The sequence below is a fragment of the Pollicipes pollicipes genome, unplaced genomic scaffold, assembly GCF_011947565.3.
Source record: "Pollicipes pollicipes isolate AB1234 unplaced genomic scaffold, Ppol_2.1 Scaffold_4002;HRSCAF=4701_pilon_pilon_pilon, whole genome shotgun sequence".
NCBI lineage: Eukaryota > Metazoa > Arthropoda > Thecostraca > Pollicipedomorpha > Pollicipedidae > Pollicipes > Pollicipes pollicipes.
This window is the reverse complement of record NW_023596420.1, coordinates 3,374,433-3,443,884: the sequence shown is the minus strand read 5'-3', so window position 1 is coordinate 3,443,884 and position 69,452 is coordinate 3,374,433. Positions and strand designations below refer to the sequence as shown.

The 69,452-nt window shown below is 57.7% G+C and overlaps 4 protein-coding genes across 5 annotated transcripts in view; 2 read left to right on the top strand and 2 right to left on the bottom strand.

Moving 5' to 3' along the window:
* alph (protein phosphatase alphabet) overlaps nt 1–8,601 on the bottom strand; it is a 14,034-nt gene extending 5,433 nt beyond the window's left edge. The window contains exons 1-3 of one of the 2 annotated variants that reach the window (XM_037216154.1): nt 8,523–8,601; nt 1,590–2,617; nt 1,119–1,236 (exon numbers count right to left, since the gene is read on the bottom strand). In XM_037216154.1, the coding sequence (XP_037072049.1) occupies nt 1,119–1,236; nt 1,590–2,435 (964 nt within the window). In that variant the 5' untranslated portion in view covers nt 2,436–2,617; nt 8,523–8,601. Of the gene's footprint in view, nt 1–1,118; nt 1,237–1,589; nt 2,618–8,318; nt 8,399–8,522 lie in introns of those variants that run through there. The other variant, XM_037216153.1, reaches the window with a different exon arrangement.
* A 470-nt stretch (nt 8,602–9,071) lies between these two features.
* LOC119093604 (NADH dehydrogenase (ubiquinone) 49 kDa subunit) lies at nt 9,072–19,266 on the top strand. Its single transcript, XM_037216580.1, has 11 exons — nt 9,072–9,140; nt 12,710–12,838; nt 13,617–13,842; nt 14,345–14,546; nt 15,412–15,599; nt 15,937–16,100; nt 16,575–16,694; nt 17,204–17,333; nt 17,667–17,812; nt 18,605–18,696; nt 19,063–19,266. The coding sequence occupies exons 2-11, from the start codon at nt 12,747–12,749 to the stop codon at nt 19,098–19,100; spliced, it is 1,398 nt and encodes a 465-aa protein (XP_037072475.1). The 5' UTR covers nt 9,072–9,140; nt 12,710–12,746; the 3' UTR covers nt 19,101–19,266.
* Nucleotides 19,267–25,105: 5,839 nt separating this feature from the next.
* On the top strand, nt 25,106–29,254 carry LOC119093403 (uncharacterized). Its single transcript, XM_037216359.1, has 5 exons — nt 25,106–25,248; nt 25,611–25,747; nt 26,450–26,613; nt 27,891–27,916; nt 29,250–29,254. Exons 1-5 carry the CDS (start codon nt 25,209–25,211, stop codon nt 29,252–29,254), a joined length of 372 nt encoding a protein of 123 aa, XP_037072254.1. The 5' UTR covers nt 25,106–25,208.
* A 14,402-nt stretch (nt 29,255–43,656) lies between these two features.
* Nucleotides 43,657–67,495, bottom strand: LOC119093402 (ral GTPase-activating protein subunit beta). Its single transcript, XM_037216358.1, has 31 exons — nt 67,398–67,495; nt 65,602–65,867; nt 65,057–65,258; nt 64,387–64,551; nt 63,982–64,090; nt 62,944–63,146; nt 61,998–62,174; nt 61,257–61,321; nt 60,522–60,561; nt 60,022–60,156; nt 59,443–59,684; nt 59,030–59,178; nt 58,384–58,468; nt 57,914–58,049; nt 57,182–57,277; nt 56,650–56,724; nt 55,486–55,626; nt 55,205–55,219; nt 54,659–54,744; nt 53,647–53,787; nt 52,786–52,893; nt 51,319–51,508; nt 50,512–50,728; nt 49,873–49,963; nt 49,183–49,362; nt 47,425–47,592; nt 46,870–47,002; nt 45,880–46,106; nt 45,284–45,588; nt 44,968–45,084; nt 43,657–44,467 (listed from the first exon to the last, which is right to left on the bottom strand). Exons 2-31 carry the CDS (start codon nt 65,803–65,805, stop codon nt 44,344–44,346), a joined length of 4,326 nt encoding a protein of 1,441 aa, XP_037072253.1. The 5' UTR covers nt 65,806–65,867; nt 67,398–67,495; the 3' UTR covers nt 43,657–44,343.
* Between the last annotated feature and the right edge of the window lie 1,957 nt (nt 67,496–69,452).

Genomic DNA, 69,452 nt, shown 5'->3' with positions numbered 1-69,452 from the left:
GCAAGATATGCATATATATACACAAAGGTATATAATATATATATATATATATATATATATATATATATATATATATATATATATATATATGTATACATACATACACACATATGTATGTCTATATGGCCTGCGGCCGGTGGCAATGGTCGCGCTTAAGGTCAGGTGACGTCAGAGGAAAGGACGGACCGTACCGAGCATTGCGATGCGTTAAACTTTTGCCACCACCCTCTGGCCATTGACCCAGAATCGCACTATCGGATGGTAGGGGTAAGCGCCCACGCAACAGACACTGATAAGTGTGAGCCCGGTCTCATAAATCCATCCATTCCATAGGTTCAGATACAACCTTACATATACGGCTCATTGTAATCCGTGATATACCTAAAGCAGGACGGGGGGTGAGCTTTCACAGACGAGAGCGAGGAGAGCAGATTCTGATCACATCGGTCGTTCCTACGGCCATGCCCAAGTGTGTAAAACGCTACGTGCCTGCAAAATAAAGACGGTACAACCAAAACTAAACCGCCAGGCTGAAAGACATCAGTAGCCTTACCCCTAAGCCGAAGAGAAACGCCGGCAAGACACATAAACACATTGTCAGTCACCCAGTACGGTCAAATAAGAGTCCGGGGTTGTGATCAAGCGAGGTGCGGAGACTCTCTGCTTCAAGAATGCCGCTGTATGCCTGCCCGTGACGTGACCTCACTCTGGCCGACATGAGCGGAGCCGTGGAAGCCGCCCTCACTAGCCTGGCGAATCAGTCACTGCACTACTCCATGCGCTAGCCCCGGCAGGCGTTCGTCCCACCCCGCCGGTCTGTGTCTCGCCAGTCCACGGACGACCGATTCCCATCAGCCAGAGGCCGCACCGGGGCAACGGGCTCGAGGCCGGATGTGCACGACCTGAATGCGTGATAACTGATAACTTGGACGCGCTACCTGTGTTGATACGACGAGCAGATACCGAAATTTCACCAAACACTGATAAACTCGTAACGTTATCGACAGTGATTGTGAAGGTCACGGCACGGTATGCCTTCTTTGCTGCGCGATGACGTGGGAGGGACTGGTCAGCGTGTCTGCCGTCACAGATCCAGTCTGTCGCTGATCTCTGGTTACCTTCGATGGCCCTGGCCAGGTTGTTTTTCATGGCCTCCTCTCGGGCGGCGGCCGCCGGGTCCACTTTGGGCGCGCCCGGGAACGCGATCAACACCGTACTCATGTTGTCCTTGCTGCCCTGTGGGCGACGGCGACAGCGTAAGCGGCTTGCGCAGCACGGAGAAAACCCACAAGCCAGCATGTCACTCAAGTTATGATCGGAAACGGAACCGCAATCACTGTGTGCAGACCTCCAAAACATGAAAACCTGACTGCTGACAGCATGACGGGCAAGTGCGGCTTCCCGCGCTGGCACCGAGGGATGCACGGACAACAGCATAGGCGGCATATTCCGCGGAAAACTGCACAGAACCCAATCATTGAACCAGCAGGGGCCCCGAGTCCCGCTGCTGTTCAGTGCACGCCCGTTACACCTGCACGATCCACGCCCGACGTCCGTGCTTCGAGCCATCCACTTCGCGACCCTCTCACCTTGTAGAAACACGTGTCGAGCACCTGGTTGGCCACGTCGTCCAGCTTGTCCGTCACCCTTAACCGCGAGCGCACGAAGTGGCACAAGTCTGCGTTATCGAACACGTCCCAGACGCCGTCGCAAGCCAGCACGAGGAACTCGTCGTCGGGCTGCCGCTTCTCGACGTACACCTCTGGCTCGGGCGACACCAGCTGCTCACACTGTCCCTTGCCGTGCACGTTCTTGTAGTCGTAGTCGCCGAGCGCGCGCGAGACGGCCAGCGAGCCGTTGACGCGCTGGATCATGACGTTGCCGCCAGCGCGTTCGATCCGCTCTCGCTCGGCCGGGTTCATCGGCTTGTGGTCGGTGGTGCTGAACGCGATCTGGCCGCGGCGGCACATGAGCGCACGCGAGTCGCCGCAGTTGGCGACGAACACGTGCGTGGGCGAGACCAGCGCGCAGACGGCCGTCGAGCCCGACTTGTCCGTCTCGACGTCGAGCTCGCCGCGCATGTCGTCATCGAGCCGCAGGAAGCCGGACACGAGGCCGGCGCGCACGCTGTCGGCCAGCGCCGGCTCGTCGGCCGCCAGCCGGCGCAGCCGCTCCGGCTGCAGCTCCTCGCTCTGCAGGATGTGCGCGAGCATTGTCTCAGCACAGAACGCCGACACTTTGGAGCCGGCGTGGCCGTCAAACACAGCGAAGAACGACCACTCGGGCAGCTGCTCGCTGACGCCCGTCACGGCGCTGTGCGCGTCCTCCATCTCGGTGCGCCATCCCTGCTCAGAGGCCAGTGCGAAGCGCAGTCCGTTGCCAGCACCCGACTCCGTGTGCTTGTCCGTCTTGGGCTTGTCCAGGAAGGTGCCCATGACGAGGCCGGCGGCGCGGCGCGACGGCTGCTCAGGCCCACGGCGGCAGATGACCGGCAGGTACCGTCCGGTGCAGGGATAGCGCGGCGGCGGCTGCTCAGGCCTACGCCAGCAGGCGAACGGCAAGTACCGTCCGGTGCAGAGAAAGCACGGCGCACGGCACCGCCTCAACAGCTGACACCCTGCGTGGAAGACGGCGCCACTGTCAAACGACCTGCCACCGATTCAGGTAACACTTCCAGCCCATTGGCGTATCGCGGAGAGTAAAGACTACTCACTCAGCTACACGCCAGCTACAGAACGCCACAACCCGTATACGCGGATCTGTTCCGGCAACCATTAACAAAGCCAGCAGCAAAAGAAGTTCGTCCGCTCCCATCTCCGTTAATCTAATCAATGGCATGATGCAGGCTTCCGAAGCGTATTACCCGCCCACACTGCGAGGAAAAATACAACTGAAGAAATCCATATCGACACTTCCCAGTTCTGATCAGTCCGCTCTCCGCAGCGCGCACTCCACCGTCCGGCGGTAGGCCGACAGCCCGTCTTCCGACCCGATCCGCACAAACAGGTGCGCGGGGCGGAGCGGCGCGCCGGGGCGGCGCGGGTCGGCGCGGCACGGCGCGGCAGGCGGTTCGCGGTCAGCTCCCGCCACCCGGCACCGGACTGGACGCTAACAGCCGCCCTATTGATCACGGGCTGGAGATCGGTACCCTACCGACCCAAGGCCGATCCAAGGCGCGGCCGTCGCTTATGAGACGGCCACACTCGCAGCAGTGCGCTGTTTTCAGCCACCCGCGCCGTGCCGCGAGCGCCGCTGTGACGGCCGGCGTGCTGCGGCTTCTATAAGCTGACAGCTGATGCACATAAAACCGCCCAATACTTGTTGTGCTGCACTGTAACTCGTTCTGTTCTGTTCTGTTCTGTTCTGTAACTCGCCCTGTTTAAAGTGCTCTAGTTGGCGTCAAAAGGTTGCCTTACAACACATGTCAATGTCAGGCTACTCCCTGAAGATAATTTGACAGTTTTTTGCTATTATGAAATCGAGGTTTTGTTGTTAAGTGCGGTTGTTGTTAAGTTGTTAAGACAACCTATCGGCAACGATGAGCTTCTAAAAACCAGGCGATGATGCTCTTATCATAGATGCCTAATGGAAATCCCAGAAAATGCGATGTTACAATATGGTAGTACAACATGGAATGCATCATTGTTGTTGTGATTGGGGCTTTACGACGCACCCAGATGCTGAGGCTATATGGCGTCGCCTGCCTCTCACCCTGGCAGGGAGGGCGGGCACCGCAGGGAATCGAATCCCGTATCTCTGGTTTCCCAGACGCGCGGCGGTTGACGCAGATGTTACGAAATGCATCAAAATAAACACATAGTCCGGCAAAGTATGCAGTATAAATGCATGGGCACAAAGCTTATCACAGCATAATACGGACAAGTTCATGTCGCGGTAGCATGGAACAGTCAAGCAACAAACAACAGCCAATCTGTGAGTATGCAGTGTTGGAAAATATGCTTTGTGCACAAGCAGAGACTGTTTGAACTTAAGAAGCCACGTGCTGTTCCTGTTGCACAAAGTATGTCTCGCAATCAGGGTGGTACACTGACATGCCCTGAGGTAATTGGGACATAAAGTCCGATGGAGTTGATACAGATCCATCGCCGAGAATCCACGATCAGTCATTCCCAAGCATGAATTCCCCATTGGCTAGAGTGCATGGATGGAGGCTCAATGCCACTAATTCTGAGTTAACGGGGTCACGGCGGCTCAAAGCCACACGCAGGAGTGCTTTGGGAAGAATGCTTAAAGAAGTTGTTCCTTGTTTTAGGAAGCCTTACAGCGGCTTATCCATAGAAGGTCTCGAGTTCTCCGCATTTTTGAGGTGAAGTGTGGCGAGGCGGTGGCTCGTGTCACATAAAAATATGATGTCTGATGCGACAACGAAGTGTTCGACGAGTACACGTCTCCACATCAACGCACATGCTTCTCTTTGGGACGTGCCCTTGACATGGTTTTTAGGACAATAAGAATATTAAGTATATGTGGACAACTAGTTCCATCAACCTTGCATCAGAGTTGGAGGTCACACAGAGAGCAAAATGTATTTGCTGCAGAACACATCCTATCTTATCTAACCATCTACACATTTTGGCTTCATGAAGGCAAGAAGTCACTGACCTAAAATGACCCTGATGAGCCTTCTGCTTTTAGGAGCATAGCAGCATGTGTATTCCTTGGCTTGAATTTTAATTAAGATAGCAAGACATCAACAAAGGTTCTTGACAAACTCAATCTCCAGAGGGCCAAATAACATCACTAACCTAAAATGACCACCACCACCACCAATGACCACCAGTGACTTTTGCTTAGAAAGATCAGGTTACAGGATGTTCAATGAGGGGGTATGAGGGCACTTTAGCAGCCCAACAATGAGTTTGGCATTGTTTGACCTCATAAAACGCAAGATGATGACCTAGGGATATGGAAATTTGAAACAAATTAGCTCAAATGCAAGCCTACCCTGTCATGTAAATTTGACATCCATAGCTCACTTAGTGTTTGAGGTCTCAGGAATTCAAACTTATCCCCACCTGAGGGTGCCACACTCAACCAGCCAGCCAGGTACGTTGAAGTTCGCTGGATGGAGCTTCATAGCTCCCAGTATGTCTTACCACAACTGGGACTAACTTTGGAAACACAAGATGCATGATGCTGCTTGCTACAGAGGCTGAACTTTGAGCATTTCTACACATCTTGTGAGCATGAAACATCATGAAATATGACATTCTTGATGATGAGATTTTCCTTATTTCAAATAGTGATTTTGTGTTCCTGTCTCTGTCATGGTGAGCATATGAACAGGGGTGCAGGAATTAGAGGACCATAGGGATAAACCCACCAACTTTCAGTGAACTTAACATTTACCATATGGATGATGACCAAAAACAATCCACAGGACTCCATCACCAAGGCTTGAAGGCTTGGGGGGGGGGGAAGGGGGGTCCATTGTACCTGCACACAATGTACCAGGTTACCAAAAGCAACCATACGCCAATCAGCACAAACACAGGTTATGGCTTGGTCAGTTGTGCTGACAACCCTATGAATTAAACAGTATGATTCTGCAGACCAGACAATCATCACCACAAATTTGTGTCAAACTCCCAGCCATCAGTGCATCAATGCCAGGAGCACAAGCATGTGATGACAATCAATGTAAATGCCTGAATGGAAATACTACAACACTAACCATAACCCATGAGCAATGACTCACTAATGACTCACAGCCATCCACAGATAATGGGTGGCAAAGTGACATGTAATTTATGCTTTTGAAACCTCAACCATAATTCACATCATTCAGTGCATGTGGCAGCTTCTGTTCATCAATTTTTTGCAATATTTTCAATATTGTGCCCAAAACACAAAAAACATTTCTTTGATTAATTCATAGAGTTGAAATTCATGGATCCTTGACTTTTGGAAAGGGTGACCCTAATTGACTTCAGATGATTTTATGTAACTTGGCATGGGATGAGGCCCACAACTGGATCTATTCACTTGGTCTTTCTTGTCACCAATCATGATAAAAAATCATGGCTTAATTTTTACAGAACATGATAAAGAATGTGTGCTGCATTCCACTGTATGTTTGACAGCTCAATCAAATAACATCTGCATCTGAATGTGACATGACATGTGACAGATGCAAACACAGTCTCTGAGCAGTCCACAGCACCTGGTTTACCATAGCTTTGATTGAGCCCTGGATTGCAATGCGTTTGAATATATTTGAACCATGCAAACATATTTCTATTTAAACCTGATGCATGACTGCATCAAATATTAATTGACAAACATGTGGTAGATTGATCAAACAGTAAGGCCACAGTAAGCACTTGAAAACTCATCAATGGCCCATTTCATATCCTGAAACATCAATAAACAACAAATATACAGCCCTGTTTTCTCCATTTGGTAGAAATATTTGTGTATTGTTTACAGATGCCCTAAAATCCTTGATATGCCATTCTGGGTCTGACAAGATTCCTGGCTGCAAATGATAACTAAATATTTCTATATAGGCTAAATGTTGAATGATCCTGTGACCCACATCTTGTATGGAATGCATGAGAATGTCATAAAAATGTTTAAAATTGCCCATGGAAAATCAATCAACATTGAAGTTGTTACATCTTTGACTTCTGGATCTGTTCATACTTGGAGTGAGCTTGAGTGATTCTGGATGTAAAGGGAAACTGGAAACAACTTCTCAGCTAGATATGAATTCATTAAAAACTAGTTTGTCAAATTTTATTCTGCTTTTGACATAACACCACCAAAGGTAGCTATGCAGGATGAGCAGACAATATACCAGACCACAGTTCAGTTATCAATGCTTTTAACTGAAACCTGCATGGCTTAAATCATAACATGGAATGAGATGGAACAGCCCAAACATGTCTTGTCAGCTTAACTTGACAGTATAAATCAATGTTAAGTTATTTGTTATTTGGGCTGGTACAAATGCTCATTGTTGATTTATCTAGATATGCATCAACTTGAGCCATATGTGGCAAAAATGAACACTACACTTGATGCACCCTTAAAACCCACTGACTACCTCATTGCTCATTGTTCATTCATCTAGATATGCATCAACTTAAGCCATAAGTGGCACAAATGAACACTACACTTGATGCACCCTTAAAACCCACTAACTACTCACAACCAATATTGCCTTTCTGCTGCATGAGATATTCATGTGTCATGTTATAATGACTGAAAAGTTTTATTTTTAACATGGTGCTTGGTGAGGATATGGGGCTCTAAAATCCAAAAGCTATTATGCTCGTACTTACAAGTCTGGTGCCATGTTTGACCATGGCATCAGGGCCCATAAAATGAAGAAAATAAAGTACAGGTTCCACACAACTATCATTTAATGTGGAAAAAAATGTTTCTAATCTTAGTAACAGCACAAGGCTGCTGCTGTGCCTACTATACTACTCACCAAAGAACATGCTTTTGAATGATACTGTTATGCAAACCCTACCACTAACTAAAATGACATGCACAATTTCATTCTCATCCTAGTCCTGATTTGAAGCATATTCCCTGCTTTTGGAAAGAAACCAAGTTTTATTAACTGCTCATAAATATCATATATTATCCTGTATAGTATAGTCACATTCCTTGCCACAATTTCAATACAATTACCAGTGTTACAAAACCATCTTTCTGATGCTACCCTACCAAATAAGAAGCACTGAGTACATCACACTATGCTTGGGAACCACCTTCACAATAAAATTTAAAGTAATTTATGTGGAAAACACAAGATGAAGACACTACATTGGCCCACATACCATAATAAATTGCAATACCACCATTTCAACAATTATAAAAGCTGTAACTAAGGTGCAAAGCCATGGTTTAAATAGGCTTAATGCATGTGCTCATGCACCTCAAGATGCATACACAAAGATTGCTTCGCCATTTCATACACAGTGATTCCAAGGGCATCTCAATGTGTATTCCCCATAAATAAATAAACTAGAGACTGTAAACCTGAATATAAGCTAAACTTAGTGATCACCACAGATTGAAATGTGAATAGAAATATCAAATATGAGGCATGGGCATTTAATCAATAAATATTGATAACATCAGGGGCAATCTTGTCTGTCCCTTCAATGTAATGACGCTAGAAATCTTTATCCCGATGAAGATTATGTTCCATTTCCGGCTCAAGAAATTTGACACCATATTTCCTCTTACGTGCATCATAGTTTCAGGTAAGGCCATTTTCGAGAGGAACATACAACCACAAGGACACATATATGCAGCCCATTCAGCACGGAAATTCTCACCCAGACGCAGCCCTCAACTAACACACGCGCTACTCTGCTGCTGAGAAAAGTGGGCAGCGTGCTCCAAAATGTAAACAAGTTACGAGGATAAGATGCGCCATTTTTTGTCGAGAATGAACTTCAAGTTACCAATCAAGAATAGCTTTTTGGATTCGTACCACGACTGACGAACTTGAACATGTAGTAAAAACCAGCAATATTTACCCAAAATTCGCTGGATTCAGTAACTACTCATACCATCGGTCACAAACAGGTCCCCTAGCTTTGACAGTTTGGCGCAGGCGCTCCCTTCGATGACGTAAGATTCAGCCAATCAGCTGGGAGGTATTGCTATGCCTTTATCTTTCATATCCAAATAAATATTGAAAAATAAATATTTTGAGGTGATGTGAAACGCATCGCCACGAGCCAGTTTGCAGCCTTGGAGACCTCACTCGCATGGATACCTTTAATCTTCAAAATCGTTGATCTTATCCGCGTTCATAGTTTATAGCGCGCTTCAGCATAAACATGGTATGTCTCGTTTTCACATCTTAAAAGCAGCATTGATCCACAGTTACACCTGTGTATGTTGTTTTTGAGTATAATTAACTGCTATATAGCAATTTTCATCCAGCGATTATATGATACTTCAAAGCCTAGAGCGACCAAAGTAAAGACGAAAGGCCTACTACAAGGTAAAATAAATTTAGCTGTTGTGTGCTGCCAGCATTTTGTCACATATGCGTACTCATTGTGCCACAAATACTTTCAGCAAGAGCGACCGCAGGTCTCAGTGGTAGGCTGGGTTGATCTTATTCGGTGCGGCGGCTGCTTATTTAGGTGGGTAGTGTAGCATTGCTATTTCATTGAACCGCAATCAACATTATCCCGTAAAGGTGAAATAAAACATGATAAACATTCGTATTTTCAAATTGTTGATGGGGATGTCAGCTGGTAGGTTTCACATTGATAACAAGTTTCACACGGTGTGTTGAGCTACGCGTCTAGGTAGAGTTACCCATTTACTGCACAGAGAAAATGTGTTGTCTTAAGCAGTTTCTTTCATTTTAAGGTATACCAACAGCAATAAGTGAGCTTATTTTAAAGCTGTGCATAGATGTGCAGCATTACATAACAATTGTTAACTGCTGACTGTTGTCAAGGCTCAAGGGTGCTGCTGGTTGCTCACATATGTATTCAAATTTGATCAATTGGTGGGTCAGGGTGTTGAAGTTTTGTAAGCTGACCATGATTTTTTCTCAGCCTAGCCAGGTGTTTACATTCAACCCATTACATTTTTTAAAGTCCTCATGGGTGTTTGTGCTTCAGAATGAATCCCTGGACAGCTACTTTGTATATTCCACAAGTGAACAAGCCTTACACAATCTTATACATACAACATTTGATCAATTAAGCCAAACAAAGCACATGCTTATGTTAATGTAATATCTCATTAAGAATATAAGAAATATTTGAGTGCTTGAGTTTACATGGAAAAAATGGTTACCTACATCTTAATTAACCTTTATTAGCTTACCTTTCATTACATTCTCTTTTACTATCTTCATTTTGAGTCATCAGCAAAATACCTTTAGTTCAAGGGAATGTTCTACATTTTTAGATGGTGAAGCACACTTCAGATATGATAAAAGCTCACTTATAGCTTGTATACTTAGAAGTGCAAGAGACTGTTTTACACAACACATTTTCTCTGTGTAGTAAAAGTGCTTAACAATTTCATTGTTTGATTATATCATACCTGGGCACCAAATGACCACTGCAGTCGGCTCGCCTGAAAACACAAATCAACAACAACAAAAAAGATTATATCATTCCTTGGACAACAATGATGCAGAGCCAATTGACAACTGTTATCTGGAAAATCATGCTCAGCAATATCAGATATAAACAAGTCGGTAATTGTATTTTTTATTAGCCTGGATTGCTGCATGACTAATAGAATGACAGGATTTGAATGATGTTATGGTGTCATTGATGCCTGGGTGGCCTTGAAATAGTCCCTGGAAATGGAGTGCACACATTCATGGATGTGCAGCTAATAATCTGGAGGGGTTAAGATCTTAAGAAAGACAGGGCTGTGGACTGCAGCAAATGACCTTTAACACACTACATCAGATCAAAACTCAATGCAAATGTGGACCACTTCTTAAGTTGAGTTTTAGCACTGCACTCTGCTTTTTTGTAAAAGCTAGATAAAAATATAATATTGATGTTAAATTACATAAAAAATAACAATTAACATGAGATTTAGTGTGTGTGGTGTGTGGAAAGACAAGAGAGCTTAAGACATGCTAAACATTCAGCTTTTATGTTCTATGTTGTATGTATTAAGTATGTGAACCATAACACAATTTACATATGAAATTGAGTGGGTGTGGCATGTGAAAAGATGAGAGAGTCTAAGATGTGCTAAACATTCAGCTTTAATGTTTGTAAATTCATTGGTACAAATTCAGGTATTGATGAACATAGCTGTTGATGAACATAGCTATTGATGAACAAATGCTTAGAGATTTTTAACATAATATGACAATAGAATGCACTGGTGAATAAAGAAAGCTATTATATGCACATGCTCTCAATTTTGTCATGGATAAGGAACATTTACCAACTAAAGTACCTGGTTTTTAAATGTGTCCTGTTTTGGTGGTGCAACTTGTTGTGGATGCCACCTTTCTGTTTTTGAAGTGTCTTTCACAATACAAATGATGACAAACTAAGGTGATCATTCTATGGTGACCAACTCCCAAGTGCCTTATTTGTTAATTTCAGCTAGGCACCATACTTTTACCTTGGTCTGATATGTCATTTTTAAAGACAACCTGCCAAAAAGGTGCTGGGAATAGAAAACACAGGCATTTCATGAAGGTGGGGGGGGGGGGGGGGGGGCATTTATCTTCAAATGATGTTGGTCACAATGCTATGAAGCATAGTAATTCCATCAGCATGCTCCAAATATTAAGAGCTGTGCCCAGTATGTGGAATGTGAGCTAGGCTAGTTTGATGTCTTTTTTAACACATGATGTCAAGAAGTGTGCATTTGCCATCTGGCATTTTCTATGACCAAATGTCAAATGTGTGTCACTTAAACAAAAGGAAAATTACAATGGAAATGTTTCAGAGATATTCATGGAAATTTCAAACAAGTTCATGATAGCAAAGTACAAATTTTCCAATGTGGCATGCAGAGTTACCAAAGTGCCGTGAGTCTGATGCCACTACTTAGCTTTTCTGTCAGGTGATTACAATTCAATGGGAAGTATTGAAAAGGAAGATCATGTTAAGTGTGCGGCAATTTTTATAATAGCAGTAAGCCTGGGCGGATGAAGTAAGCAAAAGGATAACAGGGGGGGGGGGGGGGAGGGAGGGTCTCAGCTGTTTGGTGGGAATGCCATGTCAATGGTGAGGGGAAGTATGTTTCCTTCATCTTTCTTCACTGTACTTTACTTCGTTTCACTCTCATTTGGCTTCGCATCACTTCACTTCACTTTATTTCACACAATTTCATTTCACTGCCTTCCACTGTATTTGATGGCGGTGAAACACTAACCGCATGAGCAAGCTTTTGTCATATCATGAAATTCTGCTGTGGCTGGGAAGAACTTTTTGTCTTGTAGGGATGTGGGGAGAGATCTGACTTCATAGCCACACAAAACTGCCCATTTCCTTTCACAAAGTTAGTCAAACACAAACAAAGAAGATGAACACCTTCAAGACACTTCCAAAGGAGGAAAATGGAAGTGGTAGCATCCAACAGAGTTAAACACACTGCTGTATTAATAACAATGATTATATTAGGCCAACCTCTTATTTCCTATTGTGTGAATGCTGGCTTTGACATGTGAGGATTCTGAACTATTAGACATGCTTGCACCAATTTGCTAGCCAAATAGGAGTAAATTTTTATCTGGGCCCACCTGAAATTAACCTGCTCTGTGACACAACATACATTGATAATTTCAGATCAATCTGTTGTTAATTACTGCATTGGGTGTCAAATTTAACACAGAAGGGTTCCAGACTGTTAGATGTGCTTACATGCACCTGCTAGCCAAATAGCTATGGATGTTTATCTACTAGAGTGAACCATCAAATGGCAGTTGAAAATGCAGCAGCTGTAAATGGCTGTGACAGGGCACTTACTTTGCCTGTGGGGTGGGGTGGGGAGAGGGGCAGGGGAGGGAGGGGATACTTTGTGTGAGTGGGCATCAAACATTGAACCCACTGCTTTTGTCACAAGATCAGCATGCTCAGCACTTTATCACCAGGGTGCCTCACAAAATGCATATCTGTTGTGATGTGTGTGGTGATTTATTGCTGTGGTACACTGCAGATGATATTTTTGATTTCCTTAAGAGCATTAACAATGCACTGGGTTTTCATTTCAGGGTAGGGTGTTGTTGCACTACCTTCTCCACCGGAGCCATGGCGGGCAATATGGCCAAGCTGATTGCGGCTAGTCCCTTGAACCTCTCCAGGGCTCTGCTGAATGTTAAGTCATCTGCTGTTATGGCCAGGTAAGCTATACTATATAGATGAATTCAGGCCTATGAACAGTGCTTTGGAGAGTTTTGTGGGTTGCCCTGACTTCAGTTTGACCTTATGTGATGCTGACCAACATTGACCCAACTCTGCTATTGGTGGCATGTGATGTCATGGGGTTGTGACCTGGTCTAACAAAACTATAGGGATGTGATCAGATCAGTCCTTAAGCAAAGTTCCCAAGCATTGATGACGTTTATGGTGTTATCCCATTCCATACCTTACAAACGGCCGGACAAGAAGAGCTATCTCACTCAGAGTTGAAGAGGCGTCGGGGAAGGACAGTTGTTGACATTTCCGCCATGCATAGCTTTGAGCACGAAATCACAGGGCATTGGCCTGGCATGCTAGGAGGCTGAAGTTGTCAGCCAGCTGTTGGCAGGTTTGAAACGAATCTGTGGTTTTGTTGGAAACATGGGTTCGAAAAACCGGCGGAGCCCAGGCCACACCAACTCTTTGTGCCGACGAAGCTTTTAAACCTATTCCACCAAATGTCGTAGGCAATTTGGAGCCACGGTTGATTTGTCTTGATACGTTAATGTGCACAAAGAAAAGTTGCCACTTATGACCTGCGTCCTGAACAGATCAGAACAGAACAGATAGTGTGCGGAACTCCTCGCATGCTCGCATCAGTGACCAACTTTTTCCACTGTTTGTGTAAGCACCCCCGGCTGACACGAGCCATCCACGTCTGCTCGTCATGTCCCTGCCGGCGACCCTGTGACGTGTACCCCGCCTCCCACCTGGCGGCAGCCCGGCCCGCGGCGCCAAACGCTGGTACCCGGACGCCAAGTTCATGCAGCCGTTCGAGAAGACGGTCATCACCACGGGCGACGACGACGTCGTCTGGAAGCGGCCCGACTTCAACCAGCACGTGGAGCCGCAGGTCAAAAAGATCCACATGATGCAGCTGAACTTCGGCCCGCAGCACCCGGCGGCGCACGGTGTGCTGCGGCTGGTGCTGCAGCTCGAGGGAGAGGTTAGTCTCGCCCCCCCCCCTTCCCGCGCCGCAGCCCCGCCATAGCGGGACCGGGACTGGTAGCCGGGCTGCGCTGTTGTCGTGTTGACTTCAGCGCCCTGTGTCAGGTAAGGTAACGAATGCGCCGAGACGGTGATTCGTGACCTGTTGGCGCTCCAGCACATTCGTGACCTGTCTCGGCGCCCTTGCACTTTCGTGACCTGTCGGCGCCCTGGCACTTTCGTGCCCTGATGGCGCCCCGGCACGTTTGTGACCTGATGGCGCCCCAGCACGTTCGCGACTTGATGGCGCCCCGGCACGTTCGTGACCTGATGGCGCTCCGGCACATTTTTGACCTGTTGTCGCTCCGGCACATTCATGACCTGATAGCGTCCTGGCACGTTCGTGACCTGATGGCGCCCCGGCACGTTCATGACCTGATGGCGCTCCGGCACACCCGCCGCACCACGCCTCACCGCTCCGTGTCACTCCCGTGACAATCGCCGCTGGGCTCTGCCGCCAGACGGTGCTGCGGGCTGACCCACACATCGGCCTGTTACACCGCGGCACCGAGAAGCTCATCGAGTACAAGACGTACACGCAGGCGCTGCCGTACTTCGACCGGCTCGACTACGTCTCGATGATGTGCAATGAGCAGTGCTACTCGCTGGCCGTCGAGAAGCTGCTCGGCATCGACGTGCCCGAGCGGGCCAAGTGGATCCGCAGTGAGTGAGGGTGGGAGGAGAGGAGAGGAGAGGAGAGGAGAGGAGAGGAGAGGAGAGGAGAGGAGAGGAGAGGAGAGGAGAGGAGAGGAGGAGAGAGAGGAGAGGAGAGGAGAGGGGAGGGGGGGGGGGGGGGGGCGGGGGGTGCACAGACTACTGCCAGGCTTTATGATACGCCGCGGTCGGTCTGGTACAGCCGGCCGTTCGGAGGTGCGGCGTTCGCCGGTGGCGCTGAGGAGGGTGCGATCGAACGTTTGCTGATGGGCTGTGGCGCTCTGATTATGTCGTGGACGCGCCCGGACCGGGCCGGTCTCGATCGACCCGGAATAGCGTGCGCCGGTCTAATGGGGTTAGTCGTTGGCGTGTGTGTGAGTCCGGCCGTGCCAGACACGCGTGAAGTGATCGCAACGCCTGTATTCGGTGGGCATGGTCTCGTACCCCTGCGCGGCACGGCTCTGCATCCATCAGAGACACCGCGCAGCCGAGATTGGACTGTCACGGCGCCGGACTCTGAGCGGTCTGACGCGGCGTGTCCTGCGCTGCCCCTCCCTTCCCCTGCCCCTCGCCCTGAGCTGCCCCCGCCCTCGTCCTGCGCTGCCTCCCCCTTCCCCTCCCCTCGCCCTGAGCTGCCCCCGCCGTCGTCCTGCCCTGGCCCTCCCTTCTCCTCCCCTTCGCCCTGAGCTGCCCCCGCCCTCGTCCTGCGCTGCCTCCCCCTTCCCCTCCCCTCGCCCTGAGCTGCCCCCGCCCTCGTCCTGCGCTGCCCCTCCCTTCCCCTCCCCCTGGTCCTGCGCCGCCCCTCCTCGTGCCCTCGCCTTGCGTCACCCCTCGTGCTCGCCGTGCGCCGCTGATGCTGTACCGACCCCGGCAGCCATGTTTGGCGAGATCACGCGCCTGCTCAACCACATCATGGGCATTTGCACGCACATCCTGGACATCGGCGCGCTCTCGCCCTTCTTCTGGATGTTCGAGGAGCGCGAGAAGATGATGGAGTTCTACGAGCGTGTTTCGGGCGCCCGCATGCACGCCGCTTACGTCCGACCGGGCGGCGTCTCCCAGGTCAGAGTCCACCCAGGGTGGGGCGAATGGGGACAGGTCACAGGTCACAGGTCGCTCGAGGTCAGGGCTGGAGTTAGATGTGGTAGGGGGTGGGGGTGGGGATTGGGTCAGCTGGAGTCTCACCGCAGTTTCACACGGAATGGCTCTCGACACGTGTAGGTGGCCTGAGTCAGACCAGGGTCGGTCCACCCGTCTTTCCTCACTCCTAAGCATGAAACCTCGTCGTAGAGTTGGTCAGTGCTCCGTTGTTACGATGGTGCTCGCCGCCATCCCTGCCCGTGGCGGCCTCCATCCCATCTCATGCGCAGCACCGCCCGACCGCCCCATCGGCCGGCAGGACCTGCCGATCGGGCTGCTGGACGACATCCACGACTTCCTCTCGAAGTTCAACGAGCGCATCGACGAGCTGGAGGACGTGGTGACCAACAACCGGCTGTGGATGCAGCGCACCATCGGCATCGGCACCGTTACCGCCGAGGACGCGCTTAACTGGGGCTTCAGGTCAGCTGCCGCCCGACGCTGGAACGGGGCCGGCTGGGCTGGGACGGGGCCGGGGCCGGGGCCGGGGCCGGGGCCGGGGCCGGGCCGGGGCCGGGGCCGGGGCCGGGGCCGGGGCCGGGGTCGGGGCTGGGGCGGGCTGGGGCTGGGGCTGGAGCTGGAGCTGGAGCTGGAGCTGGAGCGGGGCTGGGGCCGGGGCCGGGGCCGGGGCCAGGATTGGAGCTGTGACGGTAGACGCGCTGGCAGTCCGGCGCCGTGTGCGAGGGCGGCGCTGATGAGTTGTGCGTGCTTGACGTGTCAAACCGATCGTAAAGTAATCGCGGTGTTGTGCGTCTGGTCATCGTTGGAAGAATGCCGACACTCAGCTGACCGGCGCGGTAGACACCGAGCTTGTCAGCGACGCCCCGCTGCTGGTGACACCACGAGGAAGTGCCCTCCCCCTAACTCCAGCCGCTTGTGTGAACGACGGGTTTCCAGCGGTGTCATGCTGCGTGGCTCGGGCATCGAGTGGGATCTGCGCAAGGCGCAGCCTTACGACGCCTACGACAAGGTCGACTTTGACATCCCTATCGGCATCAACGGCGACACTTATGACAGGTGAGACGCGTCGACCGTGCTTTCGGGTAGTGTGAGTGGCAAAGGGAATACGACACGTAAACGATGACTGACGTGAATATATATATATATATATATATATATATATATGTATATATATATATAGCGCAACAACTGACCAGGGAAACGTTAATCTCCGTTGGAGAACTGCCTGAAAGGTCGTGAACTTCGGTGCTCGGGTAGCTGGCCTTTGAATGTAAATTCGTTGGCAGCAGAAACTTTGAACAATTAAGCAATTGAAATGTGCACGGTGCACCACCTGCAACACGGGGCCTGCATGCTGCTCAAGCCTCTGCTGGGCGCACAAACATCGGCCTATGGACGACGTAGCGTGCTGGCCATGCTGTGGATAGCGGAGGGGACGCTTCCTCCTCCTCGTGCTCCTCCTCCTCCTCCTCCTCCTTCCCCTCCTCCTCCTCGTCCTCCTCCTCTAGCCGACCCCCGGCGGCCGGCCGGGTGCGGTCGCAGCTGACTCGGCGCCCCGCTGACAGGTACCTCTGCCGGCTGGAGGAGATGCGGCAGTCCGTGCGCATCATCGAACAGTGTCTGAACAAAATGCCGCCGGGCGACATCAAGGTGGACGACCACAAGATCGTGCCGCCCAGCCGCGCTGAGATGAAGGTGAGCTGCCACTGGCCGTCTTAGAATGGGCCCCCGGTGACTGTCTGGCCTGGTTCTGGCGGCTTCGTAGCGTAGCGTAGGACTGTGATGAGCCCTGCGCGTGTCTCCGACGGCCGGCTTGACACGCCTCTGATTTTCCTCGGCGCGCCTCTGAAGCTTGGGGACGTGCCTCTAACGTCTCTGACGCGCCTCTGCTGACTCCGTCACCTGCCCCGGCCTGTGCCCGCTCCCCCCCCCCCCCCCCCCCCCTGACGACCGCTTGGCACGCCCGTAGTGCTTCGGTGACAAGTCTCTGAGGATTGGCTATTAACGTCTCCCTTTTGGATCCGGCAGGAATCGATGGAGGCGCTGATCCACCACTTCAAGCTGTACACGCAGGGCTACTTGGTGCCGCCGGGCGCCACCTACACGGCCATCGAGGCGCCCAAGGGCGAGTTCGGCGTGTACCTGGTGTCGGACGGCTCCAGCAAGCCGTACAGGTGAGCGGCGCGCGTCAGGACGGGCCGCTGCTGCCGGCGCGGTGCCCGCCCATGCGTCAGGACGGGCCGCTGCCGTCGGCGCGGCGCCCGCCCATGCGTCAAGACGGGCCGCTGCCGCCGGCGCGGTGCCCGCCCATGCGCCAGGACGGGCCGCTGCCGCCGGCGCGGTGCCCGCCCATGCGTCAGGACGGGCCGCTGCCGCCGGCGCGGCGCCCGTCCATGCGTCAGGACAGGCCGCTGCCGCCGGCGCGGCGCCCGCCCATGCGTCAGCACGGGCCGCTGCCGCCGGCGCGGCGCCCGTCCATGCGTCAGGACAGGCCGCGGCCGCCGGCGCGGCGCCCACCCATGCGTCAGGACGGGCCGCTGCCGCCGGCGCGGCGCCCGCCCATGCGTCAGGACGGGCCGCTGCCGCCGGCGCGGTGCCGGCCCATGCGCCAGGACGGGCCGCTGCCGCCGGCGCGGTGCCCGCCCATGCGTCAGGACGGGCCGCTGCCGCCGGCGCGGCGCCCGCCCATGCGTCAGCACGGGCCGCTGCCGCCGGCGCGGCGCCCGTCCATGCGTCAGGACAGGCCGCGGCCGCCGGCGCGGCGCCCGCCCATGCGCTGGTGGTCGTGAGGCTGGCAGGAGACCGTCGGTGTTCGTGTGCAGGACAACGGAGCCGTGCCTTTCTGCGGGTGATTGGTCCCGTTCCAAGGATGCCCGCGGTCAGGCCTTGACCATCCTGGAGGCGCAAGAGTGCGGTGAGGTTTGTGCCTCTTGCCAGTGACGGATGACATCCGCGACGTGTTTCAGGTGCAAGATCAAGGCGCCCGGCTTCGCCCATCTGGCCGCCATCGACCACATCGGCAAGAACCACATGCTGGCCGATATTGTCGCCATCATAGGTCAGTAATTAAGCGTAGTCTACCACAGCTGCCGCCTACCATCCCCATCGGCTGCTTCTTCTCCGCCGTCTTATTCTGTGTATTTGGGAAGCTGCGCTATCTGGTAAAGCTTCCCGAATATGCTGGTTTGCTTTTTTTCTGCGTGAAGGGATTAGCGGACGGCATTACGACGATGTATCGATCCCGCAACACGCCAGTGATGCGCACGTGAGACTTGTGTGTCGTGCTGTCGGGTCAGTTGAGCATGGTTAGACAGATATCCACAATCCTGCCGTCGCTGTCGCCGCCCATCGGCGCTGTTTCCGTGTACGATGGCGTGTGTCGCGCGGTGTTGGGCGCCTGCTGACCGGGGCCACTCTGTTACAGGTACGCTGGACGTCGTATTCGGCGAGGTGGACCGCTGAGTCGGCGGCCGCTGACGGCGTCGACGACGCCGAGCGGGTGTACATACTGCATAGTACTGGGCGCGTGTGCCACGGCCCCGGCGGCGGGCCGGTGATCGGCCGCCGCCGCCCTGTGCTGCCGTGTGACCTCAGAGGCGGGGATGTGACCTCAGAGGTCAGAACTGGTGTCTGTTGTGTCGGATCAGGTAACAATATAGTCTAAATATCAGAGTCCGTGTGTTGGCTGTGGTTGAGCGGTGGTCCCCCGGGACCTTGGTTTCCAACGACGTGACGTCACGCGCTCTTGTGAAACCGTTTGGGTACGGTCCGTGGCCTAACTAAGAACATGGGATCAAGTTTCCACCGATATTTACGGGATTGGTTCCACTGCAAAATCGCCGTTTCATTAATAGGCTAAAATGGGCGGGATATCCCCCTTAATTCATTTTGTTACCAGAGGACCGCACGGAGACAAGTGACTCCCCTTCCCGCTAAAATAGCGTGAACCCAACAACGCTGCATGGAGAGCTAAGGTTATGAAGTGGGCATGTCGCCGCCCCAAGTCCGGAAGTTCCGCAATCATTGTAGACTATTGTTGCCTGGCCTCGCTCCCTGCGCTTATAATGCAGCAAGTTTTCTTTCGTGCAGTGCATTATTTTTCGCTTTTACAATGCAGCGACCTCTCAGTAACTCAACTTTTTTGCAGCAACTTGACTTTGCAGCCCATTTTGACCACGCTTTGCTCAGCAGGCGGCCAAGCTAGTTCGGTTTATTGCCATGGTATCATGTGACATTACATGGAAGGCTGGCACAACTTCACAACCGAACAAAAAAGTGCTCCGGAGGTCAGTAGATGACCGCGTTGGAGGTCTCAACGCCGCTGGCATGCAATTGCATGCTGAAACCCTGCCTTACTTAAGACCACTGGTCGCTTCCACGTCACTGTTGTACTGCCAACATCTAGTATACGCACATACGGCGGGTTTTCTATGACAAGATCATCGGGTTTATTGCAGGTATCAGTCAGTTCCGAGTGTAATGACTACCAAATTGTACTACGGAGGGTTTCAGTTTATGAACGGCGGGCACGACTTTGACACAATAATGGTGAAGACAAGTCATTCCTGACGCCCCCACGAAGCACACGTATTCCCCTTTACGCTCGAGCCCAGGGGGCTATGCGCCCCAATCCAAGGCAAGGTAGGACGTGTCCCCACGAGTGAATTCTATTGTGTGGATTTATGAGGTACTTGGGGGCGGTGATGCTTCTGGGTAGCTGTGGTAGCTGTGGACGTAAAACGTGGGTTTTCGCGCGTTTTTAACTTGCAAAAGGTAGAGTGCGTATATGTATGTACAATAGGTAATGCATAACAAACCCGCTAACCTTAACGCAGTAGGCCGCAGCTTTTTACTTTGGTACCTGCACCGCCGCTGGCCGCCAAGTTTGTGCACTATCATGCTGGGCTGAGGCTGGAGAGCATTAGCTGACTTTGTGGTGTGATGTTTTACTGTAGGCCAGCATCAACAATAACTAAGGGACCATCAGGGGTTGTGTCAGGCACATTTTGTCATGTCTGTCACATGGTCCCATTATGCTGTGTTAAGGGTTAGTTGCTATTTTTTGGTTGTGTAACACCTTTCACATCCCTTTCCTGTCATAACATGATGTATGCATTTTATCTACATGTTAAAGTTATCACAGATACCTAAGGCAATGGCCAAGATCATGAATCCAGTTGAAAAAAGTTGTGATAAGAAAGCAATGCGTTATGTGTATATTCTGTAAATGTTGGAAGGTACCAGTCTCAAAGTGCGGGCATTGTCTGCTCAGCGATCAACAGAATTTCTGCTGAAGACCATGCAGGGTTGATTTTAACAACAACCCAAAAGATTTGGTAACCAGGGCTGTCTCAGTTGTGAGCATGTCCACTCAATACAGATTCTACAGCTCAAGTTAACCAGCATTTGTTGTATGTCTAACTAATTGATTTTTGTCTTTTCATCACAGCCAGCCAGCCTATAAACCATGGAAAAGCAGCTTGAAAGTGGATTAAGCACTATCAGGGAATTTGTGAAGAATGGCGATGGCTGTCCCAACATTGACATACAATCCATTGCCAGGGTAAGTCCTGCTCAAACATTTGTTCAATTTACTTGATTCCAGCATTTGTTGTGTGTCCTTCTCCAACTTAATATTATGAAATCTGTACTGCAGTAATGCTGGCATTGTAGAGTATACATTGGGAGAGCATGCAGTAGTAGCAGATGTGAATGTACATAATACATATACTTCACTGTAGAATGTGTGATCTTTAAGGCTAAAGGAAAAGTGAAATGTCCTTCCAGATAATAATGTTACATAAAACCATTTGCAGCTTTAAATACAAGCTCTTACAAGTGTATGTTCATTTCCATTTCAGAAATGCATGACATGCCTACAAGACAAGGCAACAATTACCAGCCTGTCATCAGCCAAACAGGAAGAGATCAAGGCGCTGCTGCTGACACTGATGGGGAATGTCACTAACCCCAAGGAGACAAACTTACTGGCATCCATCTCCCTATGCCTGCTGCTGCATACACAGGCGGCCGGTGGTGAGGAGTTCCTGCGGCTGCTGAAGCAGCCAAAGCCAGCGCCTGGTGTGCCCTACCTGCCTGTGTACCACCAGCAGATGCTGCTGCTGGGACTGTGCAGCTGTGGTCACACAGAGCTGCTATCTGTCACTGCTGGCAGCCAGCCGCTGGTGCTGTGCATCTCCCCCACCCTGTTCGCTCTGCTCGCCGCGCCGCACAACATCTTCCAGTCGTTCCACCTGCTGGAGCTGTTCCTGCGGCGCGTGCGTCAGTGCGTCGCCGCGCTGAGGCCGGCCGAGCTGGCGGACACGGTGCTGGCGCCAGCCGTCGGTGCACTGTCCGCCAGCTGGGAGCGCCAGTGCGACGGCCTGCCCGAGCTGCTGACCCGCTGCTGGGCGGCCGTACTCCAGCTGTACGCGCTGGTCCAGCCCGAGCAAGCGTACGTGACAGACCTGGTGGGCACTCTCACCGGCCTGCCGTGGACCAGCAAGGGCAAGCTGCACACCCTGTTCGTGCTCTGCCGACACATCGGCAGTGAGGAGGTGCGGGCTGGACCGAGCGCCGGTGGTAATTGTTTGACTGTCACTAGGCTCCTTTTGGGGTTGATCCCACTGCCAGTGTTGGATTTAAGCATACAGTCTTCAGGTGCTGACAAAGGATAGAATATAATCACCAGTGGATGCTTACCATTTGAAGTGACGTGCTACTCTGTTTAACTTGCTAATGGGAAATACTGCCCACCGCCATGCAAAATTCATGTAGATTGTGTGTTCTGGTCCATGTTCCGCACGAATGCAAGTCTTCTTGTGTCCCTCGACCGCGTGATTTACCATTATCCTTAGATTTCTTATTCTTGATCCTTGTCTTGACCATATCCCTTCATTCCGTGTCCGCATCCTTCGCTTGCGCGCACCCCCTGCACGCACCACAGTTGTTCGTTGCGGCCACGACCTCATGTCTCGCTAGCGTCGGTGCAGCGTCCCCGGCCGTGTTGCCAGCTGCTGCGGCGCGTCCCGGACCTGGTGGACGGCCTGACCGAGGCGGTGACAGGCCACCACCTGGCCTCGGTGACCACCGATCTCTTCCAAGAGGTGCTGGAGGGCGCCGACCAGCCGCGGCTGGAGGAGCTCGAGCGGCGCCTGGCACATCTGCTCGTCTCCGAGCACAGGTGCGGTGTCACGGCGCCGCCTTTGGTTGGCTCCGGGCGGGGGGTGGGAGCGTGCAGCGGTCTGGGGGGTGTTGGCTTACCGCGCCCCGCCGCTGACGCGGTGCGGGATAGTCGGTCTCTTTGTTTTGCTTCTGCGGGTTCAGAGCCGTTCAGATGTGGCGTCCGTGAGCGCGATTCCCAAACAAGGTGGGCTTTAATTGACTTTCAATAAGTCTTGATCAAGCTGTGCTTCAATCATGAATCACGTTCTGGGCTGTACACCCTTAGATGGCCTTGCGCATAGTCTAAGAAGTTGGACGAGGTTTCTTCACGTGCAAGCTATCGTACCCTCTTATCCCTTGTCTTGCTTTATCCTGAATCCTCGCGATGTCCCACCTGTCCAAGACAGGCTGCGTGCGCCAGCCACAAGTGGGTCGAGAGGCTCCCTGGAGGGGAGGCCCCCTGGCGCGTACCCCGCAGAGGAGTCCCTGCGCAGGTTAAGGCTCGGCGGTTGGAGAATGTAGTCGTGCCCTACCGTTATCCATTGTCCTTCACCTCAAAGCCCTGAAATGATCATTTTTGGTCGAAAGTGCTCTACTCCAAATCTAATTGACCAACCACGTGCTAGTTGTTACGGAAATACGACCTAAAAATATCACCATAACCGAGTATGCGAATGCAGGTAAACTTTTTAAGCTCACGGATAACTATGCACGAACACCATGGGAAAGGGTTAAGACACGATCACATAATGTTATTTGGCTCAGCGAGCACTCCCCTCACCACCACTACCATCTCGCTGAGTTTGAAGCACTGCAAGTGAGTGTTAGCGCGACACTTTCGCACGGCCATTATGGGTGCGCGTCAACGTCATGCAAACTTTCACTGACGCAATCAAACAATGACGATGAATATGCCATTCAGGGTTATGCTATACCACTGTGTGATGACAGTGCGCCGAACGATTTTTACTAAATAAAGAAAGGGTGTTCTCTAGGGCAGCCTGTTCCACTTAAAAACATACGAGTAGTTATGTAAGGGCTTATTTCATCATACCTGATGCTCACCTCAGTATCTTTAAATGTGGAAAATTGCCTTTAATGGTGATGCGGGAGATCGACACAGCGTCCGCTCCGTATAAAATACTGTAGGACTAGGACAAGGCCTCAGTAAATCCCGGTTTGATGGCCCGGTGGCAGGGAATGTCGGACGGCGACACCTCAGTCCGTCTCCATCGCCACGTCCTGTGGCGTCCCAGCCCGTGATGGGGCGTAGTGGCTGACTCCGCATCCTCCGGCAGCCAGACGCGTCAGACGGCGCTGCTCCGCTGGCTGCCTGCGCTGCTGCGCGGCCGGCCCGCTTCGGCCGGCCGGCTGCTGTCGCTGCTGGACGCCGACTCAGCCGCCGGTTGCGCCGCCCGGCTGGCCGTCGTCCGATTGCTGCGCGAGGCGGACGTGGCGCTGGACGCGCGCGCCGACGCCGCGCTGCGCGCAGGGCTGAGGCACGGCGACGCGGCCGTGCGACTGGCGGCGGTAGCCGCCTGCTGCGGCGGCCGGCGCGCCGCTGCCGCGCCGCCCGCCGACCTCTGTGCGCCGCTGCTGGAGGCGCTGCGCGAGGCACTGGACGCCGACAGCACCGCTCTGCGCCACGGCCTGCGCGCCGAGCTGCGCCGACTGGTGCCGCGCGTGCGCAGCGCGTGCCTGCGCGGCGGGCGGCCGCCGCCTCGCCACCTGCTGGTGCTGCTGCGCGGACTGGTGGACGCCGCACTCGCCGGTCTCTCGCCGGCCGCCAACTACCACCGGCGCGTCACCTGCCTGGCCGTGCTGGACGAGGTGCTCTCGCATTTGCTGCCGGCGGCCGGCGTGGCGCGCAAGGGCGCCGTGCCGCCACAAACGGCCGCTCTGCTCGCCTGGCTCTCCGCCGCCCGACCCGGCGGCCTCCACTGGCAGTTCATCGACCGTGATAGTATGCGCGCGCTGCTGCTGTGCCTGTACGACGACGTCGAAGACGTGCGCGAGGCGGCGCTGCGTCTGCTCGCCGTGTACTTCGTGCCGGCCGGCCTGGTGACGGCTGCCGACGCGTCGGGGCTGGCAGCGCGCGCCGCGCGCCTCGCCGACCGGCCCAACTTCCACGACGTGGAGACGGCGGCGGCGCTGTGCCGGCTGGTGTTCGAGACAGCGGTGGCCGGCTGCGGCCCGCCGCCGGCCGAGTTCGTCGCCGCGCTGCTGGCGGCGGCGCGGCGCCAGGCGGACGCGGCGCGTGCCGACCTTTACGCCTCGGCGCTGACGGCGCCCGTGCACGGCCGCCTCGCGTGCCTGCGCCGCTGCCTGTGCGACGCCGACCGGCCACTGCTGACGCCCGAGCTGGTGGGAGACAGTGTCCGGCTCGTGGAGGACGTGGTCGACACCATGCTGGCTGCACTGGCCGGCCGCAGGGACGACGAGCTCGGTCAGTGGTGGGTGCGGCTGGGGATTGAGTAAGCTGCGGCGAGAGGAGGTCCATGTTTTGTCGGGTGGTTGGACTCGATCGCGAGGAAAACAAAAATGGTTGCCTACGAGACCTCAACTGTGTCGCGTGGGGCTGTTGTTCTAATGTTTGGGACTCGGCTTCACTTCTGCTACATGTGCCCACGATTTTGCGTGTTACGATGTGACAAGGTCGTCCAACACCCGCTGCAACAGGCGCAGCGATAGTAAAAGCGGCCACCTCGATGGACCGCGAACGCGCGTGACTCCACACTGCCTACAACTGGTCGTCCTCCCGCGAGTGGACGTGCCAGTGCCGCCACTCAGCCCTGTGCCTCTCCGCAGAGGTGGCGCCATCGTTCGCTGACATGGGCGTGGCGCTGGAGTCGGTGCTGGTGGCGGCCGGGGACGCGGCCGGCGGATCGGTGGTGCTGTCGCAGCAGTACCAGCTGGTGCTCGCCTGCTGCTGGCTCAATCTCAAGGTAGGGCACTCTGGGAGTCGGCGGGTGGGGTACTGACAGCGATCACTCCTGCCGAAGGGGCTGGTGTTCGTGGATTGCGGGATCGGTGAAAGAGTTCTGCTTGGTGCTGAAACGCTGGAGCTTTGGCGGCTGTCTGCTACCCACTGTAGGCTGTTCATTCATCGATCACGCGGGGCGTAGGACTAGAGTTGCCTTGAGCTTGTGCGGCTCGTAGTTTCTAAGGCCAGCTGGTGGTGGAAGCAAAATCAAAGCTAATACAAGAAGTATTGATCCTAAAACATGCGTCCCCTTTTTAGCTCGCAGAGAACTCAGCGTACCACACAACTGCGCTGTCCTTTACCTTAGTTCGTTTTACATCTTTGAACCCTTTTCTAAGCCTTCGACTTTTCCATGGGCTTGGTGAGGGGAAAAGCTCATCTCGTGCGTCGTCACGTGTCGAATACGCCGCAAAATTTGTGTGAGACTCGACTCCTTTGTCGGCGAGCTGATGAGCCGTGGCTTAACGGCCGCTGCGTCTCGGCAAGAGTGCAGCTCCTTCGTCGGCGAGCTGATGAGCCGTGGCTTAACGGCCGCTGTGTCCCGGCAGGAGTGCAGCTCCTTCGTCGGCGATCTGATGAGCCGTGGCTTAACGGCCGCTGTGTCTCGGCAGGAGTGCAGCTCCTTCCTCGGCGAGCTGATGAGCCGTGGCTTATGTCTCGGCAGGAGTGCAGCTACTTCCTCGGAGAGCTGATAACGGCGTGTTTGGCGCGCCACGGGCCCGGCATGGACGTGCCGACCCTGCAGCGTGTGGTGCGCGTGCTGCGCCGCGTGCTGACCGGCTGCCGACACAAGGGCGCCATCGAGTCTGCTCGCGTCGCCTGGGCACAGTGAGTGGCGGAGGAAGACGGTGACAGCAAACACGTCGACCACTTGTTTCTGTGTGGGTGGAGCTCATGTGTGTCGGCTAGTTCGGGTGCGGGCGTGCTGTCGGTAGCTCTTCCTGTCAGCCTTTCTCTCTATTATGGTTGGTAGCGTATTAGTATTTATGTATATGTGTAATACAAAGTGATACTTAAATATTCCACGAGGAATGGAAAGAAGCTGTAATTATGACCCTTTTCACAATGAAATGCGTCCCACTGTATGTCTTACTTCATCTGTGTGCCGTTCAGAACCCTCTGCGACCCGTGCCTTTTGTTTCTGCACAGCCACTTGCCATAGGTAGCATTACAACGTTTAAATAGGCAGATTGCGTGACGGTTTTTCTGTGGCATCTTTTTGATGACCTAATGGCATCTGCAAATATCCCTTTTTCCACGAGCAACGACTGGGTCGTCGGACGTGAGACCGGTCTGCACAGGGCGCCTCGGGCCCCCCCTGGCTGTGTCCCCCGCCTCTGATGGTCCCCGGCCCGCTCCCGGCTGTGTCCCCCGCCTCCGACGGTCCCCGGCCCGCCGCCGTCTGTGTCTCCCGCCACTGACGGCGTCCCCGGCCCGCTGGCGGCTGTATCCCTCGGCCCGCTCCCGGTTGTATCCCCCGGCCCGCTCCCGGCTGTATCCCTCGGCCCGCTCCCGGCTGTGTCCCCCGCCTCCGACGGTCCCCGGCCCGCCACCGGCTGTGTCTCCCGCCACTGACGGCGTCCCCGGCCCGCTGGTGGCTGTATCCCTCGGCCCGCTCCCGGTTGTATCCCCCGGCCCGCTCCCGGCTGTATCCCTCGGCCCGCTCCCGGCTGTGTCCCCCGCCACTGACGGCGCCCCCGGCCCGCTCCCGGCTGTGTCCCCCGGCCCGCTCCCGGCTGTGTCCCTCGGCCCGCTCCCGGCTGTGTCCCTCGGCCCGCTCCCGGCTGTGTCCCTCGGCCCGCTCCCGGCTGTGTCCCTCGGCCCGCTCCCGGCTGTGTCCCCCCGCCACTGACTGCGCCCCCGGCCCGCTCCCGGTTGTGTCCCTCGGCCCGCTCCCGGCTCTATACCCCGCCACTGACGGCGCCCCTGGCCCGCTCCCGGCTGTATCTCTTGGCCCGCTCCTTGCTGTGTCCCTCGGCCCGCTCCCAGCTGCATCCCCCGGCCCGCTCCCGGCTGTATCCCTCGGCCCTCTTCCGGCTGTGTCCATCGGCCCGCTCCCGGCTGTATCCCCCGTCACTGACGGCGCCTCGGCCGTGTCGCCGCAGGCTGTGCACGGCGGCGCTGCGACACGGCAGCGCCGCCGTGCGAGATGTACCGGCCGGCGTGCTGCGTGACGTGCTGGCCAGCCTGCAGGCGGGCGGCACGCGCAGCTCGGTGACGCGGCGCGGCGCCGGCCTGCCGCTGCTCGTGCAGGCACTGCTGGCCGCCACCAGACAGGTACGGCCGGGCCGCCGGCGGCCCAGACGGGCGCGCGCTCGGCGCCTGTGGGGAGCTACGGTCGCTTATGGCGGCCGTTGTGGAGGCCCCACACTGGCGCGGCGCACCACTGCGTGCGCTGGTCGCCGTCCAGACAGGTGTGAGAGGTAACTGTTGGGACGGCAGCAGAACGTGTATTCATCCCATACACCCACTGGGGCAGAAATTCCAGATCAGTTATTGCCATGTGCCCACAGCGTGGCAGCGTAGTCCTGCGTGGCTCTCTCAACACAGGTGGGATCAGACTATGCGCTGCAGTAATTGGGCCGTGGCTGGGCGGGACGACCTCCGGCAGCACGGTGCACGCGCTTCTCTGTGTCCTGGCCCTCAGGGGGACGCTTTTTATTAAACCGATGCGTCCTTAGGATTTATGATCTTTGATGTTGACAATGGCCGTCCTTCAGTATACCAGAAGGTGCGGGTTAAACGACGCTGTCAGGACATCGTTTGAGATGTTACAAAAATCGACGCTTCGGGACAGTACTGATGGTCACGACTGGTCGTGTGGTAGACAAGTCTGGGCGGTGTGCCAGTCCCCATCGCCCTCCTCAGTGGGGACCACATGCGACTGTGCTATGCGGGCTATCACGACCACAAACGGCCATGGGCTCGCGAGCGCATGGCCGCTGGGGACCATGGGCTCCGCCTCGAAATGTCGAGGCGTCGGATAATATATACAAACAGCTGCTTCTTAGCATCGTCTAATGGTGTAAGTAGTTTCTGGGACATTGTAGATCGGCTGTTTTCAGCAAGAAGTTTCTAGCAAGCTAGTCAGCAAGTTTCAGAAAGTAGGTATTCATGATGCCGAAAAAACGGATTGGTTCCTTTCTCTCTCATGTCTAAGATCCTCGCCCATCCTTACACTGACCCAGAGACAGCTGAAGTCCCCATTACCCCTGGCAGTGGGGCCCCACCCTATCATGTACACGCACGAAATGTCGCCATGCTGTGCGTTCCCAGCGGCAGGTTTTCTCACCAACACCTGTAATTTATCGATGGCAGCCGAGGGGACCGACGTCCCTCGGTAGTTAACGGGAAAGGGACCGTGGTCGGTGACCAGCGTAATTGGCGGCGAGGGACCGCGTACTCGCGCCGGAACAGGACCAGGCGCTCCGGGACGGGCTCTGACGGCGCGCCGCCGCACCCAGCCTGAGGCTTAAACCAGATCTGTGCCACCAATGTCAAGTGTATTCCGCGGCGTTGGCAGAACACAGTCGGACAATGCACCCGCCACGACCAGACCAGCTGGCGGGCGGTGATGGGGCCGGCGGCCAGCCGCGGCGCCACATTCGCCGCATGACTCTCGCCTGCGAGGTCTGGCGGCCGTGCGCGGCAGTCTTGGCGCCTGACGCTGGAGGCGGCGGGCGAATAAAACACAGCCGGTGCGGTGAGCGTGCGGTGGCGCTTTCACCGAAGTCGTGGGTGCCTCAATGTGTGGTTATGAGTCGCTCGGGATGAAAATGGTGCTGTGGGATCATATTGCGACGGTGTTGCATCATTATCCACAGCGGCTTACTGTCAGTGTTTTCAGCTGGAATCTTTAGAGCCTATTTTTCTCTTGATTTTCAACTCAACTTGATTTGTAGGCCCTTTCCATACACCTAACGTAGTTCGTAATCTGGTATTCGTTAAAAGAAGTTCGCCGAACAACAAACATCCAGAAGAGTTATGGGGCAAGGCTGTGCGGCGCAGCTCAGGCCCAACCGTGGTGTCACGCAGGCTGTGCTGGCACCGTCACGTCACGCGTACTGACGCCACGGCGGCGGCTCGGCGCGGCGCGCCTCGCTCGCCGCGCGGCTGCCGCCGGTACTGGGCTTCAGTCGACCAGGCTCTCGCCCCAGCGGAAGCCAGCCTCGTACCCCCAGCTGGCGTCGTACTGCACGAGCCGGAACTCGACGTTGTCGGTGTTGCAGCACATGTGCGGCCCGTCGTAGTTGATGGTGAACTGCGGCTGCCCGGCCACCTGGACGACAGGCTCCGCCTCGCTGCCGCGGTACAGCGCCACGCCGCCCGGCCAGAAGTGGATGCGGAAGCGGCGCAGCTCGCTGGCGCTGAGGATGCCCGGCGTGCTGACCAGCTGGACGTCGGCCCAGCCACTGTCGCGCGTGTGACGGCGGATCGAGCTGTAGGTGTTGCTCCAGCCGCCGATGATGACGTACCAAACGTTGGCGTTGTGCCAGACGGCGGTGTCACGCGCCATCCAGTTGCAGTCCCGACTCACGCGGCATTCGAACTCCACCCAAAAGTCCTGCTGGCGCTGACGGCGCGCGAGCATCGTGTCGCGCGGGATCGAGTAGATTCGCTCGAGGCTCCAGTCGCCGAACCAGGGGTCGACCAGCCGCTGCGGGAAGCGCCAGCGACCCTCCACCGACGACGACGACCAGATGGCCAGGTGCGTGGGCGAGAACGCCTTGTCGTCATTCCAGCTGATGAAGTGGCCCTCGCCGACCTTCCAGACCCGGATTCGTCCGCCGCACCAGTGGATGCCCAAGCGGACGAAGTTGTTGCCGTCCAGCAGCGGCTTGTACGTGTCGGCGATCCGTTCGGTTCCCTCGCCCTCCTTAATCCGGTCGACCCTGACGACAGTGTTGTCCTGGAGGCCGATGTAGAACACGTACCGGTCGGCGTAGTGGGTGTAGGCCTCCGAGAGCACCAGGCGAACGTAGTTGCTGGCCTTCACGTCGAATTCGGTGCTGCAGAGTCCGTTCGCCAGCGCCTTCCACACCCAGTATTTGCCGTCGGTGAAGAGCTGCTGATCCGTCGGCATGCAGAGCGTGTTGTTGTACTTCCAGTAGCCGGAGGCGCAGCGACACTTGCTGCCGCTGCATTGGACGCCGCCGGTGACGTAGTGTTCGCACTGCTGCGGGTGCCGGCAGCGCTCGTCCAGACGGCGCAGGCAGGTGTCGCGGCAGCGGCCGTCGCGCACGCACGCCTCCTTCTGCCAGAGCAGCTGACTGGACTCCAGTGTGGGGTCGCCGGCCACATCAAACCAGCTCCAGTCGGCGTCCGGCTTCACGTGGTAGTTGTAGTGGTCGCAGGCAGTGACGGTGAAGATCTGGCAGATGGCGTCGCGCGCGTGGTGGTTGAAGCTGCGGCAGTTGCCGCGCTGCAGGCAGGCCAGCTGACACTGCGGTCGGCCGACGCCGGTCAGCGTCTCGGTCGGGTTGACGCCGGCCAGGCGCCGCCCGGCGCCGCGCCGTGCGCTGGCGTAGTGGCCGCCGGCCGGCGCCGCCGCCGCCGCTGCCGCCAGCAGCGCCGCCACGCACAACGAGAGCATCGTGCGCGCCGCCGCCGGGGCTCGGCACCTGGTCCGGCTCTGACGAGGCACCCCCGGCCGCTTGCTGAGCTCCGAGCAGCCGGCCGAGGACTGCGCCTGGTGAGCTCCTGCCGGCTGCAGATTCCGGCTGTGGACTGCGTCTGGTGAGCTCCTGCCGACTGCAGACTCCGACTGTGAAGCCGCGCCCGTCGCTGGCCGGCTCTGCCACGTCCGCCCCGCTCCGGATACCCGTCCGTGGGGGGGGGGGGGGGAGGGAAAGAGGGGGGGGGGGGCTCCTCCGGCGTACTGCCGGGTGCTGCTCGCGGCCGGCGCCCTGCCCGGCCTCCTGACGCCCGGACACCACGAGACCGCTGCTGCCGGGTCGGACCGCGCACGTGCTCTGAGCTGGCGGTGCTGCGTGGCGACCGTGTGTGACTGAGGGCGGAAGCCGCTCGGTCCCACGGCCACGCATAAATGATCGGTGGGAACATCGCGAGTGGTCAATCACAACCGTGTGTTGTTCACGAGGTGTGGGGCGCGTGCTCGTTCCTCGCTGTCAGCGATGTTCTCATGACCAATGGCTCGCACTCCGGTAGTGGCTGTCAATCGACCCGGTATGAGAAACTCGGCAGGTGTTGGTGTGTGTCTCCGGCGGCTTTTGTTTACGTGCCTACGGCCGCCATTTCTTTTCGTCGGTCCTTTGCATGCTTTGCGTGTTGGCGGCGTGTATGCGCGTGGAAGCCCTTAATCTACTGGCAGAGGTTTGACGCCGCTGTACGGTGTTAACGGGCTGCCGGTCGGGAGATCTGTAAAAACGCGCGCAAAGAGAATCTTAAGGAAGTGTGGTGTCATGGTGCCATCTTATGGAAGATTATTCACGACAATTTAGGATGCATTTGATTTGATATCAGCCGAACGCACGGCACCATGTAAGGTCAAAGGGGGCCATGCTCTTCCAGCGTGGTTACCCCGGATGAGCTGAATGGCAATGGGGCGGGGACGGCGCGGTGCAGCTTGTGGGGGGGGGGGGGGGGGGGGGGGGACGGGGCGGTCACGCCACTCATGCGTGGTGACCCCGCATGAGCTGAATAGCCTTTGGACGGGGGCGGCGTGGCGCAGCTGGTGGGGGTCACGTCACTCCAGCGCAGTGACCCCGCATGAGCTGAACGGCCTTGGGACGGGGGCGGCGTGGCGCAGCTGGTGGGGGTCACGTCACTCCAGCGCAGTGATCCCGCATGAGCTGAATGGTCTTGGGACGGGACGGCGTGGCGCAGCTGGTGGGGGTCACGTCACTCCAATGCAGTGACCCCGCATGAGCTGAACGGCCTTGGGACGGGGGCAGCGTGGCGCAGCTGGTGGGGGTCACATCACTCCAATGCAGTGACCCCGCATGAGCTGAATGGTCTTGGGACGGGACGGCGTGGCGCAGCTGGTGGGGGTCACGTCACTCCAATGCAGTGACCCCGGATAAGCTGAACGGCCTTGGGACGGGGGCGGCGTGGCGCAGCTGGTGGGGGTCACGTCACTCCAATGCAGTGACCCCGCATGAGCTGAATGGTCTTGGGACGGGGGCGGCGTGGCGCAGCTGGTGGGGGTCACGTCACTCCAGCGCAGTGACCCCGGATAAGCTGAACGGCCTTGGGACGGGGGCGGCGTGGCGCAGCTGGTGGGGGTCACGTCACTCCAATGCAGTGACCCCGGATAAGCTGAACGGCCTTGGGACGGGGGCGGCGTGGCGCAGCTGGTGGGGGTCACGTCACTCCAATGCAGTGACCCCGCATGAGCTGAATGGTCTTGGGACGGGGGCGGCGTGGCGCAGCTGGTGGGGGTCACGTCACTCCAATGCAGTGACCCCGCATGAGCTGAACGGCCTTGGGACGGGACGGCGTGACGCAGCTGGTGGAGTGTCTCCCCGCGAGCTCAGGCCGACTCGCGGGCCCGAGCGCGGCCACAAGTCTGGTGTTTTGTCGTCCCTGCTTGGATCGCCGCGGGAAGCTGATGCGCTAGCTTGCGAAACAATTTGGGACGTTGTCGTTTAACGCCCTCCCCAAAAGACAGCAATACCCCTTTGCCCTGGCAACACTTCGAACGTCAATCTCCAGACCTTGTCAGTATCAGTCTTAAAATCAACATGACACTGTATTTGAGCTTACGGTTTTGTTAGCAGGCATGTAAGGAGCTGCTGCGTGCTCTGCAAGATAACAATTCTTTCTGTCAGGATTGTGTTTTGTCTACGCTGCAATAGCTTCGCACAGTTTTTGCCTGAGCATGAGTCCAGTGGGAGGCGAATGCCACGACCGACGCTTCGATGATCAGCTGAGAAGTCGCTTTTGAACCGAGCTTTCATGCTCTTTCTAGGAACGACAGAAACGGAAAATATTTTTGGTGGTCCAGATTTCTATAAGCTCGGTGCCTCTGAGCGTGGCCTGCATTTCTTGTTCTCGAAATTGGAACGGCTTTTCTTCGAATTCATTCAATATTTAGTGTTAACCTCTTGGCTCAGACAGGGGAGGAAGAGGAGGGAGACGGGGCATCGCCCCACGTGTTCTCCGTGACAATGCGCCTGTTCCCCCACGGCGGAAGCGATTCCAACTCTGCTCGCAGCGCATGGAGCTTATCCCGGGGTGGTGAACCCTGTACGACGGACATTTGATGGCAGTGTTGTGTGTCAGGGGCTGATGGTCGCATGACATGCCTGAGAGGAAGCCCGGTCACGAGGTGGAGTTCGGGACCCAGTCGGACGACCAGGGGTCAACCACCTGGTCATCTGGCTGACAGTCAATGACTTGATCTTAGTTCCGTGAAGTTATGGTATGAACCTCTCGCTCGTGAACCGCGCCGCACGAACATACGAACAGTAGCCGCAGACGACGCTGTTTCACTGACACACCCTGATCATCAGCGACGTGAAATCAAAATTGGAAACAAAACTAACCCCGAACCACATATTCACTTCACGCGATTAGAACTACGTGGATCTGCAGTTTCGATCCGTGAAATTGAGTGCCGTTGGCGTGGCAGAGTCAATCGTCCGGCACTGCCCGCAATGTGTGTGACCCGGTGCGTCTTGGGGCATTGGACGGTCGTGCGCCGCGTCCGTGGCCTGACGCGCCGGCCGCCGGCTCTGTTGCAGCCGCACCTGGTGGAAGAGGCCGTGTCGGCGCTGCTGGCGGTGGCGGCGGCGCCGCTGCCGGCCGCCGGCGCCGCCGACGACGGCTGGGACCTGCCTCAGACCAGCGCCCTGCACGTGCTGCACGCGCTGCTGCGCGACGCGGCCGTGTCGGCTCAGCTGGCCGGCCGGCTCTGTGACGTCACGCGCGCCGCACTGGACGGTCTGGCCTCCCCCGCCTGGAGTGTCAGGTGAGGGCCGGTGTCAGGGAGTGCCACGTTAGGGACGGTGTCAGGGATGTCGGGGTACCATCAGGTGGAAGATGGCAGGGAAGCGTCAGTTGAGGGGCGGTGTCAGGAAGTGTCAGGTGAGGGACGGTGTCGGGGCGTGTCAAGTGAGGGACGGTATCAGGGAGTGGCAGGGGGCGTCAGGCGAGGACGGTGTCAGGGATGTCATGGGCTGCCGTGAGACGGAAGATGTCAGGATAGTGCCAGGTGGGGACTGTGTCAAGGGGTATCAGGTGAGAATAATGTCAGATAAGGAAAGTTGTTGTGTGGGTGATAAGGGGCGATGTCTGCCTCCGGAGCGTCAGGTGATAGGGCGGCTCGAGCTAAGAGGCGAAGTGTACACGGTGTGTTCAGATAGCGTGAGTGCCCGGACGTGCCGGGAGGTTGTCCGAATGCCTGTAGTTTGGTGAAGAATAATTAGTACTGTTTGAGTGCCAGGCGTAGATAATACTCCATTGGGCGTCAGTCAGTTCATTCTGGTGTCGTTTTGAGATAAGTGAGCGAGGGATTGCTCACGGCCGTTGAAGTTGGGAGGGAAACCGTGGCAAGATAAACGTCCAATCAGCGGCAGCTCAGCATGCATGAACTGAGAAGGCGCAAGTTGTCGGTTCGACGGGGTCTAGTGATGCTGTACAGCCTCACCATAGCCTATTCAATTGACGACCATTTAAATCGATCGACGTGCAGTGGGGGTTTGCTGGCCTAGCAGACAGGCGGTCCCTGTGATGGATTTTATTGAGTCTTTACTTATTTGCCTCGGATGTTGGACACACGAGCGCCTTGGGCACGGCGTAGTGTCCAATTCGTATTTATACACAGCACAGTGCTTTATTCATATCCTCGCTGTCTTATCACACAGTTTCACTTCGCACGTATCGGTAGACGGGGGCCTGGTGGTGATGACATCTTCCGCGCTGGCGTACGTGGACAGAACATCGTCCGATGCATGCGGCTGGGACGTTTCAAGCACGTCATCAGGGCTGCGGCCTTGCCCGTACGAGCCGCTGCGGCCCGCCGGCCACACCTCCGGCGGTGCGGGCGTCGCTGGCACGTCATCGATGCTGAGCACTTGGCGCGGCTCCCTCGGCAGCCACGTCTCGAAGACAGACGCCGACCGCGCCGGCCCGCTGAGCGGACGCGCAGACGGCCTGATGGCTGGCGTCGTCTCTATGCCGCGTGGAGACTGCACGACATCGGAGAGCCGGAGTGCTTTTACGCTGGGCGAGCTGTTCGTCTCCGAGCTTTGTCCGGTCGCGCCACCTGCGCGGTGCGCGCTGGGGCCGCCGGGGCCGCCGGTCTGACCTGCGCGGTCGCCGACCTGCGCCGTCTCCCGGCCTTGCCTTCCTCTGTCGTACGTCTGGCGGTCGCCCTCGTCCGCGGACTCCTTCGGCGCCGCGATCGTCCGGCCGCAGCACCGGCACAATTCGCCGGGGCCGCTCGCCTGAAGATGCTCTCCGCTCGTCTGCGCCCCTGCCGCGGCCGCCTCCTCCGCCCCGGCGTCCGTCTCGACTGGCGCCATGTCGGCGATCCCCGAGGCGCGAGCGGCGCCGTCCCGTCCAACGGGCGGCAGCGCCGGCGGAGCAGCCGGATGGCCGTGCTTGAAGGTCGTGTCCGGCTCCTGCCAGTCTTGCCAGTCCGCGCACGGACCGACCGCCGACGCCTCGGCGGCGGCGACGGCGGCGGCGACGTCGGGCGGCGCCCACTCGCTGTCAGTCCCGCTCGCCGGCGTCGTGCCTTCGCCGGGCTGAGTGACACGAGGAGCCGACGCGCTTCGCGGCGGCGCCAGCGGCGTCGACTGTGGTCGGTCGGCTGTCGCACGCCGGTGCTGCTGGGCTGGTGTGCTGTGCCTGGCGTCCCCCGACGGCTGGCGGGCGGCTGGTGCAGCGCGAGTCTCCGCCTCGACGTCCATCTGGAGCGGCTCGCTCTCGTCCGCCAGCCGCACGCAGCAGCCGTCCTCGATCAACCACCGCCGCTCAACAATGGCGTCCTCCGTCGCGAGCAGTGTGTACTCGTCCTCAAGCACCGGCCTGTCCTCTTCCCCCAGCACCAGTCTGTCCTCCATTCCCAGCGCCAGCCGGTCCTCGCCTGTCAGCATTCCGTCCTCCTCGACCCTGTCCTCGGCCGTGCCGTAGCAGGGCAGCGTCTCCTGCGAGTCGGTGTTGCGCGCCGCCGGCTGGCCGCGCCCGAACACCACCTCGTCGGGCGAAGAGGCGCGCGCACCCGGCAGCGGCGGCCCGCGCGCCCGGCAGCAGCAGCCGCAGCGCGGCGGCGGCTGCGTCGGTGCCGGCCGACCATGGCCGCGTCCTGGCCGCGCCGCGAACGTCAGCGCCTGCTGCAGCCGGCCGTGCAGCTCAGTCAGCGCCGTCTGGTCGCTCCGCTCGACTGGCCGCGGCCAGCGCAGGTGGCGCCCGCTGCTGGCGCGCGCGGGCGCCAACGACTGCGGAACAGTTGGCTGCCAGGCTGGCGCGCGCTCAGTCATAGAGTCTGTACTCGTTGCCTCGTTTTTGGTGGTCACGGGAGGGGGCTGGGGGACTGGTGCGCTACGCTCGTTCCGTAATGTTTGAAAACTATTGGCGCGGCGTGCATCACCTGTCTGAGTGGCGTCTGCCTCCGCTGGGGCTTCTTCTGACGGAGGAGTGGCCTGAGCGTTGTTATGACAGGAACACGTATTCGACGTTCTTTTAGCTGCTTCGTTGCTCTTCCTTCGTTTCTTATTGCTGACCTCTTTTTTGGTCCTGTGACTGCCCTTACTTTTCTTCTGCTTTCGTGTTCTTCCCTGGCATTCGTCGTCCTCACTTTGAGCCTGTGGATGTTCGGCTTCTGCCGCCCCACTTCTCAGATCGCTCTGCAGACTGTGCACAGCTTGACTGCTGCCCTGCCGGCGGAGCTCGTCCGCCTGTTGTCTGGCTGCCGGGACCTCCGATGGCTCGCTGACATCCGACGCGGTCAGCGAGCCGGCCTCTACCCGGGCGACTTTGGCTGGGGACGGCGTCGGCCGCTGCTCCGCCCTCGGCTCTGGCGACGTGGCCTGGTCCATCTGTTGCGGCGGTGGCGGCGGCAGCGGCGGCGTCTCTGTACCGACCGCTGCCTCCGCCTGTGCGGTGCACATCCGTGGCCGGCGCAGCACAAAGGTGGACGCCGCGGCGTTGGCCGGCGAGGCGCCGCCGCGGCCTACGGGATGACACGTAACGAACGCCTCGGAGCGCGCCTCCTTGCCGCCGCCGCCGCCGCTCGACGCCAAAGCCGTGATCTGCACGGTGGCTGGCGAGTCGCAGCAGCGTAGCGTCACGGCGGTGGTGACAGCGGCGGCGGACGGCGGAGTGATGGCGGCGGTGGATGGGAAGACGGCGACGGAAGCAGGCGCGGCCGGTTCCGGCGGAGTGTGCGGCGCGAGGTGGATCAGAACCGACGAGGAGCCGCCGGCCGCGCCGGCCGCGCCGACCGCCTCCACGGCCATCCGCTCGCCGAGCTCGTGTCGACTGCGGTGCTCCGTTGCGAAGGTGAGCTCTCGTGACCGCGAGCGCACCGTCTCCGCCGACGGACAGAGCTCGCGTCGGTCGGCGCGCAGGAAGCGGCGCGCCGGCGCCGCGTCGCCGTCGATGCCCAGCCAACGCAGCAGCAGCTGCTTCTGCCAGAAAAGGCGCGTGTGGGCAAGCGGCGGCGCGGCGCCGGTGGCCGCCGCCAGCTCGGGGTCGCTCACGCGGCCGACGCGCTCAGCCAGCGCGTGTGCCAGCTCGGCTCGCAGCCGGCGCTGGTTCTGGCCGCTGGCCGGACCGCAGCAGCGCACCAACATGGCATACTGGTCGCAGTAGCGCTCCAGCAGCGCGTGCAGCTCGCGACCCGAGAACAGGCTGAGCAGCGGCAGCACGCGCGCCGCGTCCAGCCGCGGCGGAGGGCCGGGCCCGGGCGTCGGGGGACACACCGCCGTCACGTAGTGCTCGTGGTAGCGTAGGAGCTCCTCGAGTGGGGCGTCGGCGGCCGGCGTGGGCGCGCCGCGTCGCAGCAGCTCGCGCCGCAACCGAGCCCGGCTCGGATGCGGGTCCGTCTCGGAGACCCGCAGCGACTCCGGTGCCCGCGACCGGCGCGGCTCCATCTCGGACACGGAGCGGCGCTGCGGGCCGATTAAGACTGAGCGGTGTGGTCCGAGTCCACCGGCCTCATCGACTTGTCAGTGGTTCCGTCAGAAAATACCTCATAAGCCGCAAGGAACAGCCGGCGTGAATGCTTCCTGCCATCAGTGGGTCGGCTGTCACATTTCAGGTTATTGGATCCATTTGCTCGAACTGACCCTCAGGGTCTTGGGATTCTTATGCTTCATTCGCACTTGGTATCGCTTGTTCATGTTCGGGGCACAATCGGAGGCTGTCAACCTATACAAGCTGTTTTGAACGCATTAACAACCACTCGGTCCACAAACTACTGCTGTAGAATCCAAGCTGGGTAGTCCAGGCATGAATGCGAGCATTGATACAAAAGCCGGCGCAGGTTGTGTGCTTAATAAGTCAGCTGTGATTCCCCGGCATTTATATTTTTGCCTTTTCAAAACGCGCGGGATTGTTTGGTTTGTGGCTCCACCGTGTTTCTGATCTTATAAGATGACTAATATTTCATCCTGTCATCTCACTTTTCGTTTACGTTCTTATTGTTGTTTGACAGAATATTGACCTGCCTTTTTATAGCAGTATATTAGCTGCGCTAATAGACCGTACATCTTACCCCGAATGTTCAAACAATCTGGAACAACGCATCACTGATGAGGGTTCCTTATCGGAATTCGAACTCGGTGTCGCCGCTCGGCGCAGATGCTGACCGGCTCTCCGGTGGCAGGAACGCCTCGTTCGTGCTGTACGGCGCCGTCGTGCCGCGCCTGATCGGACAGCGCAAGAGCCGTGACGAGGGCTCCGACCACAACTGCGTCACCTTCGCCGAGCTGTTCGGCCGCTGGCCGGCGCTGGCCGAGCCGCTGCTGGCGCTGCTGGGTGGAGAGCAGCCGGTCCTGGTGCCGGCGCTGGTGCTGCTGTCGCACGTGACAGCGGCCGGCGCCGACGCCGGCCTGGCGCCGCTGCTGGCGCGGTATCGCGCCGCGCTGCGGCCGCTGCTCGTCTCGCCGGCGTGCGCCGTGCGGCAGCTGACGGCGCGCGCGCTCGCCGCGCTGCTGACCGCCGACCAGCTGGAGGAGGAGCTGCACGCGGGCGGCGGCGACGGCCAGAATCGGCTGCACGGTCGGCTGCTGCTGGCGCGGCGCGTGGCGGCGCGCTCCGAGCACGCCGCCACCGCCGCGGACCTGTGCCGACGCGCGCTGCACTCGCCCTGCCCGGCGGTGCAGCACCAGGCGCTGGAGCTGGCCGCCGAGCTGCCGACGGCGGCCGAGGCGCTGGCGCCCGCGCGGCAGCTCGCCCGCCGCACGGTGCTGGCTAGCGACGGCGACGGCTGGGAGCCGGGCCACGACCTCTTGTTCGACCGAAGCCTGGCGCTGCTGGTCGCCGACCCGGTGGCAGCGGCGGAGGCGGTGCGGCGCGCGACGGCCGGCGGTTCGGCGGAGCTGACGGACCGTCTGATCGATAGCGCGTACCGCGCGGAGCGGCCGCCGAGCGACGAGTGCGCGGCGCTGGCCGTGCGCCGCGCCGCCGAGCTGCTGGCGGCGAGCGGCGGCGGTCGCCGTCTACGCCACTGCCTGGAGCTGGTGCTGCGCCACCGCGCCGGCACCATCTCGCTGCTGCGCCACGTGCGCGACAGCCCGGCCGCGCTGCAGGCGCTCGTCTCCGGCGCCGACCTGCTGCCGGCGCTGGCGGCGCTCGCCGCGGAGGGAGACGACCCAGAACTCCTCCTGGCCGCGTGTCGGCGCGTGCTCACGGACAGCACGCCGCGCCGCTGGGAGGGCGCGCGGCTGGACGCGGCTGGCGCCCTGTCCGTCCTCTGGCCGCGCGCACCGGCCGCGCTGCGGCCGCAGCTGGTCGGCGCCGCCGTCTGCCTGCTGCACGACGACGAGGAGGAGGTGCGCCGCCGCGTCGCCGACTGGGCCGGCCGTCTGCTGGGCTGCCGGCCGTCCGAGCGTGCGGCGCGTCTGCTGCACCTCTGCGGTGACTGTCCCGGCGCCGGCGCGCTGGCGCTGCGGCTCGTCTCGCCCTCGCCGTCGGCGGTGGAGCTGGTGCGCGCCGCCGCCAGCCCCGGCTACCTGTTCCAGCCGGGGCCCGACAGTCTGTGCGTCGAGCCGCTCCGGCTGGCCGAGGCGTGCGCGCCGCTGCTGCGAGCTGCGCCCGATCTGCCCGAGCTGCGCCGGCTCTGGAGCCAGGCCGACGAGGCGGCCCAGCTGCTGGAGCGCTGTGCCGATGTCGGTGAGTCGCAGTCGGCTGCCTGGTAGCGGCTTTGTAATGCTATAAGTGTTGAATATTCATTCACTGCGTCTTTAGCTTGATTTTGCTCTTGACACTTATTCGGTGTATTGTTCTTGGCGTTAGACCTTCGCCCTGATCGCCGTTTTTCATAACGCGTTCTGAGGGGGGGGGGGGGGGGGGTCGATGCGAACCCCTGGCGTTTCCAAAGTTATAAATAAAAAGCTTAGCAGAACACATGAGTGGATTGATCCCAACGAAATCCCGTGATTAGTACTGGTTTTTATGTTGTTAAGTCAATAATTGACGCCAAGATGTCAGGTCAAAGGTTACGTTTTCCCGAAAATCGCCAGACCATGAAAAAAAAACCATGCCTCGTAGCGACAAAGCGGTTAAACAGACGCATTCAGTATTCATTTCTGAGCACAATGCTACTATTTTTGATTTGTTTTCAACTTGGATTTATGATATGTGGCTTTTTAATGAAACGATGTTGGCCAGACGCGCGCGTCCCGCGGCATCACCACAGGCTATTGAAAATTTTGGGTGCACTTGCACTGCATGCCGGGGAGGTATCCTCGAAAAACCTTGGGGGGTCGCATCAACCCCACCCGCCATCAGGGCGATGGTCAAGGCACTTCCGTAATATGTGCAGAAGTCAAGTGAGGGTGTGTGTGCGCTGTGTCTTGCGGCGGGGAAAAACAAGGGACGAGATGTGAAGAAAAGCGGTACAAAGACAAAGAAAACACTCGCAGCAGAATGTGTCTTTCAGCGGTGTATTTCATTATCTGTTGCCGTCTGGAGGGCAGCGTTTCGCTGGGGACGGACGACCTTCCAGCGCCCCTGCTCAGACCACCTCGCCTCCCGCCCTCAGGCGAGCTGACCCGAGTGATGACGTCACCGGGCGTGTTTGGCGGCGTGGCGTCACTGCGGCTAGTGGTGAGTCTGCAGCCGCCGCCGACCGAGGACAGCCGCCGCCTGCTGGACCGGCTGGACCGGCTGCTGGCGGCCGCGCTGGACGGCCATTGGCCGCGCTCAGACCAGCCGGACCCTCGGCTGGACCAGACGGACCCCTACGTGCTAGACCAGACTGTCCCACAACCGGGCCAGACGGACCCACAGGTGGATCAAACGGACCCCTATGAGCTGGACCAGACGGTGCCGCAGCCGGGCCAAACGGACCCCCAGGTGGACCAGACGGCGCCACAGCCGGGCCAGGCCGACCAGGACGCCCAGCTGGACCACTTGGACGAGCTAGATCACCGACGGGACCAGTGCGACAAGCCGCCGACCCGGCTGGCACCCTGACAGGGGAGACGCCAACTCAACAGCTGGGCCGTGATGGTTGAACCACGTGAAGGCGCGGCGTCTCGCACCATCTGGCGGCGCGCGAGCCTCGGCTTTAGGCCAGGATCGGCCTTGGCTGGTCAAATGCCGTGAGTGAGAGGGACGAAAGCACTGTGCTCTTGTTTGAAGGTAAGAAATTGAGCTGTCATGGTCCGCGGCTATAGGCCCCCACGGCCGCCCATTCCGAGTGTTGTTGAGATGTTGACTTAACACCGGAACATGCATATTTGCTTGTTCGGGATGGGTTAAGACTCCCACTTACGTTGCGGCTCAAGATTGAGAAAGAATCCCCACTGCGTGTTCTGCTAACGGGATTCAGGTTTGAGCGAGGTGGTTGTGCTGTGTCGTGACACCGACACGCGTGCAGTGTTTAATATATGCATTGTTGACCGTCAGCTGTTTGTTGCTCGGGGCCACGGTAACGACCATCCGCTCCACTGGCGTCGGGCCAGTGCGGCGCGGTGCGTATCCACACATCACCCGCAGCGGTCTGCTCCGGGCACTGCGCGTCGCACGAGATGTTCCTCCCGGCTGGGAATAAACCTTGCCTCCGCTCGTTATAAACGGGCATGTGGCTGACCACCGGCGATGGATGGATAGGGGGCCACATCTAACGATGGTGTCAGCGAAGGATTTGTCAGGGTTCGTATCGTGGAGGAAAAATTTCCGAGACGAACTTCTTCTGGCATGGGAATGCCTTCCCTTGCCTTGAAACATGCCTTGCCATGGCCTGTTTGGAAGGCTTATGTCGCGGCATATATCCTGTTCCGCAAGTATCATATATACCATATATCATAATGCTCACATATCTCGTCCCTCAAGTCTCACGTATTCCTTTTTAGATTATCCTTGACCTAAGCTGTCATTCGCACATATACTGCCCTGCAAGCCTCACGCATTCTGCAAATTCCACACCATCTCATCCGCGTTAGCTCAGCGGAGACGAGCAGTCGGTAGTTGGTGTTTGCTGTCGGCCTTCGAGCGACCATCAAAGCACAATGCAGATGTCATTTGTTCACGACAAAAACCTAGCTGAGACTTTCACTCTTTACTGAGTTTTATAGTGAGCGTTACACTGCCGCGGCTGTTCATCCCATTCCCCCACGAGCTGACGTGCTAACAAATGCAAATCCGAACGGCTGGGGGAATCGACACGTGCCATTCCGTTAAAAAAGAAAAAGGAAAGCAGCAAAGATAATGCTTAGAAGCAAATATATTCTTAGAAACATCAAAACAGGACAAGCGTCCCTCTGTCGTATGCGCGAAATGCTTTCGCCCACAGTTTTCCATTTCCAAACGTGCCACAATATATCGAGGCGTTGAAGAGCGCCAGCGCTTTGGTAACTAGCAACAACACAGCGGTCCGCGCCACCCACACACCTCAGGTGTTCAGAGACTTCACGGCACGCACCAAAGCCTCCTTGGCTTTCTTGGCTTCTAAGCCTCTTGGCTTTGGAATCGCCGATAACTGTATACATAACCGCGTAAAGGACGGTGGTTCACCAGCAACCGATACAAAACAAATAACAGCGCTATTTGAACGAGAGGCCTACCCTACCGAATGTCAGCACGAGAGGTCTGCCCTACCGAAAGTCAGCAGGCCTACCCTACCGAATGTCAGCGATCTGACGCTAGCCATCCGCACACCCATTGGCCGGATCGGGGCGTGGACGCCGCCGGCATTCAAAGCAGCAACACAGACGCCCGGTCCAATCGGGGGCGATCCAGACCCCATAGCAAGCAAGCTTTACAAGCTGCCGCTCGCGAATTCAACATGTAAGTGGTGAAGGCGTGGAAAGCTTTTCTCAACAAGTCACGTAATCTATACTGCTTGCTCTAACGTGGGTGTGATCCTGCGCTTACGCGGTTCCAACTCAAGGCATTGCCGTGACGTCATCAGGACACGTGACGTCAGCACTGAGAACAGTCGACCGAGAACAGCTGCGTGTAGAACTCGGGCGGCGACATGTTCCGCTGGTACTTGAGCAGCATCTCCTGGATCTTTTGCTTGCGGCGCACGTGCGGCGGGTGGCTGCTGCGGGGCGGCCACAGGCGGCAGTCAGCGGCTGCGGTGACCCCCGCAGGTCGGGCCCAGCAGCACACTCTGGAGACGCTCATACGTCGGTACCGATCAGACCGACGATCGCTTGCCATGTAGATCAACGATTATCGCTCGCGCGTATATGTAGAATTTCGAGACTTCTTTGCAGGTCACTCCTTTGAGTGACGCCACTCCTTTGAGTAACGCTCACTCATTTGAGTGACGCTCACTCCTTTGAGTGATGCTTTGAGTTATTCCCTGCGTAAGAAATGTGCAAACGACAATTCCCAGATTGACAGCAACGTGCAGCATGCCCAAAGCCTCCGAACAATTAACGTTGGCAGGATAATTAATTCACAACCAAGGCTCCGTAGAGCCTGCGGGTGTTGGTCGAAAAAATGACCACATAGTAATGAGTCAGTATTTCTGCATCTACAACCGGAATCCAATGCCGTGCAGTTCCGAGAGATTCCCAGGCGGGTGGCGCCACGTACTTCTCGTTCTCCAGGCGGCGGCGGATGCAGACGTTGATGACGGTTTGCCTCACCAGATGGCCCAGAGATCGCCTGCTGACGACCATGCCTTCCACCAGGGGCGACGCAAATGTCATCCTGGAGAGAACATGCATGAGCGATATGACAGTCTCCTTATACAGCCACATGACGACCAGAAGGCGCAACCCCGTACGCAGCAAAACGACCACATCAATCAGGAGACGTGGCTCGAAACCTACATTGAACTGTGCGGTTTCGTCCCATCCGACAGCCGACGATGGGCCACACTCACGCATCTCTGACACCAAGGACCTACTTTCCGGCCGGCCCCTGCAGGTGGATGCGGTAGAGTCGGTTCTGGAGGGCGTGGATGAAGATGATGTAGGCGGCGGTGTCGGCGGCCGCCCTCTCCTGGCCGGCGGCCAGCGGAGGCGGCGGGGGCTCCAGCTCCGCTGCCGGCGCCAGGACACAGGCCGGGGTCAGTCGGCTGGTGAAGTGGCCGGTGTCCGGCGCTGGCCGCCCCGCCGGACACCTGTCCGCCGGCACTGGAGTGGCGCGTAAGGCGCGGCGCCAGGCGGAGACAGCCGACTGGCTTGTGGACCACATTGATCGCGCTGTTTCCTATCGAATTAGTAATTTGAAGCCTGATTTTGCTAAACACGCAACGAATCAAGACCGTCCCAAATGTGCAAAAGTTAGTGTCGCATCAAGACGAATGCAGCATGGCAAGTGATTTGCTCTTCCAAAAAAACAAACAAAAAAAACAACAAAATAACAAAAATCCATCACGCCGCTGGTCCAGCAATGAAACGGCATCACATTACAAGCATCTCATATTTTCTTTCACGCGTCGACACCCTCCCGTGCTCACATCAGCACCCCGCTCCTCCCATCTCCCCCAGACTGACCGGCCGGGAACGACAGATGGTCGTCGTAGCTCTCCAGCCAGACGACGAGCACGGGCGGGTCGGGCCCGCCGCGTCGGCGCGCCTCCGCCGCCGCGCCGGCCCGGTCGGCCGGCAGCGCCGGGCTCGGCACCACGAACGCTACCTCGCTGAGCGCGTCAGCCCAGTAGAGCGCCCATCGCGCGCCGTCAAACGCCAGCGGGCCGGCGGCCGGCGGCACCGCTGGCGGCGACGCTGCGGACACGCGCGGCGCCCGTCAGACGGCACCGGTGGACGGCCGTCGCGTGCGCTCGGGGCTGGCGACGACGCATACGAGGTGGATGCTCCAAGATAGCGACGCGACAGTGATGACACATCATGGCAAAGGCGCAGAGGCAGTACGTGACGCACGACAACTGGCCATGAGGGATAGCTGTGCCGACTTCGGACGGAGGTTGCCGCAAGCGCCACGAAACACGGCAAAAGCAGGATGGAAGGCCAAAAGGTAATTTACCGATGTGCGCTTCATCGCACCGATGGTCAGCCGCCAGCGCCGTCCAGTCATCGAATCGGGGCGCTTGATACCGGACCGCCAGGTTGGCACACCATGTGGGATTGCGCCCTAGAGTTCGAGCTCGACTGTTTGACTAGTTACACGGTATGCTGGTGACGGGCTTTGAGAGGTCAGGTCAACATGGGACGGCCGTGTCAGCACATAACGTGGCGCATATAAAACACAGCCATAAGGGGGCATGTACAGGGCGCGCAAGCGACCTCGCCTCATTTCATTCTTCAACATTGTTTCTCATGGATCACGCGGGCGGGTGGCTTGAATCGAGCCCCACGCATTTCAAATTTGGGGGTTGGCCGTATTTAATATGTCCGGACCAGGCGGACGCACCGCTGCCCACGTCTCACCGTCGAGCCCTGCCGCAGCTAGCGGCCCAGCCTTTCGTCCGGACCAGGCGCCATCGAGCCCTGCCGCCCTGCACGGCGCCGCACCGCACAGCTGACGTACCTGGCCGGTGCTGGGCCGTGTTGAACGAGGTCTGGGGCCGGCCCGTCCAGCCCGGGTGCACCGTCACGTCCACTGGCCAGCCCAGAGACAGCAGGAACTCGGTGAACGGACCGTCCAGCGCGCCCAGCGACGCCTGCGCAGATGGAGCGGCGCCGTTACAACACCGCCGACGCACGCTGAGTGGATGAGCCGCTCGTGGTCCACAGGGTCTTGGCGTAGCGTTAGAGGACTTAGTACAGGTTTTTGCCACGATATCTTTTATATTGTGGCTTCATTGTGCAATCTTTTTCTTAGTGGTTTGACTACGACATACTAATCCAACCTTCTAATAGATACAGCAGGGAGTAACTCTGTAACTGATGTTGATGTATCAAACAAGCAAGATGGTCATGAGTAATGACACATACACAAGAATAGAGCCATGTAAAATATTACCCATGCTCACCCTGAGGTCAGATCAGTAACTAACAAACCAACGACAAACCCAATTATTCACGTCAGCATCAAGAACGCCCTCACCAACCGCCTCCACACGGCAGCGAGGCAGGAGCGTACCCCGTTGGTAAGCACGCTGGCGGCATCTGTCTGTCCGTCGCGCACGTAGTACACGTGCACGGTGTCGCATGTGCGGAACGTGGTGGCATCCAGGGCGTCCAGGTCGGCGGCGAACCCCTCGGCCAGAGCGTCTAGCGCCACCAGCTGGCGGCCCGCCCGCCAGGACGGCTGCCAAACAGAGACGGCTCCGGTCAGACGGGAGCGCACAACACAGACGGCTGAGTCAGGCAGACGCGCACAACACAGACGGCTGAGTCAGACAGACGCACACAACACAGACGGGGTGAGTCAGACAGACGCACCCAACACAGACGGACCGAGTCAGACAGACGCACACAACACAGACGGCTGAGTCAGGCAGACGCGCACAACACAGACGGACTGAGTCAGGCAGACGCACACAACACAGACGGCTGAGTCAGGCAGACGCGCACAACACAGACGGACTGAGTCAGGCAGACGCGCACAACACAGACGGACTGAGTCAGGCAGACGCACACAACACAGACGGCTGAGTCAGGCAGACGCGCACAACACAGACGGGCTGAGTCAGACGGACACACATAACACAGACGGCTGAGTCAGACAGACGCACTAACGCAGACGGGGTGAGTCAGACAGACGCACACGACACAGACGGGCTGAGTCAGACAGACGCACACAACACAGACGGCTGAGTCAGATAGACGTACTAACACAGACGGACTGAGTCAGACAGACGGACCGAGTCAGACAGACGTACTAACACAGATGGGCTGAGTCAGACAGACGCACACAACACAGACGGCTGAGTCAGATAGACGCACACAGCCGCCAGTGGACACACACATTGAGAAAATAATTTTATGAACACGTAAGTGTTATTTACAATCAAATTCAAGTAGCAAATACAATACATAAAGACATATACGATATATATAGATAGATAGATAGATATATATATATATATATATATATATCTATATATATATATCTATATATATATATATATATATATATATATATATATATATATATATCTATATCTCTCTCTCTCTCTCTCTCTCTCTCTCTCTCTCTCTCTCTCTCTCTCTCTCTCTCTATATATATATATATATATATATATATATATATATATATATATATATATATGCATATGTTATATTATATAAGACATAATATAGACAAATAGATATATAGACAGATACGATACAAATACAAGACATACATTTGCGAGTGTGCCTTCATACACAAGTATGACACAAACGTGGCGTCCATTGGACGTATACATTGGCGACAGCCGGTAAGGCGGGTGGAGCCTGCTCTTGAAAACAGTCACATCGCAGAAGAGGCAGCTGGCCCCATATGGAAAGGCAACATACCGTGAATAAGAAAACGAAGGCAGACAACCATCTTTCAAATATCACAAATATCATCAAAAATCTCTTTAACGGCACAAATAAGTGATCCGGAAACATCATTTGGGGCAATCTTCTGTTATACGCCCCCGCCTTAACCATGTACCTTCCGTAATACGCCCATAACCGTAACAGTCCGCGAGTTAGACGTGGAGTGCGGCCTCGTGCGCACGCGCATCGTGTGCAGTTTCACTCGTCACCTTAATGTTCGACCTGCGGACGAGTTCGACGAAAAAGACGACAAACAGACCGACAGACAAACAGACAGAGATACCTCGCGCAACTAGTATATGAGATGAACAGGACGCTAACGCCGCCACATCGGCCCGGTGCCATGGTCGCCCGGCCCGGGTCGGCTGACCTGCAGCTGCTGGCGGGCGGCGCCCACGGCACAGTCGTCCAGGAACTGGAAGTGGCTGAGGAAGAGCCGGGCCGTCTGGAACTCCTGGCTGGGTGGCGGCGGCACACACTCCGTGTCCAGGTTCAGGCCGCTGGCCGTGCGCACGGCCGCCGAGCGACGCGCCAGACCCTCCCGGCTCGTCTAGAGGAGGGGTGCCTGGTCAGTGGACACACGGCAGGAGCAGACAGGGGGCTGGCGGCGATACGGACTTTACCAACACGTTACATCAGAGTGAGCGCGGGCCCCAAAGGATCACTAGGTGACTAAACCACAGTAAACGAGCCAGTCCGTCTCGAACCGTGTCATTAGATCATTGCCGGACCTGCTGTCTAAACCGGCCCTGATTCCAGCGAGGCCCCGACTCCGGGGCACTCCTCAGCCACCGCACGGCTTCGGAGAAGCCGCCCTGATTCCAGCGAGGCCCCGGCTCCGGGGCGCTCCTCAGCCACCGCACGGCTTCGGAGGAGCCGCCCTGATTCCAGCGAGGCCCCGGCTCCGGGGCGCTCCTCAGCCACCGCACGGCTTCGGAGGAGCCGCCCTGATTCCAGCGAGACCCCGGCTCCGGGGCACCGTTCGGCCACCGCGCGGCTCCGGAGAAGCCGCCGCTGACGCGGTTCAGCCCCAGCCCGAGCGGAGCCCTGGCAGCCTCACCTGCTGCTCCATCAGGTGCAGCATGCGGTTGTGCTCCGACGCTGACTTCTGGTCCTGTATCAGCGACTCCAGGCTCGGGATGGACCGGTCCCTGCCGAAACACCGGCCAATCAGCGCTCAGCGATGGGGCGTGATCCCGCCGCCCACTGGCAGCAAAACTGGCATCACATTGAGGCGAACAGAGGGGGTAGTCATCTGCCATTACGCGTGGCTGATCCCGGCGTATGATTTTACCCCGCATAGTCGGCTCATTCCCACGTTCCAGGTTCCGATAGAAGCGCACGTAGCTCGTTCCACGTATGAAACTAGCCCGAAATGCTGCGGATATCAGTTGCAGACTAATCACCCGCAGACAAGCGCACCGGGCGAGCAGCGGGCGCGGTCCGCCTGACGCAGGTCCGGGCTCCGCCCGCGGCCTCCGGGCAGCACGGAACTCACGCCTTGCGCACCCCGCCTGGCGCAGGCCCGGGCTCCGACCGCGGCCTCCGAGCAACACGGAACTCACGCCTTGCACACTCCGCCTGGCGCAGGTCCGGGCTCCGACCGCGGCCTCCGAGCAACACGGAACTCACACCTTACACACCCCGCCTGGCGCAGGTCCGGCCTGCGACCGCGGCCTCCGAGCAACACAGAACTCACGCCTTGCACACCGGGATGCGGTCCACCGTCTCAGGGAAGAAGGCGGGCGTGTGCGGGTGGCGCGCGGCCGCCTCCGACATGGGCAGCGGCCGGCCCGGGTTGGCTGACGAGGCGAGACGGGCGCCGGACTTGTGGCGCGGCAGGTGGCGCAGCTGCAGCATCCAGGCGGTGCGCAGCGACGGGCCACGCATCAGGCAGGTCACCGTCGGCTGCGGGTCTGCCGGGGAGACGGTCAGGTCATGACAGGGACATCAGGCAGGTCACCGTCGGCTGCGGGTCTGTCGGGGAGACGGTCAGGTCATGGCAGGGACATCAGACAGATCACCGTCGGCTGCGGGTCTGTCGGGGAGACGGTCAGGTCACGGCAGGGACATCAGGCAGGTCACCGTCGGCTGCGGGTCTGTTGGGGAGACGGTCAGGTCACGGCAGGGACATCAGGCAGGTCACCGTCGGCTGCGGGTCTGTCGGGGAGACGGTCAGGTCATGGCAGGGACATCAGACAGGTCACCGTCGGCTGCGGGTCTGTCGGGGGAGACGGTCAGGTCATGGCAGGGACATCAGGCAGGTCACCGTCGGCTGTGGGTCTGTTGGGGAGACGGTCAGGTCATGGCAGGGACATCAGACAGGTCACCGTCGGCTGCGGGTCTGTCACGGAGGCCAAGGATACTGCCAAGACATGTCCGCCCCCAGGTGACCTCACTTCCGCCAACACCGCAGTTCCCGCGCCGTCCTCAGCCACCCGTCACCACCCTCGTCGCTATCCAGCCCTGCAGCACGCTCCTGTCCCCGGTCACCCCTGCAGCCTACCCTCGTCGTTGCCGAGCGGCTGCTCGAGCAGGGCGATAAGCAGGCTCTCGGCCACAAAGTACTTGAACTGTGCGAGCCCTGCGCGCCTCTGGGCGGGCGCGGCGCCCGGGTGACAGTGCTGCAGCAGCGACGCCTCGGTCAGGTGCGTCGACAGCGACGACACACCGCTCGGCGACGGGAAATAGTCCACCTGCCAGCGGCCAGCGGCAGGCGTGTCAGAGGGCACAGGTCACGGCGGGAGACGACGCACCGCTCAGCAGTGGGAGGCAGTCCAGGCAGCGGGGCGGGGCAGATGTCAGAGGGCACAGGTCACGGCGGGAGACGACGCGCCGCTCAGGAGTGGGGGATAGTCCAGGCAGCGGGGCGGGGCAGATGTCAGAGGGCACAGGTCACGGCGGGAGACGAGGCGCCGCTCAGGAGTGAGAGGTAGTCCAGGCAGCGGGGCAGGGCAGACGCGTCAGGAGGCACAGGTCACGGCGGGAGACGAGGCGCCGCTCAGGAGTGAGAGGTAGTCCAGGCAGCGGGGCGGGGCAGACGCGTCAGGAGGCACAGGTCACGGCGGGAGACGAGGCGCCGCTCAGGAGTGAGAGGTAGTCCAGGCAGCGGGGCGGGGCAGACGCGTCAGGAGGCACAGGTCACGGCGGGAGACGAGGCGCCGCTCAGGAGTGAGAGGTAGTCCAGGCAGCGGGGCGGGGCAGGCGCGTCAGGGGGCACAGGTCACGGCGGGGGACAACGCGCCGCTCAGGAGTGAGAGGTAGTCCAGGCAGCGGGGCGGGGCAGGCGCGTCAGGGGGCACAGGTCACGGCGGGGGACAACGCGCCGCTCAGGAGTGAGAGGTAGTCCAGGCAGCGGGGCGGGGCAGGCGCGTCAGGGGGCACAGGTCACGGCGGGGGACAACGCGCCGCTCAGGAGTGAGAGGTAGTCCAGGCAGCGGGGCGGGGCAGGCGCGTCAGGGGGCACAGGTCACGGCGGGGGACAACGCGCCGCTCAGGAGTGAGAGGTAGTCCAGGCAGCGGGGCGGGGCAGGCGCGTCAGGGGGCACAGGTCACGGCGGGAGACGAGGCGCCGCTCAGGAGTGGGAGGTAGCGCAGGCAGCGGGGCAGGGCAGACGCGCCAGAGGGTCGGGTCAATGGAGACACTCTGCTCAGGGAGGGCGAGTGGCCCATCTGCGACAAAGGTAATCGGATCTAAACGGGACGGGTTATGAAAGTGTCAGCCCCACCAGCGGCGATAACACACACTTCGGGACGACAGGGGCTTCTAGGGGCTACTTCAGCCCTAGTGGACGGGACATGAGTCAGTGATCAACGCTGCCCCAGGGCCAGCACCACCGATTAGCGACGGCTCCGTTGTTATGAGAGCAGCGCCGGGCTGCGGTCACTGCCGAAACGCGCGCTCCTCTGCCCCGGGGGACTGCCGCCGAGCCTCTCCGCGAGGGCATCTGTAGCCCGCAGCCACCAGGCTGACCTGCTCCATGAGGACGTAGAGCAGCGCCTCAGCCGCCTCCTTCACCCGCATGGAAGCCGGCTTCAGCTGCTTCTCCTGCTTCATCACCGGCGGCTCCCCGTACTTAGCCTGGCGAGGCAGCGGCATGGTTGGCCTGATCATCATCAGATGCATCTCATCATGATCACATCACAGATCCATCACACCAGAACACGCCGCCTCAAAAAGGCGAGTTAGCCTCATCACAGGAAGCGGTGCGTTCGGGGACCCCTCCAGGCCGTATGGGCAGACCGAGGCATCGTTTAACAGCATGCAGAACCAGATGCATGTATCAACATGAAATAACCACAACAGCTGCTGCCGGGAGACAAGGCAGGACACTACACCAGATGATGGTAACAAGTCGACGTCACTGCCGGCGGAGTCTGCCAAGGAGGCGGAGAGGTGAACGGGGATCGAGCCGGGCCGGCATCTGATCAGCACAGGCGGTGGACCGAGTCTGCCGAGGAGGCGGAGAGGTGAGAAGAAGACGGGTATCGAGCCGCGGACAGCACCTGATCAGCACAGGCGGTGGACCGAGTCTGCCGAGGAGGCGGAGAGGTGAGAAGAAGACGGGGATCGAGCCGGGGACAGCACCTGATCAGCACAGGCGGTGGACCGAGTCTGCCGAGGAGGCGGAGAGGTGAAAAGGAGACGGGGATCGAGCCGGGGACAGCACCTGATCAACACAGGCGGTGAACGGAGTCTGTCGAGACAGGCAATAAGACAGCGCCTCAATGACCGGGAACGTCGCAGCACTCCGCATCACCTGACCGACACGTGGCGCCCCAGCGTCGGCGCCGGCTGTCGCTCTTCAAATCGCGCGGCGCCGGCCGGCCTCACCTGGGACTTGGAGCCCGATATGCCTAGCTCGACCACCTCCAGCAGTGTGGAGAGCGTCTCCCGGTCATCCAGCAGGTACGGGTGCTCCAGCAGCCACACGGACACGCACCGGAACGCGGCCACGATCGTCGAGTGCAGGTCCTACCGCGGAGGCGGGTTAGCGGGCGGGCCGATGGGCGCCGCGCCGGAGGTGCCGGCGTGGCGCGGGCGCGGCGCTCGTGACGCCGGACTCAGCGCCGCGCCGGAGGTGCCGGCGTGGCGCTGACGCGGCGCTCGTGACGTCAGACTCAGCGCCGTGCCGGAGGTGCCGGCGTGGCGCTGGCGCGGCGCTCGTGACGCCGGACTCAGCGCCGCGCCGGAGGTGCCGGCGTGGCGCTGGCGCGGCGCTCGTGACGCCGGACTCAGCGCCGCGCCGGAGGTGCCGGCGTGGTGCTGGCGCGGCGCTCGTGACGCCGGACTCAGCGCCGCGCACGGCGCAAGCTTGCAGCGCTGCCCTTCCAGCGAGGCCAGCGGGCACACTATTACGCGGGTCATTGGACACTGTCGTTTGTCATCTGAGACTTTCATTTGACCATCTAGCCAAACAATCCCAACGCACAGCCACGCATCCATTCCAATTACAGAGGCTGCTAGAGCTCCTGAAAAGGGTGCGATGCGCACACTGCCAACGGAATTGTGACAACGTGGCCCCCCTGTGTCATTTGAGCTTTACGACGCACTCAGCCACTGAGGCTACATGGCGTCGCCTGCCTCTCACCCTGGCAGGGAGGGCGAGCACCGCGAGGAGTCGAAACCCATACCTCCGGTTTCCCAGACGCGCAGTGGTTATGCAGATGCATTAACCACTACACTACCGGTACCCCCCACGCGGCCCCGCACCTGCAGCCACTGGGTTTACCTTCATCCATCGTAATCGACCCACACCCAAACGACCGCGCAATGAGCTCTCGCAAGCCCACTCGGTCAGACCACCGGCGCGTCCGGAGCCGAGGCGAGCTCGACCTGCGCTGACCTTGGAGTGCGCCGGCGGCGGGCGCGAGCACTGGTGGCAGATGTAGTCGCAGAGCCACTTCACCGCACGCTTGCACTCCATCGCGTCTGGGGGACGGGACGCGACGCTGAGGTGCGCGAACATGACGCGAGGCTGGGGTGCGCTCGCCCGGGCGCCATCTCGCCAGCGAAACATGACGCAGGGCTGAGATGCGCTCGCCCGGGCGCCCTCTCGCCAGCGAAACATAACGCAGGGCTAGGATGCGCTCGCCCGGGCGCCCTCTCGCCAGCGAAACATAACGCAGGGCTGGGATGCGCTCGCCCGGGCGCCCTCTCGCCAGCGAAACATAACGCAGGGCTAGGATGCGCTCGCCCGGGCGCCCTCTCGCCAGCGAAACATGACGCGACCAACGAGGGCGGATGTAGCTCCATGCGGTAGCTGGCGACTTTTCTCGAACCACGAGGGCGCGGCACTCCAACACGATAGTACATGCAGCGAACGCGCAGCGCGTCTCTGGTCGATGCACAGTTAAAATGACCACGTGAGGCGCACACAATCAGAACTCACCGGGTCTTCTCCGAGCTGCATGGGATGACATTGTTGAATTAGACAAACGTGTGGGGCTGATGCCAGTAGCATCCGTAAAACTCGGGCCAGCTTTGTAAGGACGGTATTTGCCCAGAGTGCCGGCAACGCTGCACCGGGTAAAACAGCAACGCATCACAACTAGACAAAACTGGCGACCGCCATCGAACGAACGCTCCCGTCTCCCAGCATCACGTGCTCCCGTTCGCTACAGCCCACACTGCTCTGGGAAGGGCCCCAGCTCGGCGAGCGCCGGCCCGTACCCTGCTGCTGGAGTCGCACGCGCGCCAGGCCGGCCAGCAGCTCGAGCGCCGCCAGCGATATGTTGAGATCGGCCTTCCACGAGGACATGAGTCGGTGGCAGACCAGGTAGATGGCGCGCACGTACAAGCCGCGCGCCGAGTCTGCGGGCAGCCGCGCAGGCAGCGGTCAGCCGACCGCCCCCCCAGGGGGCGAGCGGGGCGGGCTGGACCGTCACAGACCGTCACAGGCCACCGGTCGGGTCTACAGAGGCGCCGCCCCACCAGGGGGCAAGCGCCGACCGATACGACGCCGCCGGGCGAGAGGGATGCACCCTCCGTGGCTTAACACGTCTCATTCAATGACACTGGTATGCATGTGGCTATACTTGATTGTTCTGGATGTGTTCTAGCCTCAAACTGTTAGCAGTTGCAGCAGGTTCATGTATCACAGTATCTAATGAGCCGGGCTGGGACCCGAGCTGGTAAGCCGATTGTGAGCTGGATCGACAATCAGCGGGCTCCGCTACAGCGGGTCAGCGCCAGATCTAGCGAAGCAGCCATACAACGCCGAAGCAACCACGGATGTTCAAGCACCCATCGATTGTAATCAACGCGGTTCCTCGCTGACAGACGAGGTAAATAAGCCACACCCGCAGCCCTGCACCAGTGCAACGTGCACACCTGTGCACACACATTTAGTGTATCGTGCTGAACCAGACAAGCACATCCACCAAAAGGCCTCCATCTATACCCACCACCATCATCTTACGGTGCAAACACGACAAAACGGCTCGCCGCTTGGGGGCGAACTGGGAGCTAATTTATTATGGTAAGTCATTGAATGAATTGTCTATCACAATGCACCGTTACTTCATACTAACTGTCCGTGTCTTCACACCAGCTAATCTACGTCGAACGCTGGAAAGGTGAAGACCAGAAGCCAATGTCGCGCCCTACCCCACACCACCACAAGCCCGGTGCAGCCCGTGCTCTCCGAGTCCCGTTCGGGCATGCCGCTCACGCCGCCACCACGCGGTACCCAGAGAAAGCTTCACTTCCCAGCTCGGCCGGAAGGAGTGAGACCCGCGCCACCATCACCCGAAGGCGGTGCAGTACCGGAGGCCGTGAGTGGGGACGGTGCCACCGGCCGGAGGGGTAGGGGGCACGGACGGGGGCTGGGGTTACCAATAGCCGGCGGCTCCTCGGATGAGTCCTCTGGGAAACTGGCGTCACTGCAGGCGCTCAGGCTGTCGGGCGCCGCTGAGGACAGGCGCACACGCCGTTCATGGCCCAGTCAGGCGCGGCGCACGCCCCGGGCGCCGCTCGGGGCGGCGGCGTTACCTGCGCTGTGGCGCCATCCCGGCGCACATCCGACGGCCTCCCCGGGCCAGCCGGGCCCGCAACAGCAAACGAAACAACAAAAACAAAAACACGCCCAGGAATGGGGACACGTTCTGGGACGGCTTCCCAAATAAGTGCGCCACAGGCACCCCCGGTCACGCGCTACCGTCACCGTAACGTCACTCACACTGGCGCAGAGACGTGACCCGCAGAGCACATCGCCACGGCACGCCAGACGCCCCGCAAGAGCGCTCCCACTGGCCTCCCCGCGGACCTGCCATGTGTCCCCCAAGCCACCAGATGTCAACCCAGGATGACGAGTCACCTGACCTGTGACCTTTCCGGCGAGTCCCCTGACCGTCTACCGCTGACCCACCTGAGGAGGCAGCCTGGCCAGGTGACATGGGGTCCGGCATCATCTGGCTGGACTCCTCGTACAGCGCGCTGTCCTGTACGCACATGAGCAGCCCGCCTGCGCGCAAAATGGAGCCGGATCAGAGTCGTCCTGGCCTGTTCCGTATGGAGCACACAGGGATCGAGCCGGATCAGCCTCGTCCCAGCCTGCTCCGCATGGAGCACACAGGGATCGAGCCGGATCAGCCTCGTCCCAGCTTACTCCGCATGGAGCACACAGGGATCAAGCCGGATCAGCCTCATCCCAGCCAGCTCCGCACGGAGCACACAGGGATCGAGCCGGATCAGCCTCGTCCTGGTCTGTTCCGCATGGAGCACACAGGGCTCGAGCCGGATCAGCCTTGTCCTGGTCTGTTCCGCATGGAGCACAGGACTCGGGCCGGATCAGCCTCGTCCTGGTCTGTTCCGCATGGATCACATAGGGGTCGAGCCAAATCAGCCTCCTCCCAGCCTGCTCCGTTGACGTAAGGCATCGAATATGTACATCTACACGAACTGGTAACCACCCACAAGACTACAAGCCACCTGGCTCTGTCAGTAATTCAAAGCAATCCATGGTGACATGAAGATGTGCACCACTTCACTGCCGGAAGGACGTGCCGGACAGCGCCCGCCTAAAACGCATCCTGCCGCCCGGGAATGTCGGCCGCGGAGCGTCACATTCTCGCCGCGGCGGCGCGTGGCGCGTGCCCACCGAGCATCATCTGGCAGTTGGCTGTGTCCGTCTCCTGCTGCAGGCCACTGATGAGGAGGCCGACCAGGCGCGGCCGCAGCTGCAGGAAACTGACGGCCGGCCGGTCGCCGCTCACCGGCTCGCGGATCGTCAGTCCCTGGCGGCGAGCGCGCACACAGGTGTTCACACTCGCCGTACGGACGCCGACAGCTGCTACACGCTGGCGGCCGTCCGGTCTTAATGCTGTAAGCCACCGAACATGTGACTGACGGCCGCCCCAGGGGGCAGCACCTGTCCGCATCAGCCACTTTCCGTAACTTCACTGATGGTCAAACATAGCTGCGCCACAAAGCTGGGACTGCAGCCCGGCTAACGCTTGACGCCACGCCCGTGCCTGCAGCCACACTGCGGCACCGTCGGCCACGAGATCACGCGCCCTTCCGCCACGGTCCGTCCCGCGCCGGGCCGAGGCCGGCCGGCCGGCCGCCTACCTGGAAGTGGAGGGGCAGCGCCAGCATGGAGACCAGTAGACGGACAGAGGCCCGCCGCAGCGCCGAGCCCGGCACGTCGCTGTCCCTGCAGCCGGAGACACGGCGTCAGTGACCAAACAAGGCGGCGCACGCGTCATGATCGATCCCAGCATGAAACGCAGTCAAACAAGGCGTGTTTGCTGCCTCCAGCGGCACCTTTCGAAGGCCATTGATGTTACATTGCATGGAACCAGAGCATACACGGCCACCTCTAGGCATTACATTTACCGCTTCTCGAACGGATTTGATGACCTCATATTTAGGGATGCATATTCCTATTCAAATCACTATGATCAGTGAACAACTCAACAACAACAGCTCCGTCGAAGCTCTCGGCGGCAGTGGCGTCCTGATGCGGTGCACCGTGTCAGTGGCTCACCTGATCATGATGGGGTGGGGCGAGGCGATGATATACTGCACCGCGTCAGTGGCTCACCTGATCGTGATGGGGTGGGGCGAGGCGATGACGTGGTGCACCGCGTCAGCGGCTCATCTGACCGCGATGGGGCGGGGCGAAGCGATGGCATGGTGCACCGCGTCAGCGGCTCATCTGATCGTGATGGGGCGGGGCGAGGCGATGACATGGTGCGCCGCGTCAGTGGCTCACCTGACCGTGATGGGGCGAGGCGAGGCGATGACGTGGTGCACAGCGTCGGTGAGTGCAGGTAGCAGACAGTTGACGCCGTCCAGGTCCAGTTGCAGCAGGCTGGAGGAGTTCAGCAGGATCGCCGCCAGGTTCTGACTCACCTCTGACGTCTAGCAGTAAGGACGACGGCGTCATCAGCAGGACAGTACCGGTCGCTGGGTCCGGCACGTATCCCGTCACTCGGGAGAGGCGGCGTCATCCAGCCCTCTCCCTAAGGATTATCACCCCAAAGGCCCCCGCCTTGCCTTGCTCCCAACGCCTGGTCAGAGCTCTGGACTTAACGACGACTATCTGGCTACTCGAAACCCCCGACTTCACAACAGGACGGCCCCTCGCCGATCCTGGCGGGCCGGCACGCGGCCGCCTCCTCTCACCTCGCGGTCGGACAGCGCCTCGTGCAGCACCAGGTAGAAGCTGGCCAGATACGACGGCAGGATGTCCTCGGCCGTCTTCTTGGCGCAGAACACGCGGCACAGGGCGCCCAGCGCCTCGGCACGGCCGCGCTCGAATTTGTCGGCCGTCACGGCAGCGGGCAGCTCGGACGGCTCCGGCGTCTGCGAGCTGGTCGACGACTTGCGCGAGTCCAGGTACGCCGCGCTGGCGCGCTTGCTCTGACCTGACGGGGGGGGGGGGGGGCGGAGGTCACGAGCGGCGCGTCATGGTCACGAGCGGCGCGGCATCGCCAGTCAAGTGGAGCGCCGAGAAGCTCTTCGTGATGGGAGCAACAGCTGAGCCGAGTGCTATTCTCGTATTTAGCCAAGCAAAACCGCATGCCAATGCAGCCAGGCCGCGTCGACAACACAGCTGATGATAACAGACCCTGTCAACACCGTGACACTGCGCCAGGGAGCATGTCGGGCTTACTAACATCTCAACAACGGGCGAAGCTGAATCACAGGCGGCATCCTGAGAGCGTACCCTCGCAGGTGCGCACGAGCCCCGCCCAGACATACCCTGGGTGCGTTTGGCCGAGCTGAGAACGCTGGTGCCGACCAGGGCAGCCTCGAACAGCCAGGCGCCGAACAGGTGGAGGATGCTGTTGCACTTGGGTCGACCAGGAGCCAGCTGCAATGCCTGCTCAGGTAGTCCTGGCAGCGAGGGTGGCATAGTCACGCCACTGAACAGCTGCGCACCACAGCGACGGTGTGCGATGCGGCAGGCATTCAATGAAAGCAACGTGTTTATTGTACACAAACCATTTTCTTACAAAGTAGGTATATCTATGTGATACTATCATAGCCTTCTCATCAGTTGCCCCACCCACGATATTGTAAAAACAATAGTGAGATGGCACACAGTGGTCATGCAAGATGTCACCACACATAATAAGACAAAAAGGAAAGCTTACGAGCCCACATTATCATCAATACCAACCATGCTCGAGCAAAAATCACACCGAACCGCGTCCACGTCTACGTCCGCCGGCCACGACTCGGCCAGCGCCAGCACTCACTGAGCGGCGACGCGGCAGCGGCGGCGGCAGCGGCAGCGGCAGCAGCAGCAGCAGCAGCGGCGGCGGCGGCGGCGGCAGCAGCGGCAGCGGCGGCCGGCTGGTGCGCCTGGCCGGCGCCCGGTGCGGCGGCCGGCGCTGGCGGCTCGGCGGCGCCCGGCGAGCTGCTGGACGAGGCCGGGGACGCGCCAGCCGGCGGCACGGAGCTGCGCGAGCCCAGGCTACCGATGATCGAGCTGCGGCTCGCTGTCAAGAGGGATGCGAGTTAGGGAACAGGAACCGGGCGAGTCGATACTGAAATGATGAGCCCGTCATCCATCAAGAAACTTTCGTTCTCTTTCGTTTCGGTTGTTATGAGAAATCATCTACCACCATGAATTGCCACAACGTTATTGCGGCATTTCCTAATTCGGCCGTCACGAACTTGTTTTTTTTAAGCATGGAGACTCAGACACATTTCCTTGAGCTAAAAGAAACCGAGAATACGGGGCACACACCAGAGCTTCGATATCCTAGTCGCACACGAACCTCTGTTACGATGGGCGGACAAAAGAGAGCGAGAATTAGACAACCGCGCGCTCCGTAACCGCTCCGACGTGCCGCGATAGCTGCAACTGCCCTCGGACAGACGGAGGCGGAGGAGCAGCCCATCGGCGCACCTTTGTTGGCCGAGCCGGAGCTGAAGCTCTTGGTGGGTCGGCGCTGCACGGGCGGCGTGACGTTGCTGCCGGCGCCGGCCGCCGTCGGCGCGGCACCAGAGCTGTCCTTGCGGGCGGCCGGCTCAGCCGCCGGCTCCGTCACACCTGGCGGCGCGGCCGGGTCGTCAGGCGCCGCCGCACGCCACACCATGTGTCCCCGCTGTGGCACCCGCAGCGCCAGCCAGGCACGAGACATACACAGACTCGTCCGCGCCCGGCCGCACGGGCGCACCAACGGCAAGAGAGCAGGCTGGCTGCAGCATGCACCTGAAAGCGACCGCTCTTTGTTGCTGTTTATTAGCGTTTCTGGGCGCGACAACGGCATTCAGCGTGCCCAAAAACGTGAAAACGTCTGTGAAAGAATGTAATCCAACGGGAACCTTCACGATAAATATCAAAACATGTGTATAAGCGGCCAACAACTTTTCATGCACAAAACATAATTTATTGGCATGTGTCACTTCAAATCGCACTCTCGGAAAAATAGGAAGACTGCTCAGCAGGCCAGTACAAACTCGCTGACACAATACTGTCCACATGATGAGGACATTATCTACTAAGTTAGCAGAAAAAACGAAAAATGGTTCAAAATAGTTTAAACGCGCTACTTTTCTAGCAATCGTCTCTCAGTTCATCGCTCAATTCACACACCCTATGGTAAAAGCCAGCCTTCCAAAGCGGAGATCCGTCGCCACGCAGCCTCACCTCGGTGCGCGACACCCCACCCACACACGCCCCTCAGTGCGGCGCGGAGCACGCCCCTCCGCCTGAGGCCACTGACCGAGGAAGGCGTTGACGAGCAGGGCGACGGCACGCACGGCCCGGTGGTAGATGGCCGGCAGCTGCGCCAGGCACGGGTGCTGGTGCGGCTCGATCACCGCCTCGCTGCTGATGGCGTACTGCAGGAACTGCTGTGTGCTGCTCACCGACGCCGCGCTGCTCATCTCCACCGGGTTGCCTGGCAACCGGGAAGCGACGTCAGCCGACTGGGAGTGATGCGCGATGTTCTTACCCACGTGGGATGAGGTGGCAGCGTCGGAATCGCGTTACAACACAAACGGGGAGACCAACTCATCTTACGGTGGTGGGGCACAAACAAAGCTCGTGCACACCTGATCCAAATAGCATAAAATGCCATATTTGCATTTGCATTTGGCATAATCGGACGCCCACACGTAAAGATGGCCGTTAACGCATGTCATTATAAAGAGCAAAAAATGGCGGCTTAATGACTGCGTGGAGGGATATCACGGGTCTGATATTACGTGAGACGAGGCTGACCATAATCAGAGGAGATGCAAGAGGTAACACAGCAGTCAGTGACCCGTTCGCTTACACGGCGGCAAGCTCAGTCGACTGGTACCAGGATTGTACAAGGACGGGACGAAACATACACCAGAAGCACACAAGGCTCCGGTGGAAATGGCCACGTTTCGTTTCCCGATCTTCGCTCTAACAGCTGCTTGTCCCCAAAGGCGGTGATCATGCTGCTGGTATACAAGGATTCACAAAACTGTTCATAACATATAATCCGAGGGGCAACGACCCTGAGCCAATCAACAACCACGGCAATCACTGTGCTGAACGAACTCACAACTACGACAATAGCTGTGCCGCGCAATCAGATGGTACAATGCCAATCGGATGATGACTGTTAACTAACAAACTTCATCAATGAGCATGCACCACCAGTCCAGACGTCATCGGCGCCACCGGCCGTTACCTACCAATCGTATGCAGTATGCGGTACCAGGTCTGCGCCACGGCCTCTGCCGACATGGCCGCCGGCACCGCATCCTCCTCCGGGACGGCCAGCGTCGGGAAGCCCGGGCCGTACATCGACTCCAACAGGCGGGCAGTCAGCGCCGTCATCACGCAGCTCCACTGGTCCACCAGGCCCGGACGGTGGCGCCAGTGCAAGCAGCTCTCCCTGAGGGCGTCACAGGTCACCTACAGTCACCCCAGGTCAGCAAAGCAACCACAGGTCGCCACAGGTCGTCATGCAGCTCCACTGGTCCACCAGGCCCATATGGTAGCGCCCATGCAGGCAGCTCTCCCTGGAGGGGTCACAGGTCACCTAAGGTCACACCAGGTCAGTGCAGTGACTTCAGGTCGTCACAGGTCATTACGCAGCTCCACTGGTCCAGCAGGCCAGGACGATAGAGCTAGTGCAAGCAGCTCTCCCTGGGCACGTCACAGGTCACCTAAGGTCGCCTCAGGTCTGCGCGGCAGTGCCAGGGCGCCACAGGTTGCGTCATAAGCTCAGCAGTTTCCCGGGTTGGACAGGCCTTACCATTACAGGCTCGCCCTGAGAGGTCGTCGAAGGTCATCATGGTGATCAGCAATACACGGTCTCACAGGACCACAACACCATCACGACTCTCCATCACCGACACCAAGGTTGTGTCCAAGGTGTGTGCATCTGTCCACAAGTTATGCCCGTGAAGGCATAACGCGAAAGTCATCCATTGATCGGACAGCGCTCCTATTTCGTAAACCTTCAGCCAGCGATGCGTGGTGGACCTCCGTCCCGCCCTTCAACCAGCGACACATGGTGGACCATCGTCCCGCCCTTCAGCCAGCGACACATGATGGATCGGCGTTCCGCCCTTCTGCCAGCGACGCATGGTGGGCCGCCGTCGTCCCGCCCTTCAGCCAGCAGCACATGGTGGACCTCCGTCCCGCCCTTCAGCCAGCAGCACATGGTGGACCTCCGTCCCGCCCTTCAGCCAGCGACACATGGTGGACCTCCATCCCGCCCGCACCTGAACGTTTTCCAGAGCGGCGGCGGTGGGAAGCACTTGCAGCATGCCTGGATCCACACCTCGAACAGCACACCCAGAACCCGCTCGTACATCTGGTCACCGATGTCGTCTGAAAGTAGGCCAGAACTGAGGCGTCTCCAAACGCTGCAGTGCGATGGCACAAAACACGTATAACGATATTTGGATACTTTGTGCGTTTTTGCATCAGCAGGATGTCTTTGCGAGACGCATGCGAAGGTCAGATAACTTAGTCAGCTCGTCTCGTGTGGCCAACGCGCAGTCGATAGTGACGGTCACTGCCACCTAGACATTGCCGACCTGGCGCAATACGCGGCACAGGAGTGCGCCAGGTCCGCGAGGCGTACCGAACGGCGCCGGGCACCGTAGGACGACCCTGACGCCTACCCTTGACGGTGGGCGGCGCGAGCAGCGAGTCGTTGACGGTGAGCAGGAACAGCAGCAGAGTGGACCAGGTGTCCGGCTCGAGCCGCTCCGACTCGTGCGTCAGCGTCTGCACGGTGCGCAGCACCCGGTGACAGAGCACCGCCTGCCGGTTGATGGTGTCGACCGCTGCCGGGCGGCGACGCCGGTTAGACACCAGGCACGGGCGAGGGGGGGGGGGGGCGTGGCAGGTCTTGGCGCAGGCGCAGGCAAATGAACAGCAGCGTGGTAGCTAGCACCACACTACAGACAGCTAGCTACAGATAGCTAGCACCACACTGAATGCGCTTTGCCTTATGGAGGACATATGTATATGCTGAAAAAATTATACAGTCATACTTTAAATAGTTTCGTAGATTCTTCACGACCGGAACTATACATGGACTGTTTGTTCAAGCCACTCGTGCCCCGCTGGAAACTTCTCCAAAGCAGGATGCGGACCCATCACGCCCATCATAAAGCGCATGTTGTGTCCCTTGCACCTGTCCCGCCCTTTCGCAAGCCCATGGCAGACCTTAAAACTTGACATTTGGACTACACTGCATGGTGCGGACTCACACCCCTAGCACTACTACTCAGACTTGAGCGCAACTCTCGGCGTCCCTTCCCCGACAGAAGTCCCTCTCACACTCACACTGGTCGCTGCGTGGCACGAACAGGTTCTGCAGGTGGTTGAGCATGCGGCGCGAGTAGAGGTTGGGCCGCTCGCGCACCGCCTCGGGCACACACAGCTTGGACGTGGGCAGGAGCGCTGTCAGCCACTCGCAGTACACGTTGACGCAGTCTCGGATGGTGTCGTGTTCCGACAGAGGCAGGCTCAGGCCGTAGCATATCACCTGGACGGAGGGGTGCCAGACGCCTCGTCACACTACGCCAGACCGTCACAGCATCACAACGCGGATGCGCCAGTGGCGTGAGGCAGCGATGGGACCGAGCAGCGCTCAATGGGCTGGGCAGACGGTGCCGGCGGCGGCAAGACATCGTCGCGTGATGGACGCAGTGGGTCCGAATATTGATGGGCGACAGCACTCAGCGAAGCACTTCACTGTACTTGGCTGCCTGGCATGTCTTCCACTCATGCTAGCTAGTGTAACTGAAAAGCTCAACAGAATACACACACACAAAATGGAATAAAACCTGTGCAGAACAATGGTGGCGACACCATTGACCCCAGCTCACCTCCATGCACCAATCGACCTCATTGGCTGCAGCCAGCGGGCTGGGCTGGGGCGCGGCCGTGATGCCAAGCGTGCCCGCCAGGCCACGCACCACAGCTGCCACCACAGTCTGGCCGGCAGCCGGCGGCAGGCGGCTCAGCACGCTCCGTGTCTCTGACTCGCGGTCATGCACGGCGATACTGAGCGACACCCAGTCGCTATACATAGTGGCAGCCGTGTGATCTGATGGAGGGCACTAGTGCAGATAGGATGGTTCACTCTGCATTTCTGAAATGACAGCATGTCAGGCATGTTATTGCCATGAGTCAATGACCCTGTATTACATCAGTGCAGTAACATATTGCAGTGCAAATTGGCCAATACAGCATATCAAAGGGTAACCTTTTTGGCCACAAGTAGTCTTAAACATCAGACAACACCTTAATCTTTCATCATGATTTGCAGCTAAACCTGAACATAATGCAACATGTAATAAGACAATGCATGGTGAGTATGACACTGTTTTGGTTGTAAAATACATTGGTAGTAATTATTTTCACAACATTTTGTTGTAAGATAATCAAAAGCCATATGTCTAGTTCATGCTCCAACCAGCATTCCAAAATTTATCCAGTAGGGTGTGCACTAGGATGCAAATATCACTTCATTCTTCAAGAATCCTGGCTCTCTGGTGGCCCCTGTACTGAACCCAAACATCTGACCTGCCCAGCCTGTTTGTCAAGCCTGAGGCACTTATATACTGGGACAACAGCCATCAGGCTGATGCTGATTGGCTGATCTTGAGCGAGGAAGGGACAACAGGCAGTGAGTTCCAAGCCAGGGTGTATACCACAAAAATATATACATCCCTACCATCACGTGGCCAAATATTGGAACACTGATGCTCTGTGGCATAAGTACAGTTTGTACACAAGTTGATATCTGAGTTGACTTCTGTAATGCTAGAGTGCAAGTTGAAGAATGTTCCTGATGTGATGAATGAATGAGGAAATGAATGAAAGAAGGAACCTTGGAGAAAGGATTTCAAGTGGTGTCTCATAGCTCATATCATATCAGGTTGAAGTACAATTGTTTTATTTCCTTACAAATTTGATAATTTTCACTTGCAACTCATCTCTGGATACAACATTCTGAAACTGCTTTGCTGTTTAGTTAGGTTTAATCTATCCTTACTCTCATTTTAATCAGTTACACTTACTGGGCCACAATGCAATACAAACATGCCCCTGGCCATGTATCATAGATAAAAATAAATACCAAAATTGAAGATCTGAAAAGCTATAAACAGTGGAACAAAGAGATAAATGTATGAGTACCTACCAATTGATCCCTTGTGCACAGTTAAACATACATATCAATGTAAAAGCACCTACTGGTTAATAGTTGCTGTGCAGTTAAACATACAGATAAATATAAGGGCACCTTCTGGTTCATAGTCTGTGTGCAGTGTAACAAAAATGTATTGGTATTGGGAATGATACCTTGCAATTGTTTAACACAAACTGGCAGACGGGCATGATACTACATCCCTGCACACACAAATTTTCTGAGCCCTTTCTGATAAGGAAGCTTACAAATGTGGTGTCCGCTTAACCATACATCCACAAATATTGCAGTATTCTGTATCCTAAAAGACCCATAACAAATATTTTGTTAAAAGACATCACCATTTTTCCTTGCAACTGAAAATATGTGCAGAAATGCAGGAACTATTTAGATCCGGCTCTCAAGGAATGTAACCAACTGAAATCATAACATATAGGCAAGGTTGCGATGTTCACGCTGGATTATGTTTACCTAGACGGAAAAATTTCCACACAATGGCCAAGAGAAGCAAATACCTAGGCCTCACTCAAAGTCCATCATTGGACAACGTCAGCGCCGTGAAAGAAGCACATTCCGCTCCACCTCTCGACATACGCCTCGCTGCTGGTGTTGTACTGTCCTGCGCATTGCTTTCGACAACAATCAAGGACAGCAGTATGAATCAGCTGAGTGGACACCAAAATATCAGAAACTCTAAAATACTGCCCCGCAAGCTCATTATAAATTAGGAAAATTAATCCATGAGCAGGCCTCGGGGATAGCTAGTCGTCAAGTGAATGCTATTTGAACACAAGCCACATTAAGTTGAGAGTTCCATACATGCAACAAACACAAAATGTAATAAAGAAATCCCACCAGTTTTGGAAATTAATCCTTGTCGGCTACCTGATGTGTCATGAGATGCGTCAAAATACCCTTATCTACTGAAGTAAAACACCGGAGGTGCCGAAATACACCATAAATATAAACTCAAAGGACATTGTGATGTTAACATCAGTCATTGTCCGGCCGCTTGCTCGTTCAAAACAGACCAGCTGTTAGACCGTCTCATGCGTGACGGGTTAAATGTACCAAATTGAGGGTGGATCCAAGGGGAGACCACCTGGACTAAAGCAGGATGGTGTGAACCGTGGTCTTCCATAAAGTAACCCAGCTTGCAATAAATGCCACATTTATAAGGCTTAAATAAAATCTGAGCATTTTTATTGGGATAAAAAATTTTTTTGCAACACTTTTTGATACATCAAGCAAAATCCGATGATATTTTCTTTTTCATCAAAACAAATTTTGGACTCCCCTCCAGCCAGGGCTGCTTCTCCCCAGGGCGGTGCTCTGGATCCGCCATTGTCCCGAATATTGTTTTAGATTTCGTTCGACATGCCCATGACACACAAATTCTCCCACAACTGGTACTTCAGGAATTATCTCAAGCTATCACAGCACTATGGCTCCGTTATCACCTGGTTCCTGAAGCTGCCGGTCGCCTGTTCTCGGAGGGTTGATCCAGGACTACCGCTGCTGGGCGGGCAGCGAGACCGGCACACCACACGGGCCAACTGCTGCCGGAAATTCGCCAAAATATGCTCCTACAATTAGGTTGTGTGCACTTCGCCGCTTCTTTATTCCGCTGCATCTGTGCCTTCAAAACAAAAGCAACGTGGTCACGGAGTCCCAGGAGCAACGGGCTTAATTGTTACATAATAATATATTAGTAAAGTGAGGGAAGTTACTTGCAGCTATACACATGTAGCTAAAAACAACGAGTTGATTACGCCGTTACTAAACAGAGAAGTTGCGTTGTGTGGCGGAGTAACAAACCGTGCCCACCTATGTAAATGAGAACAAATGGGAAGAACCCTTCACCAATGCAGAGGTGTCCCCGATTTTTGTTTTACCCTGACAACATATGATCTATGTTTTTTCTCGGGGTTATATCATAGACATTTGCTCAAAAGTCACAATTAACGATCAGCTGACAAATCCACGTACAGCATACATATATCACAAATATAATTGTAAGCAAATGCACGTACGTAGACGTTTTGTAAACGAAAATGTTCGCAACATCGCAGTGATTCGTATCCCGGATGTGCGTAGGCGCAAGCACTTCCAACCGACCACGTACGTACCGCAATCATTCGTAATGCAGATCCCCAAGAAAGCAAAGATCGCAAGTTGCATATATTCGTTAGTAGTAAATGTTTGTAACGCTATTGTTCGTCGACGCTTATGTACCTAAAATCGCAGTCGTTCTAACAGCAAATGTTTTGCAACATTAATGTCTTGTATAGCATCTGTTCGTATACTCAAGCGTTCGCATCGCACATCTTGGGATGCCTAAGGCGGAAAACGGCTTGAAAGTAGGGGGATACTTAATTGTCAGTGATTCGGCTCGGAATAAGTAATACTGTTGGTTGTTTTAGCTGGAGCTGAAGTGACATCAAATTCGGACGGGCGTGAATGTATGTCGTGGATCGCCACACAGGTTGAATCCATTGTATATGCGGGCCTCACGGCCCTACATCT

What these genes read in the sequence shown, in the direction of transcription:
- LOC119093402 (XM_037216358.1), bottom strand. Translation starts at nt 65,805, where the DNA reads ATGTATAGCGACTGGGTGTCGCTCAGTATCGCCGTGCATGACCGCGAG. An exon ending in CGCTGCCGCGTCGCCGCTCA is followed by an intron (nt 60,157 to 60,521) that starts GTGAGTGCTGGC and finishes CCTCGCTGCCAG; the next exon opens with GACTACCTGAGCAGGCATTG. An exon ending in CGCTGCCCCTCCACTTCCAG is followed by an intron (nt 58,050 to 58,383) that starts GTAGGCGGCCGG and finishes GCTCGCCGCCAG; the next exon opens with GGACTGACGATCCGCGAGCC.
- LOC119093604 (XM_037216580.1), top strand. Translation starts at nt 12,747, where the DNA reads ATGGCGGGCAATATGGCCAAGCTGATTGCGGCTAGTCCCTTGAACCTC. An exon ending in GCGGGCCAAGTGGATCCGCA is followed by an intron (nt 14,547 to 15,411) that starts GTGAGTGAGGGT and finishes CGACCCCGGCAG; the next exon opens with CCATGTTTGGCGAGATCACG. An exon ending in CCAGCCGCGCTGAGATGAAG is followed by an intron (nt 17,334 to 17,666) that starts GTGAGCTGCCAC and finishes TGGATCCGGCAG; the next exon opens with GAATCGATGGAGGCGCTGAT.
- LOC119093403 (XM_037216359.1), top strand. Translation starts at nt 25,209, where the DNA reads ATGCTGGCTGCACTGGCCGGCCGCAGGGACGACGAGCTCG. An exon ending in GCTGCTGGCTCAATCTCAAG is followed by an intron (nt 25,748 to 26,449) that starts GTAGGGCACTCT and finishes ATGTCTCGGCAG; the next exon opens with GAGTGCAGCTACTTCCTCGG. An exon ending in GCTCGCGTCGCCTGGGCACA is followed by an intron (nt 26,614 to 27,890) that starts GTGAGTGGCGGA and finishes GTGTCGCCGCAG; the next exon opens with GCTGTGCACGGCGGCGCTGC.